We start from the raw sequence: 71,680 nt of genomic DNA on the forward strand, positions 1-71,680 counted from the left end.
GGACTAAAGGTATTTTTGGGCGGGCACCAAAATTGCCGCCCACCCTTTAGTCCCGGTTCCTGGTCTGGGCCGGGACCGAAGGCCTGAAAATTTTGGCAGCCCGCCAGAGTAATTGGAAAGGCATGGGATTTTGATTTTGTTCTCCCTGTTTAATACTAGGTTAATCAATTATTTGCAATACTTCAATACTTTGTAATATTTATTTTAAAAAATACTATTGATTAACTAATTATTTATTGTAAATAGGAAAATTTTGTAACCTAAAGTTTTTAATTTCTTTTATGAATATAGAATATAAATGTTACTAATACTAAGTATTTTGTTAATGCAAAAATATATTTGTAACTTAAAATTAATAAAACTAATATTATTTGATAGGAAATTTATTATCACATTATTGTAACGTCAATGTTTTAATTTTCTCGGTTTTTGACCAAAATTGACAAGAAATTTTTGTTGAACCTATAAAAATAAAGAAAATATAGTATTTTTATTCTACAACTTTTTCAAATGAAAAAATGTCCTATATAAGGATTGTAGATCTTGATGAGTTGAACAAACTTAATATTCAAAACTTTTCAATTTGAGACAATCTAAGGTTCCGAAAACTAGTTTGTAGGCGTTAAAATTTAAAAATCATAAATTTGAACCATCTAAACTTTCTCAAATGGAAAGTTGACCAAAACAACAATTGTATATCTTGATGAGCTTAACAAACTTGGTATTCAAAACGTTTCAATTTGAGACAATCTAAGGTTCCGAAAACTAGTTTGTAGGCGTCGAAATTTAAAAATCATAAATTTGAACCTTTCAAACTTTCTCAAATGGAAAGTTGACCAAAGCAACAATTGTAGATCTTGATGAGTTTAACAAACTTGGTATTCAAAACTTTTCAATTAGAAGTCATTTAGAGTTCATAATACTAGAGTCAAAGTGTTGTTTTTTCATTTGACCAAATTTGACTTGGTCAAACTTGCTCAAATGAGACACTAAATGACCTCGAATAAAAAATCTCTGAATACCAAGTTTGATCATCTCAGCAAGATCTACAATTGTTACATAGCTCATTTTTTATTTGAGAAAGTTTTATCAAACACTAGTCATAAATTCTTGAATCTCATTTAGACTTTCTGAAACTATATCACACACTTGTGAAATTTGAAACATATATTAAACATATTACAATGTGAAGTCATAACATATTACATAATATCCATCTCTAAAACATAATATATTAAATATGCATCGTTGTATCATGCGGGTACAACAGTGAATTTCTTCTTGACGTATGACCCTTAGTTATGATCTTGTCGTAACCATGGAGTGTCTTCATCATTTAACATGATGCTTGGATCTTTCTTCACTATGAAAGGTGGAATTCAGATATTTCTTTCATAATCTTCTGACATATCTGACTTGTCTTCAATTCCCACTATATTTATTTTCCTAGAAAGAACTATGTGGCGCTTTGGCTCATTGATCATTGAGTTGATGTCTTCGTTTTTTCCTCTGATTTTGTAGACATGTCTTTCACATAGAACACCTGACTCACATCGGCAGCAAGGACGAATGGTTCGTCTTTGTATCCAATATTATTGAGGTCCACTGTTATCATTCCATACTCTTTGTCGACTGTTACCCCTCCTCCGGTCAGCTTCACCCATTGGCACCAGAACAAAGGGACTTTAAAATTAGGTGCGTAGTCTAGTTCCCATATCTCTTCTATGCGGCCATAATATGTTTGTATATTCCCATTTGGATCTGTGCCATCTATGCGAACACCACTATTTTGATTGGTGCTCCTTTTATCTTGGGCAACTGTGTAAAATGTATTCCCATTTATCTCATACCCTTGGTACGTGAGGATATGCCATGATGGTTGCCTAGCCAACAAATACAGTTGCTCATCAATATTGTCATCGCCTTGACATTCTTTTCGCAACCAACCACTGAAACTTTCCATGTGCTGACGCCTAATCCAAGCTTCAGTCTTCCCTGGAAACTTGGATCGTAAGAACTCCTTATGTATCTCGATGTACGGATGCACCAATGACGAGTTCTGAAGAACTGTGTAGTGTGCTTTATTGAAATAATCGTCTTCCATGCCGATATATGTTTTCTTCCCTAAAGTTTCTTTACCACTGAGTCTCCCCTCGTGTTGCGATTCGGGAACGCCAATTGGGGCAAGGTCAGGAATAAAGTCAACATAGAACTTAATGACCTCCTCTGTTCCATAGCCCTGGGCGATGCTTCCTTCAGGCTTAGAACGGACTTTCACATATTTCTTCAAGACTCCCATAAACCTCTCGAAGGAGAATATGTTATGTAAGAACACAGGTCCAAGAATACTAATCTCCTTCACCAAATGAACTAGGAGGTGTATCATGATATTAAAGAAGGATGGAGGGAACACCAACTCCAAGCTGACAAGACATTGAACCACATCATTCTATAGAGTAGCTAGTTCCACTAGATTGATTGCCTTATGAGAAATTGCATTGAGGAATGCACATAGCTTCATGGTGGCTAGATGTACATGTGGAGGTAGAATTCCTCTTAAAGCAACTAGAAGCAATTGCGTCACAAGCACGTGGCAGTCATGGGACTTTAAGTTTAGGAATTTCTTCTCTAGCACATTTATTATACCCTTTATATTGGAGGAGAATCCCGATGGGACCTTGATGCTGCTTAGACATTCGAACATGTTGTCCCTCTCTTCTTTGCTAAGCGTGTAGCTAGCAGGACTTAGTAATGACGTCCATCATCTGTCTTCTTTAGATGAAGGTTGTCTCATTCTTTCATGCCCTGCAAGTCCTGGTGTGCTTCAAGTGAATCCTTTGGCTTTCCGTACACACCCATAAATCCTAACAGGTTCACACAAAAATTCTTTGTCAGGTGCATCACGTCGATTGCGTTGCGGACCTCTAGAACTTGCCAATAGGGTAGCTCCCAAAAGATGGACTTCTTCTTCCACATGGGTGTGTGTCCCTTAGCATCTTTGGGAATAGATTCGCTGCCTTGTCCCTTTCCAAATACTACTTTCACATCCTTGACCATTGCGAGTACATCTTACCCGGTTCGGTTATAAGGCTTCTTTCGGTGGTCTGGCTTACCTTTAAAATTCTTCCCTATCTTTCTTACTTGGTGATTCAAAGGAAGGAATCGACGATGGCCAAGGTACACAACCTTTTGACATCTTTTCAAATATATACTGTCAAGGTCATCAAAACAATGTGTGCATGCATTATATCCTTTGTTTGTCTGAACTAAAAGATTACTTAAAGCAGGCCAATCATTGATTGTTACGAACAATATTGCTCGTAGGTCAAAGTGTTCTTGTTTGTACTCATCCCAGACACATATACCTGGTTTGTTCCATAAAACTAGAAGTTCTTCAACTAATGGCTTTAGATAGACATCAATGTCGTTGCCAGGTTGCCTCGGACCTTGGATGAGGATCGGCATCATAATGAACTTCCGCTTCATGCATAATCATGGAGGAAGGTTGTAGATACATAGAGTAACTGGCCAAGTGCTATGACTAGTGCTCTGCTCCCCAAAAGGATTCATACCATCTGTACTTAAGGCGAACCTTAAGTTTCTAGCCTCATTTGCAAACTCTAGAAATTCCCTGTCTATCGCTCTCCACTGGGACCCATCAGCTGGGTGTCTTAGCATATTGTCTACCTTACGGTCTTCTTTATGTCACCGCAACAACTTTGCATGGTCTTTATTTCTGAACAAACGTTTTAAGCGTGGTATTATAGGAGTATACCACATAACCTTGGTAGGGATTTTCTTTCTAGGACGTTGTTCACCCTCGACGTCACCAGGATCATCACACCTGATCTTATACCGCGATGCTTTACATACCGGACATTCATCCAAATTCTCGTATTCATTGCTATGGTAGAGGATGCAGTCATTAGGACATGCATGTATCTTCTGGATTTTTAATCTCAAAGGGCAAACAACCTTTTTTGCTTCGTACGTAGTGGTGGGCAATTATTTTGGCTTCGGAAGCATCTTCTTTATGAGGTTCAATAAATTCCCAAATGCCTTGTCGAATACACCATTCTTTGCCTTCTACTGTAGCAATTCCAGTGTTGTATCCAGCTTTTTTTGCCCCTCTTCGGCCATCGGGTATAGCAACTTCCTATGATCCTCAAGCATGCGCTTGAACTTAACTTTCTCTTTTTCACTTTCGCATTCTTGTTGTGCATCACGAATGGCATCGCCAAGAGCATCACCGAGATCATCTTCTGCCGCTACCTCTTCTTCATCTCTCCCCATTGTAGTATCATCAAAGGCACCATACTGAGCAAAAATGTCATCAATATCTAAATCTTCTCCTTCACCTTCTTCCATCATGACCCCGCTTTCTCCATGCTTAGTCCAACATATATAGTTTGGCATGAAACCTAACTTAAGCAAATGTGAATGAAGACTCATTGAGCTTGAATATTCTTTTAAATTCTTACATAGGGCACATGGACAGCACATGAAACCATCCCGCTTATTTGCCTTAGCCACACCTAAGAAATAGTGCACGCCCTTAATAAAGTCTTGGGAGCGGCGATCGGCATTGTACATCTAATGGCGTGATATAATCTGCATTACACAACAAATTATGAAAACCTTGAATATAATTAAGTATTTTATTACACAACATAGATGACACACACACGGTTGATTAATTAACTAAGCCTGGCTACAACGTAAGCAATCCCAACTATCACTAAACAAACTAAAACTATAATACACTTCAGTAACATAATTATTTCGTGACCGTACGCAACTAAAATAGACAAATCATTCGTCTGTTGAATATCAATAAGCTTCTCCTGCTGGCTCACTGCCTCATCATCAGCAGCCGCTACCTCAAGCGCACCCAAATTCTGCACGTATGTAGCATAATCTTCCTCCCAGTACCAACCATCGCATCCATTGTCCTTCCACTGAAATTAAAGTCAAAAAATATTTAGTCAAAAATATTCAAGAAAAGCAGGTCAATTAGCCATAATAAGCAAATGCGTAAGAAACTCACATCGCAATCCGGGCATTTGTAGAAAACACGACCCTTGTTGGGTCCATGTCTCTTGACTCGGTACACCATCACAATCTTCTGCTCACACTTGCCGCAGATAATGAGAGGGAGTTCCGGCCTCAGTCGTTTCGCAACCGAACGAGAGGCCAAGGATCCGGTACCAGTTGTCATCTACTTTCTATACTTATTTTTGCAAACTAGTGTAAATTTCATATTTTCTAAAATAATATATTTAAACAAAACTAAAATTATTTATTTATCTAACTAAACCATCAAATATGTACTGTGTATAATAGTAAAATACCAAACTATCAAGTGATTTTACTATTGTAAATCATCATGTGATTTTGAGCTAAAAATGACATAGAAATCATAATCAAATCCACCATATCAAGTTACTTTCTATACTTATTTTTGCAAACTATTGTAAATTTCTCATTTCTAAAGTAATATATTAAAAAAATAAAAATATTTATTTATCTAACTAAACCATGAAATGTACTACATATACTAGCAATACTAAACTATCAAGTGATTTTGATGAACTAATTTAACTTTTGTTGATCCAAACATATATGCAAATCATCATGTGATTTTGAGCTAAAAATGACATAAAATCATAATAAAGTCCAACATATAAAGTTACACATGCATCTACATTGCAAAATGAGATAAGCTACTGATAAAACATAAGAGGATTAAGTTTGTTACCTCCAAAATCGAAGAGCAACACCAATGGAGGAGAGAGCAAGAACAATAGCAAGCTGAAGAACAGAGACAGTGAGTTTGAATGGAATGGCTCGGGCTCGAGGAGGAAGAAATGAGCTGGTCTATAGGCCGGAATAATTAGTCCCGGTTAGGGGGCCAAACCGGGACTAAAGATTAATCTTTATTCCCGAGGCATCTTCCAAACCGGGACTAAAAGCTTTAGTCCAGGCTGATATTACCAACCGGAACTAAAGGTTTACCTTTAGTCTCGGTTGATAATACCAGCCGGGACTAAAGATCCCTGCATCGCAGACGACCGTTGGACATGAACCTTTAGTCCCAGAAGGAACCTTTAGTCCCAGGAGAAAAAAATGCCGAAGCTAATGTTAAATTGAGACATCGTTCTAAAGTCTGTTCTCTGGTAGTACCTCCTGTTTTTAGGCTGCACGCAAGGCCAGTTCTTTGGCATTCCTCCACTTTCCCTTGCCAGGCGTTAGCGTCTTGGTCTTCGCGAAGCCTTAATGTACGAGGATCATCAGCGAATAGAAGGGAGTATTTAGACCGGCACAAACTCTTCCGAGTGAAATCCCTGCCGCAAATTATCATATGCCTTTTCTCCATCCTAGCACCACAAATCTCTTCGGCTTCCATGCCCCCATGATCTCCAATACAACCACAAATGCACTTGCAAACCGACGATACATATAGCCGCGGCCAACTTCATATTTAAACCCAATGCATCCGTCTGCTCACATTGCCATCTCTCACTACACGCCAGCAGGTATTTATAGGAGCGGCTCGTGTGCATTTGTAGCCGTGGTTTTACAGCCAAAACCAAAACCGCGGCTACAAATATCCGATTTGTAGGGGCGGTTGGTCAGCCGCTCATATACGATTTGTAGGGGCGGCTGATGATTTGTAGAGAGCGGCTGGGTCAATTTTTAGAAATCAAGAAAAAATTGCCAAAAAAATAGAAAAATAATTAATCCGGGGAGGCCCGCACTGGTCAACCACACACCCACTCCCTTAGCTATGGTATTTTTGGAGACTTTGCGTCAACTGGGATCTCGCGCATACCATTCTCTACCACTGCACCTCACACTCACTTCTATATATAATTCATTTTGGTTCTCCACATATTATCCTAAATCGAGCATAAATTGATTATTTGAGGCCCTAAATGAATTTAAATAAAAAAGTTGTCAACTACAAAGTTTTATAACTTTTCGAGATCTACAACTTTCATTTTGGTAGTTTCTCCATCCGAGGTCATTTACAAAATTTGAATTTCAAATTAAAGAAATTCAAACGTAGTTTTTCTTGACAAAATGATTTCAAATTAAAAAGTTCTCAACTACAAAGTTTTAGAACTTTTCGATATCTACAACTTTTGTTTTTGTTATTTGACCATCCGAGGTTATTTAAAAAATTCAAATTTTAAATTTTTTGAAATTCGAACATAGTTTTCCTTGAAGAGATGATCTCAAATGAAAAAGTTGTGAACTACAAAGTTTCATAAATTTTCGAGATCTACAACTTTCATTTTGTTAGTTTCTCCATCCGATGTCGTTTGAAAATTTTAAAATTCAAATTTGAGAAATTCAAACATAGTTTTCCTTGATAAAATGAATTCAAATAGAAAAGTTGTCAACTACAAAGTTCTATAACTTTTCGAGATCTACAGCTTTTATTTCGGTCATTTAGTCATCCGACATAGTGGTGATAACATTGTTCACAAATTTTACATATCCCTCTTATAGTCTGTGGAACTATAAAAGAGAGACGTAAATTTTGTGAACAATATTACTACCATTTTGTCGGATGAAGAAATATTCAAAATAAAAGTTGTAGATCTTGATGGGTTCTATAATTTTTATGTTTATGACTTTTTCAGCTGAAATCATTTAATGTTTCAAAATGATGTTTGAAGTTGCTATTTTTTTAAATTCAAAATTCAAATAGATAAAACATGGTCACAAAAAAAGATGGACAAAATAATGGCTCTAAGAATACAATAAATTGATAGAGCATGATTTTAGAAAAATTTAGGGAAAAAATCATTAAATTTGAAGTTAGTATAAGGAAGAAAGACTAGTTACAAGTTTTGGTCAGAGATTAAAAAGACAAATCGGTGTTCTTCAATAATTTCAAAATTTAATTTCAAATGGCATTTTGAGCAGTAAATGATTTCAAATGAAAAAATTATAAACAAAAAAGTTTCATAACTTTTCGAGATCTACAACTTTTATTTTGGTCATTTCTCCATCTGAGGTCGTTTGAAAATTTTGAATTTTAGTGCTTAATTTTTACTATTTGGCGTATATTTGTAGGGACAGCTTAATATTGAGCCGCCTGTAAGGAAATGGACTCTATGCTCATTGACTTTGGATTTTGATGTTTGATGACCAACACAATTAAATTGGACTAATGGATTTGCAAGTAATAGTTTTGTAGGCATTATCGATATTTTACCTTATTTAATCAACCATTTGGAGCTGTTTTACCAGACACTCCAACAAAATAGCTTTAACTTTACTAGTAGAGCTGCTAATAGAGCTAAACCAAGCAAACAAAAAAAAATCTACGAGCAAAGCATAGGTGTACTAAACGACCCCTAAATTAGCCTTTCTATGATCAATGAAATTCCCCTAAATTACAGCTAGAGATGCCACTAACCTTCCAATAACTCCAAGACAACATTTCTTATCCAAAAGAAACTATGAGAAGTTGCAGAACTGAAGTGACAAAGGCAATGTTCTCCAGTAACTTACCCCTACAGTCGATGCACGGATGCAGAATCTCAGGTGAGCGATGCCGGTGCCGGCTCACGTCCTTCCTATACATACGCATGAAAGGCTTCGTGTCTGTCACCAATTTTGGGAGGCTTATATGGTCTGTCATCTGTGTTTAGTGCTTGAGTCGTGCTGAACAGCTAACTGGTGGTGTTAAAATAACTGACTGATTGCCGTGTCGACGATAATAATGTTGGTTGATACATCAACAACCGACTTGATTCTTCAATCAATCATCCATACATACATACGTGATTTCAACTATTCCTGTTTACCAACCACTGCTTGGCGCTTGCAACCGAATTAAAGTAGACTCCTAAATATCCTACTTATCCATGCAAAGATTCAGCCAACGTGGGTTAAAAAAAAGGGATGAAACTTGCCACGGCAACTGAAAATGAATGATAGGTGGTAACGGCTTGCAGGGCCCGTCAATCTAGCTACATAATCGTTAAGTATTGCTGGATCAACAGACAACACACTACGGGAGAAGCAAAATTTGCCGAGTGCCGCATGTTTTGCCGAGTGCCGAAAATAGGGCACTCGGCAAAGCCACTCTTTGTCGAGTGTTGCACTCGGCAAAGAGTAGCTTTGCCGAGTGCCACAGCGTGCCCGGCGCTCGGCAAAGCACGCCACTCGGCAAAGGCACTCTTTGACGAGCGCAACACTCGGCAAAGAGCGCACTCGACAAAATGCCCGTCAGTTGCCCGCCTACCCCGCCCACGCCGTTATCATCTTTAAAAAAAATGTTTACCGAGCGCTTAACCTGACACTCGGCAAAGAGACCCTTTGCCGAGTGCTGCGGCCTGGCACTCGGCAAAGGCCCTCTTTGCCGAGTGTTAGGCATGGCACTCGGCAAAGTATTTTTGTTTTTTTTTTTTTGAATTTTGATTTCAAATTTTTTTTGTAGACATTATCTATTGTTTACAAGCACATGTTAAAATTTAGGACATTTTTATAACTTTTTGCTATATTTCTTGAATTAATTTTGTTTACTTGCATTTTTTCCGAAAAAGTAAATTTGAACTACAGGTGCATGAAATAATGAAATGTAGCCATTCAAAAAATGATAGTCATGTTGTAGAGTGTATTTTGAGGCCGTATGCAGGAACTCACCCAAAATTTTGAACGCCATGTTCGCCAAACATGACGACCCGCTTGTAGTCGAAGTGTATTTAAATTATAGAAAATGCAAACGAAGTCCGAAATTCACGAAACTTGTCGAGGTGTCGTGTGATCGCATGTGGAGGCTATGATAAAAATTTTAAAAGGTTTCGAGCAAGTTGCGATGTCAGATGCCTAAAACTCAGACATCTGGGTCCAAATTTTTGAACGCCTTAAAGTTCGCCAAACATGACGACGTCGCATGTGGAGATGTCTGGGTTTTAGGCATCCGACATCGCAACTTGCTCGAAACCTTCTTCATTTTTTATCATAGCCTCCACATGTGATCACACGACACCTCGACAAGTTTCGTGAATTTCGGACTTCGTTTGCATTTTCTATAATTTAAATACACTCCGACCACAAGCAGGTCATCATGTTTGGCGAACAAGACGTTCAAAATTTTGGGTGAGTTCCTGCATACGGCCTAAAAATGCACTATACAACATGACTATCATTTTTTGAATGGCTACATTTCATTATTTCATGCACCTGCAGTTCAAATTTACTTTTTTGAAAAAAAAATGCAAGTAAACAAAATTAATTCAAGAAATATAGCAAAAAGTTATAAAAAGGTCCCAAATTTTAACATGTGCTTGTAAATAATAGATAAGGTCTACAAAAAAATTTTGAAATCAAAATTCAAAAAAAACAAAAATACTTTGCCGAGTGCCATGCTTGATACTCGGCAAAGAGGGCCTTTGCCAAGTGCCAGGCCGCAGCACTCGGCAAAGGATATTTCGAAAAAAAATTCCCTTCTGGAATAAGGGCCAACGGCCCATCCTCCTCCAACCCTATCCTCATTCTTCACCGCCCGCGCCCACCCCTCACCCGCGTCAGCGTCGCCGCCGCACCGGCCGCCACGCCCCACGCCGCCCCGGCCCGCACCCCACGTTCCCCCGCCCACGCCGCCGCGCCCCACACCACCCGGCCTCGCCACCCCGGCCTGCGCCGCCACGCCCCACGCCGCCCCTCGGCGGCCGGCCCTGCCCCCGTGCCGCCGCCCGCGCCCTCTGGCCCCCGCACCCACGACGCCCCGGCCCCACACCGCCCCTCGGCGGCCAGCCCTACCCCCGGCCCGGCCGTCCCTGTAGAGAGGAGGAGGAGCCCGACCGCAGTGCCCTGCCTCGGCCCGGCCGTCCCTGCAGAGAGGAGGAGGAGGGGAGAAAGAGAAGGGAGGTGGGAGGAGAAGGAGAAGGAGAAGGGAGAAGGAAGAAGGAGAAGGGAGGAGGAAGAAGGAGAAGGGAGGAGGAGGAGGAAGAAGAAGAAGGAGAAGGGAGGAAGAAGAAGGAGGAGGAAGAAGAAGGAGAAGGGGGAGGAGGAGACGGACCTCGGTCCGACGACCGTTCACGCCATTCGTCGACAACGTTCGTCCACTCCGTCGTCCCCGCACATTGTCGTTCGTCCACGCCGTCGTCCCCGTCCCTCGCCGGAGAAAAGGTAAAGGCTCTGGGGGTGTCGGCCTTGGTGTTGTTTATGTGTTGATGGCCTTCGTGCTGGGTTTGTGTATGTGTGGGCCATCGTGCCCCAAATGTGGACGTCGGCCATCGTACCGTCTTTTTCTTGCAGGTTTTGGAAACCTCCCCGTACAGGGGAGGTTCTACCGATTTTTTCAAGTAATAGTGATGTGTTTCTTCTTTTGCAGAGTAGGAGCTGTCAGAGGGGACCTAGAGCACCTCGGCGATCCCGATCGTCTTCGTCGGCGCTACGATCGTGCCTGCACTGCTTTATCTCGCCACTGCACCGACTCGCCACTGCGCCGCTAGCCTTTCTCCACCGCCACCCTAGGTATAATTGACCTCTCTTGCTTACAGTTGTCGTACGTAACCCAGTTAGGCGTCTCCCGTCCAAAACAGATGCGGTTGGAGGTATGCGGATCTTTGCATATCTATGACCGTATCTGTTTCAGATTGTCCACATTTTTTGGACAGCCCGCGAATGCGTAGATGGGTTAGTTTCCATGTTCTACTCAGATCCGAGACGGAGTTTCGGCACCACCTCTCTGTTGTTCTCCGGATACACACTCTCCCTTCCAAGATGTGTATCGAGAGAACAGCGAGGAGGTGTTGCCGAAATTCTGTCTCGGATCGGAGTAGAGCATGGAAACTAACCTCATCTACGCATCCGCGGGTGGGATTAGGACCTATCCTCACCTATTAGACAGCAGGCACGCCGTGCAGATGCAACTAATGGTTATATTACTCCATTATGTGTATATGATATTGCTTCGTTATGTGTATATGCTAGAGGATGGAGAACCGTGAGTGGATGTACATGGGACGCCCAAGTCAGGCTCAATTCACCCGTGAATGGATGGATAAGACCGAGAAATTCTTGGACCATGCATTTAAGGAAGCTAAGGGAGCGAGAGACCACTACTAGAAATGTGTTCATCAATGACGATTCAGTCGTGACGCTTACAAATTTCGTCACAGAACAAGCACCTTCTATGATGAAATTTCCAGCTTCGTCATAAGTAACAAGTGACGGAGCTTTGGCACGAAGAATAATGACGAAAACAAAAGAATCATCATAAAACAACAAAACTAAATCGTCATAGATCGTCTGGCTCATGTACCACCTCGAGGACATGGCATCGTGGTCCCACCAGCAGGTCCCACCTCGAGGACGTGGCGATGTGGTCCCACCATTGGGTCCCAACCTCAAAGACGTGGCGATGCGGTCCCACCAGCGGGTCTCAGCCTGAGGATGTGGCGGTGAACAAGTGGGGCAGCGTGGCCCACACGGTCCAGGTGGACCTGCATCCTTTTGCCTCCCTTTTTTTGCCAAAAAATAGCGCATGCAGGGAGATTCGAACCCACGACCTGCTGCTAGACATGTTGGTGCGTTACCACTGGAGCACTCACCGTTTTGTGATAAAGGCATGCATGTTTTTCTATTTGTAAACGTATAACATGATAATTGATGATTTTTTTCCTAAAATTTTCTAAAATCATTCTCTATCAATTTTCTAAAATTTTCTAAAATCATTCTCTAAACGTATAACATGGTAACGACATTGTTCACAAATGTGACACATCTCTCATAAGGATTTATAAACTATATGAGACATGTGTAAGATTAGTGAACAATATGTGCTAAGAATTTATCAAATGAAGAAATGACCAAAATAAAAGTTGTAGATATTCATGAGTTGAACAACTTTGGTACTCATTGTTTTTTATGTTGAAATCAATTTGGGTCTCAAATTTTGGTTCGAACTTGTCGTTTTTCAAAATTTCAAATTTGAAAGGTTCAAATTTTGTCAAATAACAAGATGACTAAAATAAAAGTTGTAGATATTAATGAGTTGAACAACTTTGGTATTCATCACTTTTTATGTTGAAATCATTTTGGGTCTCAAATTTTGGTTCGAACTTGTTGTTTTTCAAAAATTCCAATTTGAAAGGTTCAAATTTTGTCAAATGACAAGATGACTAAAATAAACGTTGTAGATATTAATGAGTTGAACAACTTTAGTATTCATCACTTTTTATGTTGAAATCATTTTGGGTCTCAAATTTTGGTTCGAACTTGTTGTTTTTCAAAAATTCCAATTTGAAAGGTTGAAATTTTGTCAAATGATAAGATGACTAAAATAAAAGTTGTAGATATTAATGAGTTGAACAACTTTAGTATTCATCACTTTTTATGTTGAAATCATTTTGGGTCTCAAATTTTGGTTCGAACTTGTCATTTTTTAAAATTTTAAATTTGAAAAGTTCAAATTTTGTCAAATGACAAGATGACAAAAATAAAAGTTGTAGATCTTGATGAGTTGAACAACTTTTGTATTCATCACTTTTGCATATGAAAACATTTATGGTTTCAAAATTTGGATTGAACTTGTCAAATTTCAAATTTTAAAATGTGTAAAACATTGTCACATCCAAGTTTGATCAAACTTAAATGCTGAAGCATGATTTTAGAAATTTTTAGGAAAAAAACCCATCACATTTGGAGTTAGTATGAGGGAGAACAACTAGTTACAAAATTTACTCACAGATTAAAAAGAGAAATCACACTGTTATAGATGATCCCTACATGATCTTAGTGAACAGTATGATTTCTTTTTTTAATCTGTGGGTCAACTTTGTAACTAGTTTTTCTTCGTCATACTAACTCTAAATCTGATGATTTTTTTTCCTAAAATTTTCTAAAATCATTCTCTATCAATGTATTTTGTTGGTTTTGTCAATATATACATATGAAAAGTTTGAGCAATTTAAATTTTGAATTTCAAAAAAATGCAAATTCAGACAATATTTTGGTTCCCCAAATGATTTCAGCCGAAAAAGTGATAAATACCAAAGTTGAATAACTCATCAATATCTACAACTTTTGTATTGGTTATTTCTTCATATGACAAAGTGGTAACGACATTGTTCACAAATATGACACATCTCTCGTAAGGTTTTATAAACTATATGAGACATGTGTAAGATTAGTGAACAATATGTGCTAAGAATTTGTAAAATGAAGAAATGACCAAAATAAAAGTTGTAGATATTCATGAGTTGAACAACTTTGGTATTCATCGCTTTTTATGTTGAAATCAATTTGGGTCTCAAATTTTGGTTCGAACTTGTTATTTTTTTAAATTTCAAATTTGAAAGGTTCAAATTTTCTTAAATGAGAAGATGACTAAAATAAAAGTTGTAGATATTAATGAGTTGAACAACTTTGGTATTCATCACTTTTTATGATGAAATCATTTTGGGTCTCAAATTTTGGTTCGAACTTGTTATTTTTTAAAATTTCAAATTTGAAAGGTTCAAATTTTGTCAAATGACAAGATGACCAAAATAAAAGTTGTAGATCTTCGTGACCTCTATAACTTTGATGTTTATCAAATTTTCATTTGAGATCATTTGATGTCTCAAAATTATTTTAATAGTTTTGATTTTAAGGGGATGCCACATAAAGAAACAAAAGAACTCCTTTTAGCATCATTGTTAGAGATTTTCTGGACCCTTTAAGTTGAACTCTTCAACACGTTGCTTGTGCATTGTTGTGTCACAAAGATATTCTATAATTATGAGGTTGGTACATGTTTAAGAAACAAATTATACATTTAAAAAACAAATCCTAAACGTAGAGGTCACGGACCGAAAAATATACAACGTAGCTTACCAAGGACTCAAGTCCGCGGCGCCGCGAGCATCCCACCCCCTCCCCCCAATGACTCTCTCATCCCCAGTCACTCTCTCGTCTCCTCCGTCTATCTCCTCGTCTTCCCCATCTCTCTCGCCGCCGCCGCCTTCCTCGCTTGGCCCTCGGGCTCGACAAGCGCGTCGCCAAGAACACGCGCCGCCTCCTCTCTCTCTCTCTCTCTCAGATTGGACCCGTCGAATCCTCCCCAAACCCTATGCGCAGCCGCAATGAACTCCGACGCGCCCCTAGCTCCAGCCCTCTTCGACGCCCGCACCACCGCCGGCCGCGCGTCTCGCTGCGGGGGGCCCTCCGCCAGGCGCGACGCCTCGACTTCGCCCCGTCCCCGACAGGCCAGCACGGGAACCCCGCCACGACCAAACCCTAGCGAGCGCCCGTCCCCGTCCTCGTCGGCGCCGCCCCTCTCCTCGCCGTTTATTCGGGCTCCCGCCTCTTGTTACAAGTGGGTCCAGACGTCCAGTTGCAGGCTACGAGCTGCTGTCGTCGTCGGTGACACCTATCGCAGCTTCCAGGTCGCCGCCAGCGGGCATTCTCCCACGGTGAGCGCCGCTCCTCCCCTTCTTATTAGCGATCTTCGCGATTTTTACCCTTCGAATCTTACCAGCTGCTCACGCGGTGGGGGCAGTGAGGCGGCAGGGCGTGAGGTCCAGGATGATGAGCAGCGGCGGCGGCGCAGGAGGCCCTGGCGGGGGCATGGGTCCGGGAGTGGGTGGAGGGGGGGACGGACGGCACGACGACGAGGCTGCGCTCACCGAGTTCCTCTCAACCCTCATGGACTACACCCCCACGGTATGGTGCTGCCACTTCCCTCTTGCCTTCTCTACTTTTCTGTCAGCGGTTTAGCCCTGATGCTTAGTTCGGTGGTGCGGAAGATTCCCGACGAGCTGGTGGAGCACTACCTCGGCCGCAGTGGGTTCCAGTGCCCCGACCTTCGCCTGTGAGTGCTCGTCCTCTTTCCAATCTCTCTTCCTGATGGATAGTAGTAAGCTGAGATCTGATCAGTGCCATGGATTAAAACTTAAAAACACAAATTGCTTGATTTCTTGCACACATAATCTGATTTCGTGTTTTACAGAACGAGACTAGTTGCTGTTGCCACCCAGAAGTTCCTATCAGACATTGCTAGCGATTCTCTTCAGTGAGTAAATTCATAGTCTCGTTATTACAAAGTAAAATGATTCCCTTCTTAATTTCATTGATAGCATATTCAAGAATTAAACATTATCATTCTTTTCTTCCATATGAATGCAAATCTTCTGTGCAATACGCAATTCCATATTTTTGTTTGGTTCGGCAAGTTTATTAGGCTTCAATCAAAATCCCTCCCTAATTGCATGTACTTGTGAAATTATTCGTCGAACACATGTTTTTTTAAGGTGTCGCTTAGGCGATAAGGCTTGCTGGAAATCTAGGCGTCCCTGTCGCCATGATCAAATAGAGAGGGAGGGAAGGAGAACCAAAGAAGAGTGGGAGGGGAGGGGAGGGGGCCATCAAGGCCAAGAACCCGAGCTGCTGCCATCCCTGCTGGCTCCGGTGGGAAAATGACGTATCCTGACTGGCTCCGGTGGGAAAACTGGAAGCCAACCAAGCAGGCCCATTATTTACTTTTCAAAAAATATTAAAACATATCCCTGTACTGAGATTTGGAAAAATGACGTATCTGTGTATCTGTAATTCTGTATCCATGGTACATAGACTGAGGGAAGGAGCACTGACACGAGGGATAGATGTAGGTCTCACCTTACTGCCTTAAGAACCACGTATCCACAGTCAATGTAATAATATCGGAATGATGACAAACGTTTTCCTATTGTTACAACATTTCATGTTTCTACTGTTCCATTCAGAATATGTTATGATCCTAGTTATCACTTACTTGCATTTATGCCGGTTGTAACTCAATCACCTTCCCACTTGCTGAAACATTGTTCGCTCTCTGCTGCTCTCGCAAAGTTTACCATGCCACCATAGTGATGGATTAGTCAGGTGGATATTTCTTGGTAGAAAAGAATATACCCCGTCAGGTGGATAGCTCAATGAATTCCAGGCTTGTGTTCATGAAGGCTACCATGCTTTCTATCTAGCATGTTTCTAGCGATGCTGAGATTCTTATTCTTATTGCTTTCCAGGTCTGATGTTTTAGTGCTCCTCTACAGCCTACTGAAATTTCAGGAGTCAAGAGAGTTGTTCAGGAGAATATGCCTGAAGGCATAAATGAAAGCGGCCTTACCTTGACTGGGTTCCTTTTTCTGCATGCCCTAAATATTGAAAAAGGTCGTTTGGAAGCTACATGGACTGTATTGAGGAAATTGGTTATGACAATGACATCAAGCTTAGGGATGATCTCATTGCAATGCCAATTAAAAGAGCTCCTGATCAAGTATGTTTGCAGCTCACTTAGGTACCTTGCTTTTTAATAATTTTGTTGTTGTTGTTGATTGTCAGATCTCTTTTAGAACTGTGTCTATCTTCTTACCAGCGACATATGCCTTCAGATGGTTGTGTAGTTACTACTGCACTTGCTTGGCCTGGTGCAGCATGAATAAAATTCCGAAAAATTATACTGCACTTGGTCTACTGTGAGCTCTTTGATTCACCTTGGCAAACTAATATACATCCCATAGGTAAAATGCAATGCATTTTCATCTTAACCGTGCAACAGTTTCTGTCGTATCTTTTTTCTGTCATCTTAACTATGCATGTTAACAACCAGACCACGGTGATGCTTAGGGTGGAGGAGGCTGCCGAGGCCACACAAGAATGAGCCGGATCAGCTCCAGTCGAAGATCTCGGCCTTAGGTCAGTGCCAGCGGTTTGAATCCATAGGGCACTTCATTTGTACTTTTTCACTAGGGTGATTTGGCTTGGGCCGTTCGTGGCTAGGTTAATTTGTACTGTTTCACTAAACTGACAGGTCAATTTATATTGTTCCACTAAATTGACATTGCTTTGCCCTTCAGAACAACTATATGACACTGTCTACAAGCAGTTACTTTTCTACATTGCTTCAGATTGAACTGTGCTATCAATCAAGCTTTTAGTTGATGTAGCATCAGCCAAAGAAAGATGGTATATCGGTCATTTCATGCTCTAGCTGCAGACAAGATATTGGTAGAAAGGTGCTTTGCACACACCTCGCTGAACCTTTGCCACGGCGATCACTGCCACCAAGACATGCTTATTTAGGCCTCTGTATGTAGGGTAGATAAGACGATTGACAGAAAATATACTTATTGTAGTTCTAACTCTTTCAGTGTGTGCTGTGAAAGGTATCAATGTATTTCAAATGAGATTAGTGTTAATTAATATATCTAACTCCATGTATCGTTGATTTTTAGTGAATCTTAAACATACCACATTTATGCTTTGTTAGCGATGCATATATTATCTTTTGAATGTTTGATTTGTACTACCGAAAGTCGCCGTAGCGTTAGCATAGGTTTTTATTTTTTTAAATACATCTTGTGTGATATTTCCTTCTCAAATTAATGCAATAAGTATCAACTAATGATGGGTCATTGCTATTTCAGTCAAATATGGAAGCTTTGAGGACAGAACCTGTTGCTGAAGGTGAGACAGCAGTGTCCAGTGTGCAGGTTGTGTCCTAGGTGCTCTCCCAGAACAGCTCAAACCTTTTCCTAAAGAGTGTTGGCATCAAACCAGCGCCATCCTCCAAATCATCATCATCAAATGAAAGCGAGCTTCGGGAGCAACTAGCAGCTGAAGCTACGGCTGCTGTACAAGGTGAAATCGATGAACTCAGGAAGAGAAGTGAACAAGTTGATGAAAAGCTGGCGAGGACACAAAAGGAGATGGAGGAGTACAAGAAGCTGACAGAGATAAACAAGGCAATGGAGGAGAACAATGCGCTGCTCAAGCGTATCTTGGCCATCAAGAATGCTTCTTCGACATGAGCGCTGCTCGTAGCTGCTGGTTCATTAAGCAAGGGGTCTGTTGATGATTTTGTTTATGTAGTAACTTATGTTGCTGGTGGTTGGCAACTTTTTATTATTTCCTGTGATGTTAATGTGAACGGAGATGAAACCAGTAGTTCAAATGTGATGTCTATTGAGTTATGTGAACCGAGTTTAGAATTGTTGATTAAGTTGTTGGTCATTGGAATACTGGATCTGTTAATTTATGGAAGCTTTTGGTCATTCCAGTATTATTTGCATTCTGTAATGAAATCAGCATGTGCACTTGATGAATTATCTGACCTTTCTGTGACGATTTGGTAATTGATTCTGTGACGAATTTCTATTTACTTCAGTGACGAAAATGAGAACCTATCACAACAAGCCTTGTGGCCCAATAAAAAGTGGATATGTGGACTATCCACATCACTGGCCACGTCAGCTGCCACGTGGTCGGACACGTCACCTGCAATGTGGACGCGCCACGTGGACAAGACACGTCAGCTGCCAGCGTGGCAGACGTCGTCTGGCCGCCTAACAGATGACAAGTCATGACGAAAAAGGGGCTATATCAATGACGAAAATAGATCATCATAGAAAGAATACACTTCTATGACGACGGCCATTTCGTCATAGAACAAATGCACATCTATGACGAAAATAGATGTTTCGTCACGGTAGGTAAAATATGACGCGCATTCAATGACGAATACCATATCGTCACAAATTCGTCATAAAATAATATATGTGACGATTTTGGAGTCTTCAGTGACCAAAGAAGAGCATCATTGATGTACACATCCCTAGTAGTGGACACGTTCTGTCCCTGCAGCGATTGTGAAAACAAGAAAAGAAAAACAAGGGAAGTCATGATGAAGCATCTTTGCAAGTTTGGATTTATGCCAAACTATACCCGGTGGGTGTACCATGGTGAAGCCTATCGTCCTAGAGAGGAGGTCATGAGACGACGCTCGGAGGCATTTGATGGTGATGGCGGGGTAGAAGGATGGTTAGGTGACTATGAGGATGCGATGTTCGTTGAAAGACCTCTGGAGGTCGAGCAGGAGGATGAGGAGGAGGAGCTAGAGCCAAGCGCTAAGGCGTTCTTGGCCATGTTGGAATCGGCACAGAAGTTCCTATATGAGAAGACAACGGTTTCTCAACTGGATGCCATTGGACGCCTACTGGGGTTGAAGTCCCAGCACAACATGACTCGAGCCTGCTTCGATGCTATGATGGCAATTATTGGGGATTTGCTTCCGGAGGGTCATCATCTGCCGAGCAGCTTGTACGAGTCAACGAGACTCCTTCGAGCACTGAAGATGCCGTATGAGCAGATACATTGTTGTCCGAAGGGGTGTGTCCTATTTAGGAAAGATCATAAGGATGCAAAGTACTGTCCAAAATGTAAATCCTCTGGGTATGTGGAGGTAGACAAAGGTGATGGCAAGAAGGAGCAGAATGAGGGGATCCCCATGAAAGTCCTACAATACCTTCCGATCATACCGAGGCTCCAACGGCTATTCATGTCCGAGGAGTCCGCAAAACAGATGACATGGCACAAGAATGGCGTTCGATACAATCCTGACAAGATGGTACATCCAACAGATGGTGAAGCATGGAAAAGCTTTAATGGCAACCATCGTGGCAAAGATGAAGAGGCCCGTAATGTACGTATTGCACTGGCAATGGATGGGTTCAATCCTTATGGAATGATGTCGGCCTCATACACTTGTTCCAGTTCGTGCAACAACTTGGGCTGCAACAAGGTTGGGAGATCCCAGCCAACCTGCTTGCACCACCACCACCACCACCACCACATCGTCTAGATTCTACTCCGGTGAGTATGAGTACGGATGCTTTACTTTCTATGCTCATGCTTAGTGTCAAACCTAGTGATGGCCTTCGTGCCGGATCTGTTGATGTGTGGGCCTTCGTGCCGGGTTTGTTGATGTGTCGGCCTTCGTGCCGGAAATGTGGTTGTCGGCCTTCGTGCCGACGTTTTTCTTGCAGGTTTTGGAAACCTCCCAGTGCAGGGGAGGTGTTGCCGAAATTTTCAACTTTTCTTTAAACTGCTTACATTTTTATCTTGTCACTCACGTGCAATCTCTTCTCTTTTGTGCAGCATCAATCGGGGGCGGCGTCGAACCATCTCGGAGGGTCGCCGGCATCGCAAGTTGGGGCGTTGCAACCCTCACATTCGCCGTGAGCCGCTTCCGGAGTCGGTTTTATGTAGGCATGCCTTTATGTATTGAACTTGTGAACTTTGAACTTGTGGTTTGTAATATATTGTGGATTTCGGACATAATTGGTCGTTTCTGATATATATATATGTGGTTTCTGATATATTGTGTTGAATTGTGGTTTCTAATATATATATATGCAGTGTTGTTTACATGGAAAAGCAAAAAACAAAAAAATTGGTGTGGCTTTGCCGAGTGTAATGGCCATTGCACTCGGCAAAGGAAATTTAAAAAAAAATAAAAAATGCTTTGCCGAGTGCCTTGGCAGTGGCACTCGGCAAAGAAAATTTAAAAAAAATAAAAACAGGCTTTGCCGAGTGCCTCGGCGCTATGGCACTCGGCAAAGAATTTTGAAAAAAAAAGAAAATTATTTGTCGAGTGTTGCACTCGGCAAAGAAATTAAAAAAAATTAAGACGGCGTGAGCCTTCAGCCAACGGCCGTCAATCCTTTGCCGAGTGCCAGCTTGACACTCGGCAAAGCCTTTGCCGAGTGCCCAAGATTTGGCACTCGGCAAAGCAGGCTTTACCGTGAAAAGGTTCAGCGGAGCCTCTTTACCGAGTGTTGCACTCGGCAAATGATTTGCCGAGTGCATGGGTGCCTTTGCCGAGTGCATGGGGCACTCGGCAAAGCGTGTGGCTGCTGTAGCGACAGCTCAAAACCCAAACTCAACAGGAAAATAAAGTCTCAAAACCCAAGTTCAACAGGGGGATGGCCAGGGGGGGCATCTACTATATTGGGTTGGTAGAAAAGTTCCCACTATGCTGGTTATGTTTATGTAGTAGGTGCCTGGTAAAATGATGGGTACGGTGCGGACTATAACCCATTTGTCACTATGCAGGTGTAACCTACACTGAAACCTGTCTATCGTATCGCCAGTTCTTATCCTTATTATGTTGACATTTGTGACATTGGTCATGCGGATTGAGGTTGGCGACTTGGGAGCCTTTAGTTGGAGTCCCTGACCCTTGAGTCCAAGGTGAATATAATCCCTTTGGTCAGGAACTACTCGTCTGCGGCGCCCGAGCCCCTGAATCTCAACTGACTAGGGCTCCGGGTCCGATTAAGGGCCCGTTCCGTTAGCTCATTCCAAACCCAGGAACCATTCTAGGTTTACTGGCTCGTTCGGTTTAGCTGGAACGAGGCCAGGAACCAATCCAGCCCGGAATCTTTTCAAGGAGTTGTTCCCTTGCAACCGGACATGCCCTAAGCTAACTGTTCAAGCTGGATTCTTTCCAGGGAGTGATTCCGAACAGGACCTAACATCCATGTTTCTGCGGGGATGCTTTTGGCCAGCCGGGACACCCTAGAATTAGGGCGTCAGGGCCTGTGGTTAGGCTTTGATTCCGATTTGGTGAGGATAACCGGAGACCCATCAATTGTGCATGAAACAATTCATTTGTAAACAAATACAAGGGTGAAGTGTACAGTAGGAAACGTCACATTTTACATAATAAGATAAGAAGAAAATGAACTAGGGCTCAACATGGCTACCACCAATGCTACTTTTTCTAAACATCGACTTTGAGAAAATGTAAGGATAACACAGGACCAAGAAAATGGCCACGAGAACCATCAGATGGCCAAGCACAGGATTTCTGAAATTCAGTAGCCATCGGCAGCCGTAGTATTTTGTAGGAGTAACAGACTCTGTGAGTTCGAAGCTGCAGGGTATATGGTGTTGTTCAGAAATAAGATTGCTGAACGCAGGAAATGCATTTGTCCAGATGATCCCCCTCTGTTGCAACAATGTGCAGTGGGCAGGTCCTCTGACGAGGTGTTTCATGAAGTAGACATAGCTGGTTACAGGGTAAGGTGTGTAACCGTGGGCTTGCTCCAACGCCATTAGACTCCCAAGCACCACTCCAGCATTACCATCGATCTGCAAGGGAGGGATCACCAGAACCCCGTCTCTAAATCCGATAGCTAAGAAGCTGCGCCCGTCGTCTGTTGCCCTGATCTTGATTCCTGCTTTCTCTAGCTCAGTTGCTCGCAGTGGCTTGGACATGGAGTGCCTCCATCGGAACGGTTCCAGTCCTCTGGATTCTTGGCTGTGTAGATGAGTGTCTGGGATAACTGAGAGGTGGAACAGATGGAGGAGATGGTGTACCTGATCACAGCTGACGACAGTAGCAGATGGTGCTAGCTGCCAAATGGTGCTAAACATCTGAAGGGCCCCACGGATGAGTGCTTCATGCGATCTGCCTGGCATAATGACGCTGCACAGTGCCCTGACGACAAAAAAAGGGACTTGATTCCCGAGCAGCAGCAGATCATGCTTCACCATGTTCCGGATGTGGTGTTCGCCGAGCTCTTTGTTCAGGAAGTCGAAGCCACCCTGGGATTATCATGGATGAGTAAGAGGAAAAGAATGAAGCATCCATCCAACATCACCGTCAGGAGCAGCTCGTCCTTGTCCAAAAAGAACTCCTGGAAGTAGGAACCTTTAATCCGTTGCTCCAGCCATTCAATCGTCTCCAGACACTGTCGGATCAACAAGACCGGCGCACGACCAGACCCCAGAAGGCCGCTTTGATTATAAACCAGTCTCGCAGCGCACAACCATTTGTGATTCTGCATAGTTTCCAGGCGAGCTACACGGTTGTACATGTGCCGTGAGAAGAGGCCAATGCGAACAACTCTCGGCTCCTTGAGCCACCGTGGGTCCAGTTCCCACCGAGATCCATGGAAGATCATGCACATCTGCCTCTCCGATGAATCGCGCGCCATGCACGCCCGGAGTAGGTTATGGACCTTCGCCACTAAGGAGTTGCTCACTGCTCTGCCACCATCGTCTCCCATCGCAATCTAGCTAAAAACCCAAAATTAATTAAGATACATGGTACATGCACTACAAAATACAAATGTGTGCCTTGAGATATATTATGATTAAGTATGCGACCATCGTAAATTTATGCCTGAGCTGGATCTGTATTCGTATCTCCGTCATCTCCTACTTTTGTTTTGAGTGAAAAATTGAAGTTGAGAGAAATACCTTACCTTGAGATAATTATGCTATGCCTGTCAGACGATCGAGCAGTCTCCCAAGCTGCCTCGGCCGGCGTCGTCCTCTGGTCGCTCTTATCCTGCCCTGTAGTTTCGCCCATGGTGGCAAGGGAGATGTAACCTGCAGATTGATCAGTTAACTAATCCATCCATCAACCACCAATAAACATAATCCACTGCAATTAGCGGCCAACGACATTATCGATTGAAAACTTCATCCTCCTTTGATCATGTTGCATTATTGAGATGATAACCTTTTGTTGTTATCTACTAGGAGTACATTAGACCATACTTGCCTTGTTCACCTCAACTCTGTTCATTACTCTTACACCTCGGCAATAGGTTGTGTAAAGAAAAATAGGAATATTGGGCATATTTTAATTTGGAAACATATAGCATAAATAGAATATGATATTTCTTAGCAGTAATTGCGTTCAAAATATTTCTTAGCAGTAATCGATCGATACCACGTATAAAACAATCACGTAAATTCCATTCTGGTACCAACTGAGACAGGTACCATAATGTCTCATACTATCACATAAGCCGCACAATCGTGTTTTGTAATAGTCCCCTGCTGCAGCCCTGCTCTTTTTTGTTTTTCGGGTGTGTTAACGCATTTGCTCTGCTGGCTGCTCGCCGTCAACCATAGTCGTTGTTGTACTCTTTTCTAACCTCTTTTAACCAAATACACGTCTAAGCGTGTTCTCTTTATTGATCGAAAAAAGCGTGTTTTCTTCAAAAAAAAAATACTATCACATAAGCCGGGCCTCCGTCTGTTCTGTTCTTTTCTTTCCTTTTGGCTCAGCGGAGCTAAGCTATTTTTTGTCTTGAGGAATTTGGATTCAGGGGCTAAAGTTTAGTCTCTCTCACATCGGACATTCGGATGCTAATTAGGAGGACTAAACATGAGCTAACTGTAAAACTAATTGTACAAATAGAGACTAATTTGCGAGATAAATTTATTAAACCTAATTAATCCATCGTTAGCACATGTTTACTGTAGCACAACATTCTCAAATCATTGACTAGTTAGGCTTAATAGATTCGTCTCGTAAATTAATCTTCACCTTTATGTATTTAGTTTTATAATTAGTCTACGTTTAAAACTCTAAATTAGTGTCGAAACATTCGATGTGCGGAGATATCCAAACACCCTAGCGACCATCACTGCAGTCCGCACCAAAGTTTTAGCTCTTCTGTCACTGACAAGCCGGTTGGCTCCATGGAAGAAGAACACCGAGAGGACGGAACCTGTACGGCAAAAGCGGAGGCCCAAAGCAAATTGCAGATTCTCCGGTGACTGGGCCAAATGAGTTAGCCCGTGTAAGAGCAAGTACAAGAGGCTTTTAGCATGCGGAAAAAATCCACATTACCTCATCAATTTTCGCGAAAGTCCGCTTTTCTTTCCTGAACTTCAAAACCAGGCAAAACACCTCCTCAACTTTAAAACCGTTCATCTTACCTCCCTGACCCTGTTATAAGCCGTTTTGAAGTTGGTTTTGTCTTTTTCTTTTCTATTTATTTCGACTGAATCTTTGAAAAATCATAGTAAATCACAAAAAAATCATAAAATGGAAAATCTAATTTTGTTAGACTCCACATGAGTAGATCAACACAGTGAATATATAATATGGTATGTTTTAGTACAAAGTTTTTGATGTGGCTTTATATCTATATTTTTCTGTAATTAATTGGAATAATCCATAGCTACAGTTTCTATGGTCCATTTGTGATGGAATTTTTATGGTGGGCTTACTGTAAGTCCCGGATGTTCGCTTACAGATAAGTCCTTAGGGAGAGGAATCTAGAGCACCATAAAAATAGCCCAATACTCTAGTCCCCTTGTTCCATGTTGCTAAAAAGCATCTTTTAGTGTTTATTGCATATACCATTAGTCAAGTTACAGGATCATGGCTTTGGTTGAGCACTAGCATCATACTACCCAATGCATAAACCCATAGGTGATAAGGAATCCAAGATATCAAATAGCTAGGAAAATTTACTACGGTTGCCAAGGTAGACACATGCATATGATTAAATTATTAAAATGAATAGGACAATAAGGATGATCCCATGCTATATTTGTCTTTTACTATTGCACACATTTTCCTCATACTTTGCTTCTGGTCGTCACCTTCTGCGCTCACAAGCTGTTCTCGTTCTACTCATAGCAAATACCATGCATAGGCAAACATACAAGCAACCGATAAAAGCAACTAAGAACAGTACACCACACAAGGTAAAACGACGTACTGAAAGAAAGTTGGTACTACGGTCATGAGATCACAAGAAACACGATAACAGAACTACCGTTAAAAAGAAAACGATTACCGAAAGATTAATCTTACAAAAGAAACAACTACGTGCTTAATGGGTTTTAATTAATACAAACCATCATTAATTCAGATTAGTCACATTATATTTTAATTCAAAGTCGAGTTAGAACTAGCCATATTTATTTATAAATAAACATGTCTCATATTATTTAATTCATTTAAACTTTATTTGGCAAAAATAAATAAACGTGTGAGAGCATCTACTCTAATTATTTAGGACACGTGTTTAAACCTAGTAAATCATAATTTGGAAATACATTTATATTAATTAATATTAATATTTATGTATAAAATGTTGAAGTTTAACACTTACATTGATTTAAAATTGGAAAACTAATTACATGCATATTAATCAAACTAGTATTTTAATTATAAGATTTAGTGATATTTGATACGATAAACGTCGTTGCTAGATTACATCGTCACATATATACTCGAACAAAAAGAATAGACTAAAGCCGATTCAAATAAAAGAAAAATGATAAGCGGCATGACCATGACCGCAGAGATTTAATGGGAAACATGGAAGATGCAACGATCCATGAATAAGCATTCAGAGAGAGGGAACAAAGACATGTATGTAAATCCTTGGAGAGCATGCAGGTAGTTTGCACGATCCTGGAAGACAACATCTTTGAATTCCCAGGACGGCTTCTGCTCCGGCTCATAGACGTTTGCTGCCTACTATCCAGGCACGCCATCTTCTCGCATCCACACGTGATAGATGATGGCCGGTGCAGCGAACATAGAACCGTGATGGAGACTACAGACGACAGCCGGCTTGGACTTCCCAATACGTGGCGCTCCAACTATACGTAGACGACAACCACGCCGGCGACGCACAGAGCTTTGAGATGGTGATGATTCCCTCCAATGGCATCAGGGGTGTGGCGCACCGCAGATCGCCGGCGGCGTGCCATGGCTCCGCTCAGGATGAGACGAGAGACGGTGCTAACGCCATCTGACTAGGGCACCAGCGATAGTTTGCTCGTGGAAAAAGAAAGGAACCAGGGCAGCAGCTCGCTATGTATAGATGGAGAGTTGGAGACACGTACGGCACGATAAACCTGGTGTCCTGGGTACCGTCCATGTGGCATACAAAGAAGATTACTACGATTTTTCTGTGCTAGCAGCGTTGGCCTGGTTTATTTGCTTCATGGAATGGATTGTCATCAGGTCCAAAACATTGGCCCAAGGGACAAAAGAAGAAAAACAGATTGGGCATGGATTTAGACAGAGGGAATGGTGTACATGCCTTGATCAATTAGTAAAAGAGTAAAACGATTTGGACTGTGACGGACTAGGATAAGAATTAATTATTTTCAGAATTATTTAATTTCGTGTATACAAATAATTCTATAAAATTCCTAGAGATACTTTGGAACATGATGAACCCAAATAAAGTATTTAGAGCTCATGAAAAAATTGTTGAGAACTTGGAACATAAAGATTAAGGTGAAGGAGGTAGGAATTAAATTCTAAAAAAAAGCTGAAAAATTTCTAGAGATAGTTATTCGTCTCCTAAACGTATTTTAAAAAAAACACATTTTGCACATAGAAACACAAGGCGTGACCGGCATGAATGCAACAAACATGTTTCTACCTTTAGATAAATTTTAATCTAATGAAAATATATTATTTTCCCATGTTTTCATGAGCATAAAAATACAAAATTAAATTATTTTAGCTTTATTTCAAGAGAAGCAAATTTTAGGGTGTTACACCCACCTCCCCAGGCCGGCCCACTAGGCCCAGTTAGTCATTTCAGCCCTTCCTGGCGACCGGGCCTCTCACCTCGACGCTCCTTTCCCGACCCCTCAGCCTCTCACCTCGACGCTCCATTTCGTACACGGGTGCGTGGTGCCGTGGCGGCGGCAGCGCAAACCCTAGGCAGCGGCGGTGAGCACAGGGGCGACGGCCGAGCAAGGCAACACCGCTACCAACCCGCTAGCGCGTGCGCGGCAGCAGCCAGCAGCCGGGGCCAGTGGCGGCTAGCTGCACGCCCATGCCGCCAGTGGCCAGATCCTAGGCAAACGGCAAGACCTGACCAAGGACTCTAGGCACTAGGCTCCAGGCTCCAGGTCTCTATTCTCCAATAATCACTCTCCATACTCCAATTCTTATTTCTTCAACTTTCTTTTCCGTTGTCTATAGAACTTAGGTCTTGTTTAAATCCAGGGGCTAAAGTTTAGGCACAACTGGATTCAGGTTCTTTGCCGAGTGCCTGAGGCACTCGACAAAGGCCTAATTGTACTCAGCAAAGCCTTTGCCGAGTGCAGCACTCGGCAAAGAACACACGGCAAAAAATTAATCGGCAAAGACCTCTTTGCCGAGTGTCTTTTATCGGGCACTCGGCAAAGGCTTTGCCGAGAGTCCCGGTGGCACTCGGCAAAGAAAAGCGGCCGTCACGGCGCCGAATCCGTTGACGGTGGCTTTGCCGAGTGCCAACCCTGCAAGCACTCGGCAAAGATTTTTTATTTTTTTAAAAAAAAATTCTTTGCCGAGTGCCAACTGGGCGGCGCTCGGCAAAGTTTGATTTTTTTTAAAAAAAAAATTCTTTGCCGAGTGCCCTCTGGCCGGCACTCGGCAAAGTTTGAATTTTTTTAAAAAAAAAAAATTTGCCGAGTGCCCTCTGGCCGGCACTCGGCAAAGTTTGATTTTTTTTAAAAAAATATCTTTGCCGAGTGCCCTCTGGCCGGCACTCGGCAAAGTTTGAATTTTTTTTAAAAAAAATTTCTTTGCCGAGTGCCCTCTGGTCGGCACTCGGCAAAGTTTGAATTTTTTTTTAAAAAAAAATCTGAAGCTCCCATGTTGCTCGCTTTACTCCTTGCTTTAACCTGCAAATGAACCAAGCAGCACAAAAGAAAATAGGTAGCCAATAATGAACTAAAAGAAAATAAGTACCAAGTAATGAGCTTAAATAGATCTAACAATACCTAGGCTAACAAATGCTCTAATTAGCATTTGAAAATCCACTAAGCTCCAAAACTATAAACTGCTAGCTCTTGAAACCAAACTGCAAGTACATGCAAAGCCATTTCAACTATTTCGTTCTGTCTTCACTGAAAAGCATGTACTGAAACTGAGGTAATTTTGCAATTACAGAGACAAGCTAACTACCGACACAACCTGAGAAGTGAGAAGCACAAGAACTGATGGACCAACACAACCTGAGAAGCACAAGAACTGATGGACTTGCACCTGTCCTCACCGAGTTCCAAAACCCAAATCCAAGCAAATGAAATAAAATAAGTTTCTGAACAGGCCATTTGACATTGCTAACAACCTTGCAAGTGAATCAGACATATTCGAATCAGATTGTTATATGGCAATAAAATAAGTTTAAATTTACCAAATGCAAGCAGTCAGTTCTTACTACTGACTTTATAGTTTACGGTCCTATCAATAACGTCTACTTTCAATGCAATTCAGAGGCAAGGATAATGCTTGTTTAGGTCACAGTTTGAGGAGATATCAGTCAAGATTTGTTGTCTTTGCAAACCTTGAAGGATTTTATAAAATGTACTCAAATCATGAAATCTATTCTTTATAATATTCAGGATGTAGCTAGCAACATTTCCTCATTTACAAATTGTGATGAAATTGATTATTTGGTACTCAACCAAAGTCTACACCCATTGAAAATATTATTTAAGATAATTGTCATGATCATACCAAAATACAGAAAAAAAAATTCAAATCTGAATCCATAGAAAGACAAGGCAAGTTGACCCAATATCATTTGAGAAATAACATTTAGTCTGATAATTGCTGGAACTAGTAATACCTGGACAAGAGAACTTACAAATTATAGCATAGCTATTGCTGATTGTTGTTGCTGAAAAGAAAAGAAAAGAGCAAAGCACTAAGCTTCTAAATCAAATAGAACAGAAATAAAAAAAAATAAAAAGCATTCCCTACATGCAGAGTTATTTAGACAGGTATGCTAAATAAGAGAATGAGCAGCAGGCCATATTGCACATATGGTTAGGAAGTGCTTTTTTACTAGCATAAGAGACGTATGCACCATTGGAACAAACATGACATTTCAATTTTGGTACAAACAATAATACTGCTTTAGTAAAGTTTTCTAAATTGCGTAAAGTTTCAATAAGCAGTAAGACTTAAATACATGTTTCGCTTATGATAACATGCTGATCTTGTGAGTATCCTGGGTGTTCCAGGTGAAGGCGATGAGTTTCCGACAGCATTCCCGGTGAAGATCTGTCGCTGTGTGATGAATGACTTGATGAACTCACGAGGCAAGCATCGCCACCAAGACACGAGGGCGTTGATAAATAGCAAATCTATGAGTGTGGTAGGAGTCTTGCCTGCCTTGACTCGTTTCCATTGTTGCTAACGGAAATGTTAAAGTTAAATAACTAGTACATTGAAGCGTGTAAGAACACCGTACCACAGCCAATCTATAGCGTCGAACAATGGTCGCTAAAACATAATATTAACGACCAACAATTGGTCGGTATACCACAACCAACATTGTAGAAATAGACAAACGATTTACCATGGTCAGGTAACAATGCTATCTTTGTGGTTTTTACTACAAATGTAAGCTATTCCCCAAACAAACATTGGATCTGCACACATTAAGAATAATACCTGATATATGGTCATTGCTGCCAGCTCTATCACAAAGCATACTGAAGCCCACTGCATCACCAAATCTATAAATAACCCAGAAAAAATATGGATGAAATGCTAGCGGATTTACCTGAACCATGTATCCAGTCATTTTTAATATTTAGTTTGCAACTCTGAACACCTGCAGAAACATCAGTACATGAACAAAAGCTGTAATTAAGATAAGAACTTATTACGACATTGCTGTAGTGAACATGTACAATATTTAATCCATTAGCAATCTCACCATAATAAATCTACTCTGTACATTTGCTTTCTGATAATCTGAAAGAGGCTTCTCAAACCTTATTATTATTCTCTGGATTTTAATATATGCGATGGCATCTTGATGCAGAAAAATACAAGCCATAGCTCTAGTCTTTTAAGCACAATTCTTTAAAATTATTGTGGCGGCAATAGTAGGAGAATCACCTGGATTTTAGGAGGACAAATGATTAAGGAGAATCACCTGAAACTGAAGATCCATAGAAATACAGTGCTAATTAGTTACAAACCGGTAATGGTAGCAGGGAGAGTACAGAAACACAGCAACTGTTCACTGAGATGAACATTGCAGAGCTCTTCCTTTTTTTGTAATGTTTCGGATGAAGTAAGGGGTTGCAGATACATTGTGGCTGATAGATAGAACATGAACATATATCTTGTTCAATTTGTGTAGATTGCTGAATATATATTCTAGCATGCTTATGCTCACTTAACTCTTTACCAATATGTGCTTCTAATTTGGTTCATGGTGGCACCACAATAGTAGATTAATAACAGTACATAAGAAAACAGTTCCTGAACTTTGTACTGATACGTGCTGATATCTATAATTGGAACTAATTTGTTAATTTACCCTGCAAGTGATTTGGATAGCTACATGTATTAACCAGATACTTTCTTGCCTTTTTTAGATCTATATATGATGAACATCATCAAAAACATATATCTTGGCTGATTAAGCCGGGGTTAATCCCTAAATAAAATTCTAAAACATGCTTTTGGCCTGAATAATAAAAACAAATGACAGAGCTTGTATGCATCCCAATGACTTATAGTGGTTCGACATCATTAGCTGTTTGTGAATTGCGATTAGACGCACTCGTTAGTGCATAGCAGTAGAAACAGATCAGATCAGATCGAGGCACGCAAGCAGTATAGGCTAGCAGCATGATTAGATCGAAAAAAATAGAGGAGGTAACTGACATGTACGTTCTGGTTTAGGCGTGCGCAGAGGTCATCGTCGTTCAGCCTGGCGAGGTCGTCGTAGGACTCCATGGCGCGCTCGAGGTCCCGCTCGTAAGCCGGCACTCCTTGCTGCTCTTGTCGGAGAGGTCGGCGCATGCGGCGGCCACGGCCTCCTTTTCCTCGACGCTCTCGACGCAGCGGCGGAGGCCGCCGGCGTTCATAACGGCTTCGGCCTGGGAAGGAGAGGAAATGGATGACGAATCAATAGCGAACGGGAGGAGAGCAGAGAGAGTCCTTGTGACTCGTGTACCTTGAGGAGATCGATGCGGCGATGGGCTGCGCGGAGGTCCTCGAGCGGGCTCCGGCGAGATGCGATCCGATGGCTGGCGTGGCCCGGTGCCTGGCGGGCGCGGGGGCGGCCGCGGGCACGGCGCACAGGGAGGGGAGGGCAGCGTGGCTCGGGGGCGGGGGCGGGCCGGCGTGGCCGCGGAGGGCGGTGCGCGGCGCGGGGGCGGGGGCGAGGGCGGGCCGGCGTGGGCGCGGCTGGCTGGCTGGCTGTCTGAGGCTTGGACTGCTCGGCCGGCCGAAATCGGCTAAGTGCCCCCACCCGCGCCCTTTGCCGAGCGCCGGATCAGGGAGGCACTCGGCAAAGGAGTGCTCCGATCCGGCCGTCGGTAAATTTTTTATTTTTTTAATTCCTTTGCCGAGTGCCTATGTGAAGGCACTCGGCAAAGAGGAAATTTCTAAAAAAAATAAAAAAATTTTTTTGCCGAGTGTCTTATTTTTGAACTCGGCAAAGAGCCTCTTTGTCGAGTGCCATGCTTCGGCACTCGGCAAAGTTTTTTTATTTTTTTTGTTTTTTGCCTCTAAGTTTCTTGTGCAGCCCTTTTAAAGGACCAGGAACTCCTCCTTAGAATTTGGGGACTTTTGGTGACTTTTTGATATATTTAGTTACTTTATTTCGTTTACTTGAATTTTTTCAAAAAATATAAATTTGAACTGCACGTGGTACGAATAATGAAATTTAATGATTCAAAAAATAATAGTCATGTTACTAAGTGTAGTGTGAGGCCGTATTCAGGAACGGACCCGAAATTTCGAACATCTTGTTCACAAAACATGACCGCGAACTTGCGTGGGAAGTGTTTTTAAATTCTATAAAAAACAAACGAAGTCCGAAAATCATGAAACTTATTGAGATGTCGTGATATCGTATGTGGAGGCTACGATAAAAATTTTAGAAGATTTCGTACACGTTATCACGTACGATGCTTACAAACTAGGACATCTCCATATGTGATGTCAGATCTCACATGTAGAGATGTCCTGGTTTGTAAGCATCGTATGTGACGACGTACATGAAATCTTCTGAAATTTTTATCATAGCCTCCACATATGATATCACGATATCTCAACAAGTTTCATTATTTTCGGACTTCGTTTGCTTTTTATAGAATTAAAAAAACACTTCACACACAATTTCGCGGACATGTTTCGTGAATAAAATGTCCGAAATTTCGGATCTGTTCCTGGATACGGCCTCTCACTACACTCACTAACATGACTATCAATTTTTGAATCATTAAATTTCATTATTCGTACTACGTGCAGTTCAAATTTCTATTTTCTGGAAAAATTCAAGTAAACAAAATAAAGTAACTAAATATATCAAAAAGCCACAAAAAATCCTCAAATTGTAACTAGGAATTCCTGGTGCTTTAAAAGGGCTGTACAAAAAAATTGGAGGCCAAAAACAAAAAAAACAAAAAAAACTTTGCCGAGTGCCGGGACATGGCACTCGGCAAAGGGTGTCTTTGCCGAGTACCAGGCATAAGGCACTCGGCAAAGAGGGTTTTAATTTTTTTTAAAAAAATTTCCTCTTTGCCGAGTGCATCCACAGGAGCACTCGACAAAGAAATTATAAAAAAAAATTATATCTTTGCCGAGTGCCAGATCTGGGGCACTCGGCAAAGAATTTTAAAAAAAAATCAAATCTTTGCCGAGTGCCTAACAGCAGGCACTCGGCAAAGAAGGCCGTGACCGAACACCGTTTCGCGGGCAGCCTATGCCGAGTATAGAGATTTTGCCGAGAGTCTGGCACTCGGCAAAGAAGTCCTTTGCCGAGTGCCCTTGTTTGCTGAGTGCCCGACACTCGGCAAAGAACTCTTTGCCGAGTGCAATTCTTTGCCGAGTGCTCGATTTTTGACACTCGACAAAGAATTTTGCACTCGGTAAAGTCTCTGTTTCCAGTAGTGAGGGGTGTCACATCGGGTATCACATGGGGATGTCACATGAAAGTGTTCGGATAGTAATAATAAAATAAATTACATAAATCCTCACTAATCCGCGAGACGAATTTATTAAGCATAATTAATCTGTCATTAGCACATGTGCTACTGTAGCACCACATTGTCAAATCATGGACTAATTAGGCTTAAAAATTTGTCTTGCAAATTAGTCGCAATCTGTGCAATTAGTTATTTTTTTAGTCTATATTTAATACTCCATGCATGTGTCCAAACATCCGATGTGATATGGACTAAAGTGTTGATTAGCTGAACAAATTGTAATTCCACTGTTTTGTGACATTAATTAACGATAATGTGCTACTCTAACTATATTTTGAACCTATGAATTGTTTTTTTTTTTTGCGCAAGATGGATTATATTTTTTTATGACGTGGAAGTGGGAATATAAGTTTCAAATCTTGGCTCCGCCATGAGTATCAGCCGCAGGCACATCCTCCTCGCGACGCGTACTACGTGTTGTAACTCTCTCCCGTCCAAAGTGGTATGGTAGGCGACCGATGGGCCGCCGCGTGGCTGGACAGGAATGGAATGGGCATCCGCCACGTCGCTAGACTCTAGGAGTGCTCCCGAGTCGTGGGCCTGGCCCTGCTGCCGACCCGACACCATCCAAATCCAGATCCAGTCACCTCTGTACAGTACTCTGCTGGTCGACGCGCGCACGTGTTGTTTCCGTGGGATGCAAGCTTCCAACGAGTTTTAGTAGTAGCACGTGATCGGCTCTTTCAGCGTGGCCACACAGTGATGTACTCGTACGGTCAAGGTGATCATTTCAGATCCGCAGAGTTGCAATCCAAATCTCTGTCTCGTACGGAGTATCTTTTTTTGTTATCCAGGATCTAGGTAGAGTAATGATCAATGGAATCCAAAATACCGTACTAATACGTAACGTTTAGAAAGATGGATCGATCCAAACGGACCAAACACTGATTATTGGTGATCAATGACGGGTCGGACCTGCTGCACCTCTCCTGGGATAGATAGATAGATAGAACCCACACATCGTGATGAGTGATGACCCGGGTATCGGCAGAAAGGGCAATAGCTGCAAGCAAATCATACGACCAGCAGGCGGGACACGCGTCGGTCGTTCACGACCCAATAGCTGGGCAGCGTAGGTGGCTGGGCATGTGGCCAGCGCCTTTCCGAAACCAAGACCTTTCTCCCTGTTTCGTTTCAGCACGTGCGTGCTGCGCTCGTCCGGGGTCCACCAGTCGGCCCGCCGCTAGCCGACTCGATTCCATGCCGAGGCTGCACAGCTGTTGCCTGCAGGCGCGGGGTCGTTGCGCTCTGACTTTGACGACTGCGGCGGCCGTCTTGGGTGCGCTGCACCTGCGCGCCCAGCCTTCCGCTCCACGGAACGGGCGACCCCTTTCGTTTTCAAAAAAATCCAAGGTACGGGACCCGCAGGGAAACCGCCGGAAAAGATAAATAGAGCCTGTTCGCTTGTTGATTTCAGCCAACCCAAACTAGTCAGCCAACAGTATTTTTTTCTCACAATAAACCAGCATCAACCAGCCTAAACCAGCCCAGAAACCAACTAGCGAACAGCCCGATAAACAGAAAAGCGGCAGCCCGGTGGGACGGCCGGACGGGATCCCTTGTGCTGTGCCTACGGTGCAGGTGCAGCAGCCTACCCTGACTAACGGGGACTGCGACGCTGTCCAGGAGGGCCCATTTTGAACATATCAGTCGGCTTATCAGCTATACAGTATTTTTCTCTCGTAATAAAATAGCTTCAGCCGGCTTATCAGTCGACTTTAATACCAGCCGAACAGGCCCTTGACCTCAATCTTCCATCACTTGCTCCACGCCTCCACCTAACACAGATTTGTTTTCTATATTTTGTATAAAAAAAAACTATTGAGCTTTAATAATTCAGAACAAGATTGCCTAAGAGTTTCTTTATTTTTTTAAAAAAAATGAGCCTAAGATGTTGGTTGGATCCCAAGGATTTACATAAAAAACACTAGATTACTTGAAGCATGCATGTTTTATTTACTTTGTTATTGTGTTATCGTTTCTATAAATTCTTGTCTTTTCACTGATCTACTACCTTGGAGATAACAAAAGTAGGTTCCCAATATAATCAGTTAGTCAGCTTTCAAGCAAACTCCAATGTGTTTTTTAATTTTAAGAAACCAAAGGACACTCTTATTGTTTCGCCGTTCGGAAATTTTCATGCCATTTTACCATTGAACAAGGACCTCGTTCGCGTGGTGACTAATTTTTAGTGCTAATAAATCCAAACACATCCTATGATTACTTGATTTGTTTTTTATGTTGTTCACGCATACGGAGTATATGTGTCTAGAGAAAAGTCATCCTTTTGTTAGCTACAAACGAAAAAAAATCCACATGGCGTAGCCTCGCCGCCAAATTCCTCCCTATATGCAAAACGTTCTAGTACATTTGGCACGATCCACGGTCCATGGACAGCAAACGTCGCCCTAGCACCCACCCTAGCTAACACGAGGACACAAAGCACTCGGCAAGTGACCACCCACCAGCCACCACAGCCACATGCAGCGCTAGCTAGATTCTCATCTCATCATCCACGGTCCACAGACCGCCACAGGTCGGGCCACACGCTTGCACGGCTGCAGAGGAACCACCTCGCGCAGTGCCGCAGTGGCGCTGCTGCCCTACCCGGTGATGCTGACAGGCGACATGGCTGTCGGCAAGGGCACCAGATGAAGTCGGCACTGACGTCACCGTGCCCGTCCTTGGCGAAAGCCGAAAGCGGGGCAGCCAAGGGCTGGCACCTTTTTTCTGATGATCTGATCCGGTTGACGGCGACGTGGCGCGGTTAGGTTCGGAGAACCACGCGCCGCGAGACCTGTTCGCAGGGGGACGTCATGCGATGCCGATGAACACTCGTGCTCTGCGCCTCGCCGCACGTGGCCATAATGCAGGATTAATCGTCGTCGTTGGGTGATCGGGTTGTACTATGTGCGTGCGACCCAAGTCTATGGATGCTTATCCTTTTGGCCTCCCGTCAATGCCTTGCCTTAGGTCCTGAAATTGCAATGACGTTGATTTTTGGAGAGTCATTTTTTTCTACAAAAAGTGTGAATGCACACGAGAAGAGTGTTAGAGCATCATCTCCAAGAGCCATCCTCTAAATCATGAATTATTAAATATAAAGTATTCTCTATATCTTTTCATCGCTGAATAGTTTTTTTCTATATCTTGTCCGCACGCTAGAGAGTCAATTTGGTTCTCTATCTTTGACTAGGAAGAAATCTGGAATAGATGATGACAATATTTGGAGAACTGATTAAAAAAACTGTTGGTCGGTATTTTTTCCCCATCAAAATATCTACTTCTATCAATAAGAAGAAAACAATCTAGATAAGCTCTTGGAGTTGCTCTCGACTATATTTTTCTTGGAGTGTAATATTACTAACTACTAAGCAAATGGTCACAAGTACTTTAGCATTTATTTTTGTCCTAATTAAGACCCTATTTAGATCTTCTACAAGAATTATGAGAACGAGATCTAAAATCGATGGATTTTTTTTTTGTTTGAGAGGGGTGCTCTCCGCGCTTGCCACGCGGTAAAAAATCGATGGATTTTAGGGGAACATTCTTATAATCCAACAACCAGTTTTGACAAAATTCTATACAAAAATGATTTGGTCTTGTATTTTCCTCCCACCTTTGTTTGTGTTGTCTAGTTTTTGCCCTCGTCTTTTGTGTGTTGTGTTGTCATCGGTGTGAATGCTCGCTGTATAATCAGTACTTGTAGTAATCGCATTGTAGTTCTAATTCTAATACAGTACAATATATTCACGTAGAGACTTCTTTTTATCCCCGGTGACCTTTAAAAATATGACATTTATGTCAAACACACTAACTATAACTAGTTCGTTTAAGCCAATATACTCGTCCTAAATAAACGAATTACATTAGATTAGAAAGTGGAGTGAGTACACTCTCAAAATTAGCGTACCAATTTCAACTAGTTACATTTGCTTGGAGTAAATCCTATCTTGATTATTGAGAAAATTCCAATGCTCAAACTTGAGAGATACCCAACTGTATCCTCGGAGATAAACATACAGCCTGTTCGCTTGTTCGCTCATATACGGTCGTGGATTATAAGCTGGAACAGTATTTCTCTCGCACACCAAACTAGCCAGCAGTAAATAATCCACGATCGTTTAGGACGAAACGAACAGGCTGATAGCTGTCCATTAGTCGTAACCCATGAGGATTATATTATTCTAGTACTAAATAAAAGCAAGAAAAGACAGAGGAAAGTGAAGCACAGCGGCCGCTTCCTTCCTGCATCCAACGGTGGCCACGGTTGGTTCTCTCTCAGCCGTCAAGCTGTCGTCATCGACGTCAGCATCCACCGTAAGCGGCAAGCGGCCGACCGCTACCCCCAACCATCGCGACCCCTGCGCTGCCCCTTCCCCGTTCGTCCCCTTCCCCTGGCCGCTGCCGCCCCCAATCCCACCTCCTCCCATCGCCCTCGCCCCCTCCCTTTGACCCCCCACGATCCTTCCTCGCCTTGACCCCTCCCTTCCTCTCTATTTATCCCCCTCCCCATCAACTCCCTGCCCTCCCAAAGAATCACCACCACTCCACTCGATCACCTTCCGCAGCAGCAGCCAGCCAGCCAACAACCGCACCGCAGCGAGGAACAGTCAAGATCCGAGCGAGCCAGCCAATGGTGATAGCGGCGGTGCAGCAGCAGCAGCGCCGGGACGCGGAGGCGGAGCTGAACCTGCCGCCGGGGTTCCGGTTCCACCCGACGGACGAGGAGCTGGTGGCGCACTACCTCTGCGCGCGGGCCGCCGGTCGCCGCCCCCCCGTCTCCATCATCGCCGAGGTCGACCTGTACCGCTTCGACCCCTGGGACCTCCCCGAGCGCGCCCTCTTCGGCCGCCGCGAGTGGTACTTCTTCACGCCGCGGGACCGCAAGTACCCCAACGGCTCCCGCCCCAACCGCGCCGCCGGATCCGGGTACTGGAAGGCCACGGGCGCCGACAAGCCCGTGGAGCACAGGGGCAGGACGGTCGGGATCAAGAAGGCGCTCGTGTTCTACCACGGCAAGCCTCCCCGTGGGGTCAAGACCGAGTGGATCATGCACGAGTACCGCCTCGCCGACGCCGGCGCCCGCGCCAAGAAGTCCGGCTCCGGCAACGGCACGCTCAGGGTAAGCGGCGTCGAATTTTCTTCTTCTTCCCCTATTGTTCTCCGGCAGCTCGCAAGGCGCAATCTTGCGTCGAATTTTCCTCTTCGTCTATTATTCTTCAATCGACCGAGATGCTGATGTGTGCTGTTCGATTGATTTCCTGCAGTTGGATGACTGGGTGCTGTGCCGCCTGTACAACAAGAAGAACGAGTGGGAGAAGATGCAGCAGCAGAAGGAGAAGGAGGAGATGGAGTCGGAGGCGTCGCTCTCGCACTCGCACTCGCACTCTGACACGCGGACGCCGGAGTCGGAGATCGACGACGACCCGTTCCCGGAGCTGGCCTCGCTGCCGGCGCTCGACGACATGGTGGGCCCAGCAGCTGCGGCACCTGCCGCCGGCGCCATCCTGCCCAAGGAGGAGGTGGAGGACTTCGGCGACCTTGGCGGCGACGACTGGCTCGCGGGCATCAACCTTGACGACCTGCAGATGCCGGGCGACGCCGACTTCTTTGGCAACATGCTCGTCTCGCCGATGGCCGCCAAGATGGAGCAAGACGGTGGCTTTCTGTTCTTCTGAGACTCTGGGGATGGATTCAGCGCAACGCAAACTGTGTATAGTTCAGATTTCTTCAGGATTCAGAGAAACCAAACAAAAAATTCTGCTAATATCTGGTTGTAGTGGTGTAGTGCAGATGTAGCCGTATGCCGGTCTGTTATTAAGATTGAAGTTCATTGTAGTACTCTACTGATGTTCATCACTGGAGCTGTGATAAGTGACAACATTCTTTCGTTTCTGGTCTATAAATTCTTCAATGTTCAGAATATAATTCAGATGGGTAATGCCAATTGCCAATTAATCCGTGTTATGTTCCTTGCCTCTGAACACAATGTGTTGTGTTTGGTTTCTTTCTGTTTTATTATTTTTCTGTTCTTGTATAGGTCCATTGTTTGGTTGTTCTTAGGAGATCATACTGTGGCCTTCCCAGCGCACTGGGTTTAATGTACTTCTGAAAGATATCTTTTTTTAATCAAGATTCTTTATGTACTTTTTAAAGATATCTTTTTGTAATCAAGATGTTCATCACCACTTGAGCTGTGATAAGTGAACATTCTTTCGTTTCTGGTCTGCAAATTCATCAATGTTCAGAATATATAATTCAGATGGGTAATATCTTGTGCTTGGTTTCCATTGTTTGGTTGTCCTTGGGAGATCATACTGTGGCCTTCCCAGAGCGGTTTAAGTTTGGAGCCTTGAGATGGGGCAATTTTTTATGTAATCAAGATTCTTGATATACTTCTTTAAAATATCTTAATCAAGATTCTTGCTATACTTCTTTAAAATATCTTGGTACTATTTGATTGTTCTGAAGGGTGGATGCCAACAGAGAATATTTTCGTTGGTACCTGTGAACATTGGACGGCCACGATATCTTTGTTTGGCCACATTGTCTCGCGGGCAATACTGATAGAGAAACACTGTACTAGTCTGAAGAATCTTTATTTAGTCCTCGCAAGGTATCTTTCAGATCATGTTGACTCAATTGAGCGCACCTGTAAGAAGTCTGTCATTGAGAAATTCTCAGCCTTGATGACAAACGATGTTAGCAGTCAGGATCAAGTAGCATTGTGTATCAACAACGCATTGAATTGTACTATCGCCCTGTTCGTTTGGGCTTGTTTGGCTGATAAGCCACGGTTGAAAGTACCGTTGGCTTATTTGATGTGAGAGAAAAATATTGTTCGTTGGCTGAAAAAGTATGGCTTATAAGCCAAACAAGCCCAAACGAACAGGACGCATATGTATAGTTCAGATTCACGGAAAGTTAAGAGAGCATAAGGTTAACATGATTTACGGCCCGTCTGGATCAAGCAATCAGCTGGGGTTATGATCAAAATTAGTTGAGGTTGACCAACTAATTGGCTAACAACTAGTTGAAAGCTTCTCTAATATATTAGTCTAGCTATTCAGCCTGTTCGGCAGGCTGAGCTGGCTCGTGGCTGGTTCGTGGAGAAGTACTGCTGACTGATTTGTGTGAGAGAAAATTACTATTTCGATCGGAAATTTAAGATCGTATACCGAACAGGCTTATTAGCCGCCTGTTTGAACGTGCTAGAGTTGGTTGCCATGCGCTGGTGCGGTGCAATGGTACTGTAGTTCGGAGGTGAATTAAGGATCCAGCGTACTGTAGCGGTTATCTCCCAGATTTGTTTGTTTGGTGTACTGTAGTGACAAAGCAATGACGTTCTCTTGACAAAGCGCTGACGATTCATCGTCATCTCCCAGATTTGTTTGTTTGTTTGGTGTGAACGCGTTTGATTCGCCCTCCACGTCTGTGTGGCGGCGTTTTTGTTCCTTCTTGCTCTGCATTTTCCCGTCAAACGTTTGATGGATGCTTATTGTTTGATACGGGATGTACAGGAGCCCGTTCGCTTCGCTGATAAGCTATGACTGAAAGTACCGTCGGCTGATTTGTTACGAGAGAAAAATATTATTCATTAATTGAAAAAATATGGTTTATAAGTCAAACAAAAAGGACACTGCAGCAGACAGCACAGTGCTCTGAACTTTTTATGCAGTCCGTAGAAATATCTGGCAGATCCGTCGACGTAGGGTTTATAAGCCAAACAAAAAGAACACAGTTCTATTCTTCTTAATTAAAAGGTAGAGCTCTTACCATTACTTAAAAAATACTCCTAAATAGGTCATGTTCGTTTCTCTTATAATCCGTACTTTTCAGCTTCAGAAACAGTATTTTTCTCTCACAATAAATCAGTCAAAATAGTACTTCCACTTGTTTTATGCGATAGAGTCAGCTAATCGATCCACTAATCATGGATATCGACGCCATGTGATCAGTACCGATTGATGGGTACCTAAACACCTTGAATGCTCGTTAGTGCTCAAGATTTGCTTGGGTTGGATGCACATGACACAGATGCAGTGTACAGTATACTACATACTCCATTCGTCTTAAAATATTTGTCATTTTCGCTTCTCAAGAAATAACTTTAACAAAATATATATTAAAAAATATTAATATTTATTATACATAATTGGTATCATTGAAAAGATCTTTGAATCTAGTTTTTTAATAAATTTATTTAAAGATACAAATATTGCACGTATTTTCTACAAATCAAGTTAAATTTGTGGCACGGAAACTAAGGCCTCGTTTACTTTGCAAAAAAAAGTGAACCCGATGAATAGTACCATTTTCGTCTTATTTGACAAATATTGTCCAATCGTAGACCAACTAGGCTCAAAAGATTCATCTCGTGATTTTCAACTAAACTGTGTAATTAGTTATTGTTTTACCTACATTTAATACTCTATGCAAATAGCTAAAAATTGATGTGATGGAGAGAGAGTGAAAAAACTTAAAATTTAAATGGCATTTAAACAAGGCCTAAAAGCGATAGATAATTTAGAACGGAGGGAATACTGACTTCATGTTCAAACGGCAGCTGTACCTGTACCTGTAACCGTATCGTCGAATTTGCTCATAGGACCGGTCACGTCACGCTGACGTTTGCACGCCAGACGCGCATTCCTCATGACACCCCAACGCTCCACGGTGTACGGTTGTCCCAGCCTCCATCTCTCAACGTCTAGGTCCAGATCACATCACGGGTGTTGACTTCGCACACGGTTAGAAAATATGATGATTTTGTTTGACAAAAGGCTAGAGCACACGTTCTACATTGAAAAAAACAATGTAGACACAGAACAGCTTTCACTGTAGCCTTGTTTAGTTTCTCCCACTAAAGTTTATTTCCTACCCCATCGAATATTTGGATATATGCATAGATATTAAATATAGACTAAAAAATAACTAATTACACAGTTTGCGACTAATTTACGAGATGAATCTTTTAAGCCTAATTAGTCCATGATTTGACAAGGTGGTGCTACAGTAACACATGTGCTAATGACGGATTAATTAGGCTTAATAATTCATCTCGCGGATTACTGACGGATTCTGTAATTTATTTTTTTATTAGTATCCGAACACCACATACAACACCCCCATATGACACCTAATGTGACATCCCAAAACTTTATATCACAAGGCCTAAAGCCTCACGCTGAAAACGTATGAACGATGAGGCCATAATAAAGGACTGTGAGGCACAGTTTGAATCCTTAGAATTAAAATTTATTTTAATATAATCATAATTTAAATACAGATTAGTTAAGCTAATATGGTTGAATGTGCAATGTATTTGTATAGTATTATTAGCCTTACGATAGAGATACTTATGTTCTATATTTCTGTTGTAAGAGAGCGAGCCGAAGAGCGTACTATAAGTTGCAGAGTAGAAATGTAGAATAGTGATCTATAGATTAATTTTTATCTTTCACCTTATAAATTTGAGATAGGCCTATACGTGAACTTTTAGAAAGTTATGGCTTATCAGGCATGGAACAGTGTTTTTCTCTCACAACAAATCAGCTTCAACCGGCTTATCACCCGCATAAACCATCAGCCAAACAGGACAGTCAAATTCCAAACTAAATAGTCTACTTCATTAAGTAGACTTCAATTCCACTAAAATAAAAGGATCTAAATAGCTCTTGAGTATTTAAGTCCGCATTGGAGAATCAATTACCTTGTATGTTATTATATGTGTATATCTGGATTGTAACTTTTGTCTGGGATCACTATAGTCTTGCATGTCCATGTTGCGGCTGCCCTCACAATTCACAGAAAATTGTACAGGCACGTAACATTTCAGGTTTAGAAAATCTTATGACGATAGCGGTTGTTCTTTGGTTAACAAAGTGTAAGCTTTGATACTACTATAATAGAACATTATTTCAAAAATCAAGAAGTAAGGTCAGGATGGCCGAGTGGTCTAAGGCGCCAGACTCAAGTTCTGGTCCTCTAACGAGGGCGTGGGTTCAAATCCCACTTCTGACATTTTCTTACTTTTTTTTCTTTTTCTTTTTCTTTTTCCTTTTCTATTTTTCCTTTTTCCCTTTCTAAAAACATTTATGTGACATTTTTTCTTTTTCCTTTTCTAAAAACAATTCTGAGCCCATCCCATGTACCACTCCTGACATTTTTTTTCTTTTTCGTTTTTAATTAAAATCATTTCCGGGGACATCCCACGAAACTCTTGCAGTATTTTTTTCCCATTTTCAAATTATTTCTAGGGCCATCCCATCCTTTTTTAAAATCATTTCTGGGCCCATCCCGTGTAGCTCTTGCAGTTTTTCTTATTCCTTGTTTAAAATCATTTCTGGGGTTATTTTTTTTTCAAGAACACGACTCCAAGCGTTTTTGTAGGGCCCATCCCGTGTAGTGTTCATTTAATTCTTCTAGACTTCCTCCAGTCTTTTCTGGAGGGAAAATTCTCTTGGGATAGTTTACGTGGCTACTTAAGTCAGCGCATGTTTCTGTTTCATAGTGATTTTGGCCCTGTTTAGTTCCCAAAAATTTTTGCATAGTACCTGTCACATCGAATCTTGCGGCACATGCATGGAGTACTAAATATAGACGAAAAAAAAAACAAATTACACAATTGGGTGAGAAATCGCGAGACGAAACTTTCGAACCTAATTAGTCCATAATTAGACACTAATTACCAAATACAAACAAACGAGCTACAGTACCCAAAACCAAAAATTTTTGGCTTCTAAACGGGGCCTTTATCAACTCGATCGTGATAGTACATGCACCTTATGGACGATAATGTAGAAATTATTACTGCTCAATCTAATTAAGGGTGTCTCATTGCTTTAAAATCGTACACTAAAAGAGGAGACTGGAGAGCCTACTGCTGAAAGTGTTTAGCGCTGAGGTTGTACTAACTACTAAGTGGTGTCTAAAGGTTCCATCACTGTTAGTTTTTATCCTCGTTATTGAAATCCAGCGGACAGCCGTGATAATCAGGATTGCCACTGGAGCCTCATTATACGAATCGACAGAGATAATAATAATAATAATAGGGATTTTGGGTTCCTGTCCTTACTCTATACTCTAATGGTGATTTTGCCCCTACTTTTTTAATTTTAAGATTTTACCCTCATTTTATTTAAACGAAGCTCCCATTTTCCCCTACGGTGTAACACCGTCTGAAATGGTTGGATTAAATGGCAAAAAAAGAAAAAGAAAAAGAAAAAAAGAAAAGGCTCCTATGCGAATAGACAACTATACCCTTCAGTCTATCTCATTTCTCAGTCAGTCTAGGTCGAATCCTTCCCGAACGGAACGAAGTCGCGAGCGCCCGCGTTCCAGGCGGCGCGTTAGGGTTTGGCGGCGGCGCGGTTCCAGGCGGCGGCACAGCTACGGGCGGCGCCACTCCTTCTCCCTCCGCCGCACTCCCCCCTAGCTCGTCTCCTCATCCATCCGCACCCTGCCCCCCACGGCGTGGCTACTAGCTAGGGGCGCCGCGTGGACTGTGGCCTACTTCGCCCGGCCCAATCCCCCCGGCTCGCGCCCTCCGCGGCGCGGCTAGGGGACTCACCCGCTGCCCTGCCCCCGCCTGCAGGCAGCAGTAGCAGCTCCAGTCAGCCACCATGGAAGAGCCTAGGTATTTTCTTTGATTTCTGAGATGTGTGGTTTAATCCAGTAGGAAATAGCAGCAATTAGTAGATGTGTTAACTCGTTTATTCCCTGTTGTGATTTGTAGGAAAAAATCACAGTAAATTGGAACTTATTGTTAGAGTGCGCTCGTTTTATAGCTTGCCGGACAGTGGTCCAAAAACATGCTGGCAAGGTAGAACTTTGCCAACCAAGGTTGTTGACACAAATAGCTTTGCCAATCAAGCCACATGATGAAGTTGTCACTAGTAAGAAAAGAAAGATGTATTCTGAATGCAATGAACTAGGATATACAACCAAGACTTGCCAAGGAAGTCCTACAGCTAGTGAAAAGAGGACACAGTCAACACCACAAGATGGATCAGGACAAAGAAACAATGACCCAATGTGAGTCATACTTGTATTGCTGCCCAATTTCATTTATTTATCCCAATTATTCATATTTACTTGTACTAACATTTTTTCTAACAAACATTAAGTGCAAGTGCTAGTGCTAGTGTAAGTGCAAGTGATACTGCAACTGGAAGAGGAAGGGGAAGAGGAAGAGGGTCAGCAAAGGCCAATAATGAGACAAAGTAAGACAAGCCAACATTGTTTCTCTTTACTACACATTTTAGTAACTTTACTAACATAATTCTTCTCTTTTTTCATATAAAGTGCAAGTGCTTCAGGAAGGGGAAGAGGAGCAACTTCTGGGAGGCTTGCTACTTTGTTAGGTTTTGATGCTTGATATGTAGCTCACTGTTAGTTGCCTACAGAACTCACTAGTAGCTCCTATTTTTGTTTGACATGTCATTTAGACCTATATGCTAGTGTTTGACATGCCATTTGGACCTATATGTTGCCTTCTGTTATGGTACTATGATGACATGTTGCATGGATCTGGTTTATATGTACTAGTTATGTGATATTAAATTATGTTTATGTGGATTGTCAGCTGAAATGCTGTTGAATTTTTCTAAAAATTATGTACAAAAATGTCAACTCGCTGTCTGAAACTAGGTGTAAACACACAAATAACATAATAAAATAGGGATAAAAAACGCATGGGCAAAGTTGTCCTTTCGTCTAAAAGTTAATACCATTAGAGGGACTTAACATACCAGGGGTAAACTCTTTCTTCGTTTAAAAATAGCAGGAGTAAAATTACAAAGTTAAAAAAATGAGAGCAAAATCATAAATGGACATCAAAACAGGATAGAAACGTTTAAGCCTAAGCAGCTGCCAAGCCCATGGAGACCGCCGCAATGAAGAAAGTTTGCTGTGTGCTCAACTTGACTCTTGGGGCAGAGTCCCGAAAGGAGCAGTTCTGGTTGGTCCATTCGACGCAGGCCCGCAACAGCTCATGATGTAAGCCCATGAGCAGACCCCAACACGGCCCATTCCACGCAGGCTCTGAACATCTTTGTGATTGAAGCCCACGAGCAGACCCTATCGATCTCGTGGGATTTTTTTTTTTAATTTTAACACTTTTTTAAACTAATTTTAAATTTAACACTGTCTATTTTTTATTTCTAAATCTAACACTTTTGGCCGCGCCTATTGCCACGCGCCATATATGGTGGTGCGGCGGGAGGCTGACGAGGCGAAGACCGGAGGCGCTGACCGGTGACGTGGCCTGGGCTGTCGCGCCGCGAATCTAGGTGCGGCACTGCCGCGCCACGGCGCATGGCGCGACAACCTTTGACACGGAGAGATGGATAGCCCATGCTCCTTTTGCGCAGACAAGCACGAAAATAAATTAAGAATGTTATCGCTTAACCACATGTGCTTGTATATTATATATATTCATCCACATGATTCTCGAAGAAAGAAATTCGTGGTCTAGTGGGTCCCAACATACAGTGTTTCAAGAGGGCCAGGTCAATAACTCCGCTCCTCCTCTGCATCGTGCCGTGCGCAGCTGCCGCACAGCAGCATCACCAACTGCGGCCTCGGTCTCCTTTGGCTGTTTGTGGCGTGGATGGACTCCTCACTCCTGCGGTCCCAGCGTACAGTGTTCCAAGGAGATAGTGTCAAATCACGTAGCCCCTACTCATATATATATATATATATATATATATATATATATATATATTACATTTCATCGAACCATATTTTACATCTTCAGTTTAGGTGTAAGTTCTATATTCAATTGGTGTAAATTGATTATTCTTAAATGAGAATGATCAGAATTACTTGAATATTTATTTGGCCGTTTTTTTGGCTTTTTTATTTTCTGTATATTTTATTTGGTTTTTCTTTGAAATTTTTTAATTTTGCTTTCGTAGAAATAATCTGATTAATAGTGTACTTATTCTTGGGGCTTGCTCAAGTGAAAGCCGGATGATTGATAGGAGCAGGTAAGGTCCCACCTGCTGGTACTTGTAGCTCTCATACTAGCCTATCACCCTAGACTCAACTAGCTGTTCATGCACATATAGGTAGCTGTTCATGCTGCACTAACTGTTTATGCATACCGAGAGATAGCCGTTCAAACAAATTAGGGATGTGTTCTACTCTTTGGTTTACTACTACTCAACACTAGATGACAAGAACTACGTTAATTAGGCACCATTCACGTTATATATACCATGCATAAGACAATTAATATTACTCCATTAAATATCACTTACCTGATTAGTTACTCTTTTCTTTATACACATCATCTTTTACTATTAATAGTGATGTCGTCAAGAACTAGGGCTATTGATCCATGCTAGTTATATAAATTAATCAACATTCCTTTACTAAATTTATCTAGAGCATGCATATCCATACACTTGGGGTTGCATGTCTGCACCTTGCTAGAATAGTCATCTCATCTACAGGACGCTAGTCCTTTTACATGAATAGACTTGACTCAACTGGCTAGAAGTAGTCTTAGCTGGTGCGTGTTTTAAGGCTACGAAACACTCACATTTTATAACCAAATGGTTAAGATAGAACATATAAAATAAAAAAATACCCAGATTATTTCTATGGAAGCCAAATTAGAAGATTTCAAAGCAAAACCAAATAAAACAAAATAATTAGCCAGATTATTTCTATGGAAGCCAAATTAAAAAAATTTCAAAGAAAAACCAAATAAAATATACAGAAAATAAAAAGTCAAAAAAACGGTCAGATAAATATTCAAGTAATTCTGATCATTCTCATTTAAGAATAATCGGCGTGTTCGCTGGTTGGTTTCTGGGCTAGTTTGGGCTGGCTGGTGCTGGTTTATTGTGAGAGAAAAACATTGTTGGCTAGTTGAATAAGCCTGGCTGAAACCAACAAGCGAACAGGGTGAATCAATTTACACCAGTTGAGTATAGAACTTACACCTAAACTAAAGACGTAAAATATGGTTTCAATGAAATATAATCTGCTCTTATATATACATATATGAGTAGGGGCTAGGTGATTTGACACTACCTATGTAGTCTCTGCACCACACACACAAGGCTTCACAGAGCTGCAGTTGTAGTCCAAACTCGTCTTTGGAACCCATTTAGTGCACCTCCAGCTCGGAGAGTGGTTTATGCTAGATCTCAAGTTTGTAAAGTAAACTAATGTAGTTTAACTATTTGTATTTAATTTAAACTAAAATGAAATAAACCATGTAAATCCACAGAATTTTTAAGAACTCTATAAATTTTCTAGAGCGGGAGCTCTAACAACCAAGACCTTAATTCTGTTTTTTATTACTGAAGCCGCTCTTTAATTCTGAGTGAACAATCAAACTATACTGCTCTTTAATTCCATATGTATATATACATATTACTATACGGAATACTCTATGTGTACTGAAACGCGAAGCTTGTCTAACGTACTGTAAATAAATAAAGGATCATGAATTTTCTGGGGTAGCAGGAGTGAGGAGTCCATCCACGCCACAAACAGCCAAAGGAGCCGTCAAATCTGATGCCACAGATGGTGTTGCTACTGTGCGGTAGCTACGCACGGCACGACACAGAGGAGGAGAGGAGTTATTGACCTGGCCCTCTTGGAACACTGTACGTTGGGACCCACTAGACCATGAGTTCCTTTCTTCAAGAATCGTGATGTCCTGAGGATGAATTAAAGATATATGGCGCGTCGAATCTGCGGCCTCCCAGAGTGTCCACGTACATTCTGTTTAGTTGGTGCATTAGATCGAAATTCCACGACTTAGATGAGGTGCATCACAACCAGCCTTCCTTCGTGCATGGACACATTCAATGAAGCAGGGCTTCCCTGGTGATTGTACGTGGCACGCAAATGGATGGTGGCGCGTAGCAGGGGATGGTGGATTCTCGGCATGTATGGCCGGTGCCTAAATAGCACGGTGGTCGGCACGCATGCGAGTATGATTCACCGACCATGCACTTACACATGCATCCATCATTTTTGTTTCATCCTTTCCACATTCTAGCCCTGGGAATCCCGTCCCCAAACCTCGCCATCATTCAATCGCCGGTGCCTTTTATATTCTTCACGCTACAGACTTCCCCGGCTGCAACGCCGCCAGCGGCTCTACCCCCACCCCACCGGCGGCACTGCCCCCTCCCCTCCTTCTGGTACTGGCGCCGACAAGGGCCCCCTGCATCCGGCGGCAGCCACCCTCCCCATCCCTCCCTTTGGTGATGAGGAGGATCCGTGCAGGGGCACCGTGGATTGATGCCCTTCGAGCTCCAACCTTCATCCTCCACCCCATCGATGGCGTCAGCAGCCCTCACACTGCCGGTGGCGTCTCTGCATCTGTGTGTCGTGGTTGGTGGTGGCACTGACGGGTGGATCCCCCGGCTTCCCCTGCAAGAGGCCGGACGCATCGGCGGCGGGTGGCCAATGCTCTGAAGCTGCTTCTCCTCTTCTGCGATGGCGTGCCTAGGCCCATGCGCTCGGCGTTCCCTGGTGGCGTGGTCTCCTCTGGTGGCGGTGTCATCGAATCTCGTTCTCAACTAGGACGGCATGGCTCCCCGGCGATCGGCAGTGGCCCTGCACAGCTGCACCACAACAGCGATGGCAGCGGCGTCCTGGTTCTCCCCTGGTAGCAAGATCCGGCGTCCTGGGTCTCTGGTGGCCAACGAAGGAGCAGATTCTATCTTTTCTTTTTGCGAATAGCATCTCTCATCCGGGATCTAAAGAGCATCGTCTCTCTCTCTCTTTCTCTGTCTCTCTCTCAACTGCTACTGATGTGCTTGATTTTAGAAATTTTCTTTTCACGATGAATCTGATTGATTTTTGTGCAAATGTGATGGATCTCACCTCTCTCGTTCAGGAACTATGCCTACTGGTTTCTTGGATTTGAGATTATTTACGGTAGATAATTTTGATTGTTTTTTTTGTACAAACTAAAGGATCCTTCGATTTTGCTAGATTTTGTATATATTGATGAATCTTTTAGATGCTACGTTTCCCTTTATTTTAATTACTGTCGAGAAATGAATTTTGTAATATCAGTTTGCATATAGAAATATTGATTTGTAAAATTTACTAGTTGAAAATATTTGATTAGCTATTTTTTTGTTATGTTTTACGGTTTGCAAAAGTCAAATAATTAGTACCGAGCATCATCTATAGGATTACTCCTATAAAAATCATCTTTACCCCTATTTGTCGATGTTTCACCACCGATAGCCTGCCACGGGGGTACCTAGGGCAGTATGTTCGGGCTTCAGCGTATGCAGAACTCGACGGTAAACGCAAGAGACAGTTGATTTATCCTGATTCGGGTCCTCGATCGTGATCGAGTAATAGCCCTACGTTCAGTTGGCGTTAGCCTTTGCGTTGGATTAATTGTGAAGTGTAGCGTTGTTCTGTGTTCTATTCTCTAGGAACTCCACCCTCCTTTATATAGTCAGGAGGCTAGAGTCCTAGTTGATTTACAATAAGGTTCCTAGTACGATTACAGAATACTACTACTAAGTTTACAGGGAAAGGAATTCTAGTTAGATTAGATCTTCTCCCTTATTTATGGGGTATCTGATGGGTCCCGTACCGACAAGCCCCCGAGCACTTTATGGTTGAGCTCTGGAATCCTCATCTTATTCCTTCAGGTCTTGCTGAGCAGGAACAAGCGTTCTCCGAGTGCTTTCCTAAGTAAAACCGTGTAGTGCTTCTTGGGATCGTCAAGTGGTGTGTGCTTTTTTAAAGAAAAATACATTCGTTTGGGTGTAGCCCCCGAGCCTCTTGCTATTTGGAACAAGGGGCTAGAGGGTCTTATCTTAAAATTGTTCTGATTCCTTGTCCAAGTTTTTTATAAAAAAGAACTCGAATATTGCTTGGTCCGGGTTCTTTTTGACATGAGTCCTTGAAGTGGTTTGTCTTGAAGAAATCTTCTTGGTGATGTGCGCTTTTTTCAAGGAAAAAAGTGCACTCACTAAGTGTAGCCCCTGAGCCTCTTGCTATTTGGAACAAGGAGCTAGAGGGTCTTGAATCTTATGTTGTTCAAAAGAGCTGAAAAACCTCTTCTGTTGTAGCCCCTGAGCGTATATCCGGGTTCTTTTACCCAAAAAGAACTCGGGTGCAGGGTTTTGGGATATTCTCTGGTAGTCTACTGTTGTCAGATGTGGTTGTATGGTAGTGGTTGAGTGCAAATGCCGTTTGCTCACGAGTTGTACAGTGTTGGTATGTCCTTTCGAATATGCTTGTCCTTGAGTACTGTTCCTTCATGCCTGAGTCCTCTCTCATTGAATTCTATCTTTTCACTGTGTCCTTTGTTAGGTTTGTTCCATTGGTGCTCCTGGTCCATGTGCACCGCTTCTTTGGTCTATAAATACCCTCCTGGTGTGCTATTTTTATTCATCGAGAATTTTGTTGCGTGGTCTGAAATCTTCGTAGCCATGAATATGATAGTTTCTGAAGTAGGGCAGCCCCTGGGCGTATCTCGTAGTTCTTATATATCTTGTCATAGCTGGAGGTAGAGATTAAAGGTAGACTAATCTCACAGCGGCATTGTACCAGGAGGTACGTTGCGGTAGTTGGAGGAAGTCTTGTGATGTGGGATACGTTCCTTCATCCAGCAGTTCTGGGTAAATCCCCCTTGCCTGCCCTGTGACTGTCCGATGCAGATCAACGCCTGATCTGGTGTCACGTCGAACTTGGGTAGACAGATGCCTGCTAGGCTTCCCTGTTCCATGTTGTCCTGCCATGCTGCTGACTTCCGCCTCAGATGTTCTGTGTCTGTCCTTTGAAGAAAATAGTGTAGCCGAGTGCAGTTTGTTCTACTGAGTAGCGATTTGGAACACATAGTCATTCCAGAGCCTAGTTGTGCCTAGGTTTCTTTTTGCTACCTTGCTCGTCGTAGTACCGAGTTCGTTGGGTCTTGTAAGATATGTAATCTTGTAATTTTTGAAGTCATTTATAATGGAAAAAATCTTATTTTCTAGGTTGTCATTCTTTTTTCTGCTGATGTCCTGGTTGTTTGTGAGATTCCCGAGTTCTTTCTATAAGAACCGAGTTCTTGTGTTCCTTGTGTGGCGACCCTTCGTTGCTTCATTGTTGATGAGTTCTTTTTGTAGCAATATGTTAACTCTGCCTTGGTGCTAGATGGATAAGTCTGAAATCTACCCGTTGAACTGTACCGTTGCGTAGAAGTGTGCCGTCCGTCATTTCAGCTTTGTTAGTTGTGTTGGGAAATGAACTGTTGCATTCACATGCCGTGTTAAAATGGGCCTAATGGGCCGCATTTTTATTGCTGTAAAAATCTATTTAAAGGCCTTCTTTCTTCTTTTTCTTTACTGCCCTGCTTTTGCCTTAAAACCCTAGTTCTTACTCTGTCGTCGCCATTGTCGCCGTCATCTGAGCGCCGCCACCTGACCATCGTCGTTTCTTAGTGCCGTATTGCTTTTGCTAGTATATGGGTAGGAAGAAATCCGTGAGCAAGTCCTAGGCAACCTTTGTAGACGAGGAGGCATCACTTTCTGTGATTGAAAATCAGGAATTCATGGCCATGAGGGCTGCTCAGAAGGTCTAGCTAGCTTCGACTACGATTGAGGATCAGTTGCATGAGCTGGTCAGTGATTGCCTGATCCAGGACAAGGAGATTGCTGAGTGGAGAGCTCTAGGCCAGCATCGGATTCCAACCCTAGGCTCTGGTGAGATTGTTCTTTTTGTCTCCTTTATCCATGCTGGTCTTTGCCTTCCTGCCTCTGCTTTTCTTCATTGCTTTCTCAATTATTTTGGGATTAGCCTGAACCATCTTACTCCTAATGATGTCCTTCATCTTTCTGTTTTTATTCATCTTTGTGAAACTTTTCTTGGAATTCCTCCTTCTCTTTCTCTCTTTCGTTACTTCTTCCGTCTGAAGCCTCAACCCCACAGCGATGACACCCATGTTCTTGGTGGCTGCAGGATTCAGTTTCATTAGGGTCATAAGGGTAGATTCTTTGATTATGATTTGGTTGATTTCATGAGGGATTGGCATGCTGACTGGTTTTATGCCGCCAATATGATCCCTCCTCTTGCTGTCCATTCTTCTTCTGGTCCCATGGTTAACGACCGATGGGAGAAGAATCCCATGATGGTGGATGAGCTCTAGACGATCAAGCCATTTTTGGAGAGGATATATGCTCTGAAACAGCAAGGCTTGATCGGCTTTGGTATCATCTCCAGTTTTCTTGGCCGCTGTGTTCAACCTCTGAAGGAGCAAGAAAACTATGGTTTTGAATACTCTAGAGCGGAGGACCTTTCTCATATGGTCCCTGTCCTTGAGTTGACCGGTGAGGAGGTGCTCGAGCGCCTTCAAAAGATGTTGAAGGGAGTAAGTGTCGTCTCGCATACTGTCTCTAAGTATTGTGCTAACAACCCACCTCCTGCTATGAGTTGTTTTTTCTTATGCTAGTACTTTTCATATTTCCTTTGCTATCTCCACTTTTCACTTAATATTTCTTGTCTGGTTGTTTTACTCTTTTATAGGAATTGGGGCGTAACTTTGTTGACCCGATCCCCCTTGACGACTGCCTCGTCATTGTGGAGCTTGGGGAGAATCTTGCTGGGGCATCTTTAACCAGTAAGTTTCAAACCACTACGATGTTTCCTGGTGTTTCTTCCACAATTCTTGACACATATGTAGAGTATGTTCCTCGTCCAGTTCCTTGAGCTCCCCGCAGTGTCAGAAAAAGGGGGCGAGCAGATTGTTCTTCTTTCGGTTTGTCTGCTGCTAAGAAGTCTCGTCAATCGAGTACTCGCCCAGGTACTCAAGTTATAGGTAGCGTGCTCCTAGGTGAGCATATTAATATTTTTTGTCTTTTTGTTGTTTGCTTTTGCCTCTAACCGAGTACTTTTCTTCTTTTTTAGATGGCGCTATGGTTGCCATGCTTGAGAGTGAGGAAGAGGAGGATGATGATGCGGCCCTTGTTACGCGTCGGTGAGTTGTTTTCCTATTTTTCTGCTGTTGAACACTTCTTTTTGTTCTGACTTTGACCTTGTTCTCTTCTAGTAAGCGGTCATCGACCTCGAGTTCTTCTAGAGCTCTGGTTCCGACCACGCCACTCCCATTGCAAGGTGGCAGCAATATTTTTGCTTCTATAGTTCCCCCTCTAAGGTCTTCTGTTGGTCTTAGGGGTTTTATGAAGAAGAAGATAGCTAAGTGAGTGAATCCTGGTTATGTTTCTCTGCTTCTGTTTTCCTCTTCTCTGATTCATATTCTTATCATCGATTTTCTTTATCATCCTACAGGCCTTCGCCTTCCCTCAACCCTCAGTCGACTTCTTGTTAGTCTTCTGGTGCGCCCCTATGTTTTGAGTCTCTGGACTCGGAATGTGCGGTCGGTGAGGTGGCTGTGAGGGTGATAGGGTTCTCTAGTGATCCCACTGCTCCTGATTTGCTAGCCCTGGAGGTGACCATGGCTGTGGCGGTGGAGCCATCTAGGGAGGTAGCCGGTGCTTCCTAGGGTACGGCCCTGGTCTTGTCTTCTTTGCCTCAGCTGGCTTCTCCCTCTGCTCCTCTTCCTAGTGGCGTTCAGCGTCTGGATGATGATGTGGTGCAATAATTCGATGCCACTCATCGGTTGTCAGAGCTGACCGTTGCCTGGGGGACCTTCGCGACTTCTTTTGGTGAAAAACTCTAGGGAAGTCTTTTCTGAAGTTCTTTCTTTGCATGTTCATCTTTCTTCTGTTCTTATGTCTTGTTTTTCTCTTTCTCTTTTTGCTCAGTCTTTTTCTTGGGATCATACCGGCTTCTTTTTCTCGTCTGAAGTCGAGAAAAAGTTGTCTTCTAAGGTTAGTGCCCTAAAAATAGAGCTTGATCTCTGTCGGGCCGAGATGGAGACCGAGCATCAAATGCACCAAAAGGAGGAAAAAGCTCTCCGTACCCAGGTTGTTGAGGCAGAAAAACAGAGGGATGCAGCTATGGAGATCATGAAGAATGAGTGCAATGGTATTGCGGGTTCTTTTTGTTTCCTCTTGTATTCAAATTTCCCTTTCTGCTGACTTGTTTTTGGTGCCTAGTCTAGCTCTCCGAGTTGAAAAGCAGAAACTATTGGAGGGTATTGAGGAAATGAAGACACTTGTTCGCAATAGCATCTTTTTAGCTCTTTTGCTCTCAGCCGGTATGCTCAGGTGTAATTTCAGCCATTTTGCTTTTTTGGATCGGGTGTTAGCTTATTAGCTACCCTCATCGGTGGGCTCAAGCATCTTTTTAGCTCTTTTGCTCTCAGCCGGTATGCTTAGACATAATTTCAGCCATTTTGCTTTTTTGGATCGGGTGTTAGCTTATTAGCTACCCTCATCGGCGGGCTCAAGCATCTTTTTAGCTCTTTTGCTCTCAGCCGGTATGCTCAGGCGTGATTTCAGCCATTTTGCTTTTTGGATCGGGTGTTAGCTTATTAGCTACCCTCATCGGTGGGCTCAAGCATCTTTTCAGCTCTTTTGCTCTTAGTCGGTATGCTTAGGCGTGATTTCAGTCATTTTGCTTTTTGGATTGGGTGTTAGCTTATTAGCTACCCTCATCGGTGGGCTCAAGCATCTTTTCAGCTCTTTTACTCTCAGCCGGTATGCTTAGGCGTGATTTCAGCCATTTTGCTTTTTGGATCGGGTGTTAGCTTATTAGCTACCCTCATCGGTGGGCTCAAGCATCTTTTCATCTCTTTTGCTCTCAGCCGGTATGCTCAGGTGTGATTTTAGCCATTTTGCTTTTTGGATCAGGTGTTAGCTTATTAGCTACCCTCATCGGCGGGCTCAAGCATCTTTTCAGCTCTTTTGCTCTCAGCCGGTATGCTCAGGCATGATTTCAGCCATTTTGCTTTTTGGATCGGGTGTTAGCTTATTAGCTACCCTCATCGGCGGGCTCAAGCATCTTTTCAGCTCTTTTGCTCTTAGCCGGTATGCTTAGCGAAAACAACTCAGGAAGATTCGTAATAAGACATCTATTGTCGAGGAATACCATCTTTATTGATCATGAACGTTTACATGCTTAGTGAAAACAACTGGGGGAAAGCCATAATAAGACACATATTGTCGAGGAAAGCTATCTTTATTGATTATGAACATTGATCTCTTGTGGCTTGTATTTATGTTCTTTCTTGTGTTGTCTTCATGCGTAGAATCTCCTTAGTTGGCTGATGTGCCATGTATTGTTGACTTCTTTTCCATCCTCAGTTATCAACTTGTACATGCCTGGTCTGGTGACTTTTGTGACAATAAAAGGACCTTCCCATGGACTGAGTAGTTTATGGCGTCCCTCAGTTTTTTGTATTCTTCTTAGTACTAGATCTCTGATTTGGAGTGATCAAGGTTGGGTATTCTTGTTGTAGTGGCATCTTAAACCTTGGAGGTGTCTGGCTGATTGAAGGGTAGCATTTACTCTGACTTCTTTCGTACTGTCGAGTTCTAATCTCCGGGTGTGTTCTACTTCTCTTTCGTCGTATTGTTTTATCCTTGGTGACATCTAGATTAAGTCGGTAGGTAGTACTGCTTCTGATTCGTAAACTAGGAAGAAAGGTGAGTATCCGGTGGCTCTGCTTATTTGAGTCCATAGCCCCCATACTACTTTGGGTGATTCTTCAATCCATTTGGATCCATAGTCCATTAATTCTTCATATAATCTTGGTTTTAATCCAGCTAGTATAAGTCCATTAGCCCTTTCTACCTGTCCGTTGGCTTTTGGATGTGCGACTGATGTGTAATCTATGCCGAAACCGCAATCCTGTGCCCAACTTTGGAATTCTATAGCTGTAAAGGGAGAACCCAAATCAGTGATGGTTTGATTTGGCATGCCGAAGCGATGCATAATGTCTTGGATGAACTTGACTACTTTGGCTGCGCTGTATTTTGCGAGTGGTTTGTATTCAATCCACTTGGTGAACTTGTCAATTGCTACAAAGATATACTCAAAACCACCCTTTGCTTTCTTGAGAGGTCCTACTTGATCCAGCCCCCAGCAGGAGAAAGGCCAAGCGGGAGGGATGCAGATCAGATTGTGAGCTGGTACATGAGCTTGTCTTACGAACATTTGACAACCTTTGCATTTTCTGACGAGTTCTTCTGCGTCTTTCAAAGCAGTTGGCTAGTAGAATCTGGTTCGGAATGCTTTGCCCACTAGTGTTCTTGAGCGGCATGATTTCCACAGCAACCTGAGTGTATTTCTTCTAAGATCTCTTTGCCTTTTTTTGAACGAGACACATTTTAGGAGTACTCCTGATGATGCGGCTCTTCTGTACAACTTGTCCCCTACTAAGACGTAGTTCTTGCTTCTGCGAATAACTCGGGTGGCCTCTGCTTTATCTGCTAGCAACTTATTCTCTTTGATGTAATCGATAAAAACCTAGGCCCATGAGGTGGTGATTACCAAAATCTGGGTGCCTTTAGCTGGGAGTTCAGGGGTTATCTCACCAGGTTATTTGATAGAGGGAGCTGATAACTCTTCTATGAATACACCGGGTGGTACCTTCACCCTGTCAGACCCGAGCTTGGCGAGGACGTCTGCCGCGATATTAGAGTCGCGCAGGACATGTAGAATTTCCAGTCCTTGAAAATGTTTTTTGAGTTTTCATATTTCAGCACAGTAGGCGCCCATGTTTTCTTTGGTGCAGTCCCAATCTTTGTTGACTTGGTTGACGACTACCACCGAATCGCCATATACGAGTAATCGCTTGAGTCCAAGGGTAATTGACACTCGGAGTCCGTGGATGAGGGCTTCATATTCTGCTTCACTGTTTGTAGCTTGCTATAGTATCTGAAAGACATACTTGAGTTGTTTTCTGTCTGGAAAGATGAAGAGAACGCCTGCACTGGTTCCGCCTAGCTTGAGCGATCCATCAAAGTACATCTTCCAATGGTCAAGGATGGTATTTGGCATGGGTTGTTGAATCTCTGTCCACTCGACCACAAAATCGTCAAGGGCTTGAGATTTAATTGCCTTCCATGGGGTGAAATCGATATTGAGAGCACCAAGTTCAACTGCCCACTTAGATATGCGCCCTGTTGCATCTTTATTGTGTAGGATGTCTCCGAGTGGGAAATCTATCACCACAGTAATCTTGTGGCTTTCAAAATAGTGGCGAAGCTTGTGTGAAGTGATCAGGAGGGCGTAGAGTAGTTTTTGCACATGCGGGTACCGGAGTTTTAATTCTGACAGTACCTCGCTGATGTAGTATACGGGTCATTGTACTTTATATATGCGCCCGTCTTCTTCTCTTTCTACGGCTATCGCTGTGCTGATCACAGTAGAAGTTGCCGCAATGTACAGCATCATGTCCTCATATTTCTTTGGAGGTGTGAGAACGGGTGAGCTTGTGAGGTACGTCTTGAGTCTTTTGAAAGCTTCGTTGGCTTCTTCTGTCCACTCAAACTTGTCTGTCTTCTTTAGTAGTTTAAAGAAAGGTGACCATTTTTCGCCGAGTCTTGATATGAAGCGATTGAGGGCCGCCATGCAGCCTGTTAGTTTCTGCACATCCTTGACACTTCAAGGTGGGCCCATCTCTGTTATGGCTCAAATTTGCTTGGCGCTGGCTTCGATTCCATGATGACTGACCAAGAATCTTAGTAGTTGTCCTGAAGGAACTCCGAATACACACTTGCTTGGGTTTAATTTCCACCTCCACCTCTTCAGGTTTTCGAAGGTTTGCCTTAAGTCTTCAATTAGTGTGTCTGGGTTCTTTGTTTTTACTACTACGTCATCCACATATGCTTCTATGTTTTTGCCAATCTGATCACCAAGGCACGCTTGGATAGCTCTTTGGTATGTGGCACTAGCATTCTTGAGTCCAAACGACATGGTCTTGTAGCAGTAGGCGCCAAACATAGTGATGAAAGATGTCTTGCTCTGGTCCTGTTCTTTTAATGCAATCTAGTGATATCCTGAATAGCAATCAAGAAAGGACAATAGGGTAGATCCTGTTGTCGAATCAACTACCTGATCAATGCGTGGTAGCCTAAATGGATCTTTCGGGCAGTGTTTGTTGAGATCTGTGTAGTCGACGCACATGCGCCACTCATCCGTATTCTTTTTTGTACTAGAACTGGGTTTGCTAGCCAATCTGGATGAAGGATTTCTCTAATGAATCTGGCTACCATTAGCTTTGTGATTTCCTTTTTAATTGCTGCCCTCTTGTCGGGTGAGAATCATCGTAGCTGTTGCTTCACAGGCTTTGAGCCTTCATTGACATCGATTCTGTGCTCAGCCAACTCTCTTGGGACACCTGGCATGTCTTCGTGGTTGTCTTCATCTTTTTTCTGATTGTCTTCTTTAGTGTTTACCTTATTATCTTTTCTCGTGTATCACTCGTTGAATGTGTAGCAATTTCCAGTGGTGTGATTTCCTTTAGGATGCAAAATGCAATGCATGTTTTCAATGTCGTCATACCCTCTGGGTTTGGAAAACTTTCTTGATTTATTAGCCATCGCCACGGTGTTGTCTGGTCCATGTTTTTTTCCTGATGTCTGATGTTTTGATGATTTCACTTGTCTGGGTTGTCTTGGTTGTTTTTATCCAGGAACCTTTCTCGTGTCTTCTCCTCCGTAGTAATCATCTTTTCTACCGTGCGTCTGAATTCTTCATTGCTTCTTGGATTTTCTTTGCAGAAGTCTTGAAATTGCCACCTAGCCATAATTCTGTGAGAGAAAGCTTCGATTACTTCCCGTTCTGTGATGTCATGTACTTGAGCACATAGTTCACCAAATCGTCGATAGTAATTTCTAAGAGTTTCGCCTCCTTTCTGCTCGAGTCCTTTTAATTCTACGTGGGTGATGGGGTGTGTAATGATACCCGTGAAATTTCCACAGAAAACTCTTTGCAAGTCTTCCCAATTTCTGATTGACCCTGGATTTAATTTGTTGAACCATTGGAGGGGCATGGTTTCCAGTGCCATGGGAAAAAAAGGTCTTGATATCGTCATCTCCTTTGGCTAGTTCAATCGACTATGAGTAAATTCTGAGCCACTTCCTTGGTTCGGTCTTGCCATCATATTTAGAGTGGTTGGATGGCTTGAACTTGTGAGGCAGTCGTATTGAAGTAAGTCTGTTTGCAAAATAGGGGAATCTATCGTGCGTTCTGGCTTCTTTGTATTCTGATTCGACACCTCCTTCCTACCAACTGTCATTTTGGTGAGAGTAGTTCTGTGGGGATGTCTGAATAGGTATTTTGCTTTTGATCTTCCTTGGTTGTTCGATTCGGTAATTTTGACTGTGGTCCCTTCTACTTTCTCTGCTGTGACTTCTACTTGGTCCAAGTCTCTCGAAAGTGGACTTCTTTTGAATTTGATCTTCCTTCCTATGAGATGTTGACCTGGCGGGTAGTCTTAAGCAGACCCTTCCGTCGTGCGTCCTTAGGGTTGCTAATTGGAGGAGGTCTCGGAGCTGTTCCTATTTTTCACTTGGAAGTGATGTTGCTCCGAGTTCTTCTAGTGCTTCTCGGATCTTATTGTAGGGTGTATTCGCCGCACGTTTTTCTTCGACTTCTTGTTCTAATTTTTTCCTATCGTACTCAGCCATATCTAACTCATATTTGATCCAAGCTTCCTTGCACTGCCTAGCATGGCGTTGGCGTCCTTGTTTTAATTTGTTTCTTCTTTCTTAGGCTTGCCTCTGACTCTCGATCTCACCATCGTGCCCCTAGATAAAGGGTGATACGTTGGACTCAGATTCGTTCGATGACCTGATGTCGGGTGCTTCTGGGGGGACTAGAGGTGATCAAGGACGGCGAACCATGAATACTTATCATGTGTGAATTGTTCTGTTATTGGTGTTGGTTTCCACACTGTCGGAGTTGTTGATGATTTTAGTAGAGGCTTCAAGGTCACAGATCGAGTCTCCTTCTTGGTAGGGTAGAATTGCTGTCGTCGTTGTGCCGACCAGTTGGGTACCACTGTCCTCAGGAACAGAACCTGGCCAGTGGACGATGTAGTCTTGAGATATTATAGTTAGTACGAGACCTTCCTGAGCTCCTTTTAGTGGCATTCTAAGCACCGGATCGAGGGATCCTTCGGGCCATGCCTGATAAGATTCTGCCATGTTGTGGAGTCCGAACGGAAAAGGACCCGACTTCTTGAAAGGACTCTGAGTGTATTCCGAGTTGTTCTCTTGACAGGCTAAGGCCGCGTTCTGGAGCCTCGTCGGAAAAGAACTTGGTTTTTCGAAAGAACTCGGTAAAGACTCCATCTCGGATGTGGAGCCTGAGTTTGAGTTGGATGCGCAAAGCCGCAAAATCTAAGTTGGATTGGACATCACGAGCTGCGCAAATCTTCTAGCAAGTTGATCTGTCGTAGTCGCCAAAATAGAAAAGTCTTCAAGGTGATCCGAATCTTTGAGGAGATGGCTTTGGAGCTTGCCATCGTCGCTTGCCTCGCCGATCCATGAACCGAAGATGAAGGTTGATCTCGTCGAGAAGATCATGTTGTCGAGGTCCGTCGAGCTCTCAGATGCAAATTCATCGAAACCCCCTACCTGACGCGCCAGCTGTCGATGTTTCACCACCGATAGCCTGCCACGGGGGTACCCAGGGCAGTATGTTCGGGCTTCAGCGTATGCAGAACTCGACGGTAAATGCAAGAGACAATCGATTTATCCTGGTTCGGGCCCTCGATCATGATCGAGTAATAGCCCTATGTCCAGTTGGCGTTAGCCTTTGCGTTGGATTAATTGTGAAGTGTAGCGTTGTTCTGTGTTTTATTCTCTAGGAACTCCGCCCTCCTTTATATAGTCAGGAGGCCAGAGTCCTAGTCGATTTACAATAATGTTCCTAGTAGGATTATAGAATACTACTACTACTAAGTTTACAGGAAAAGAAATCCTAGTTAGACTAGATCTTCTCCCTTGTTTATGGGGTATCCGGTGGGTCCCGTACCGACACTATTGCTACTAATCCCATTAGTACTTAGTATTACTTATTTAATTTAATAGTATGGTAAGAAACATTTAAAATGAGTAACTCGAATAAAAATGAATTAACAGGAGAGTAAATAAAGTAGGTACACATGAATTTTACAGGAGGTGATTTGACATTGCATTTGATTGATTTGATTTGTCATGCACAGTATTGCATGGTGGCAGTGCTTTTGCAGCATGCAAAGTGAAAACCAGCCTTTACGGTTAAAATCAGGTGCTCACTACTATGAACGGGAACAGCTATTGTTTCCAGATATTGGCAGACTAGTGAGGGTAGCACTGGCCATAGTATTTTTATGTTTGAGAGAAGGGAAGGCAGGAATAGACGTGGAAGTCTTATGGTTGCGCCTCCAGAGTGCAGACAAAAGAAAAAAAAATTACTACTAATTAGCGTGTTCGCTCGATCTTATTAATCATGCTTATAAGTCATGATATAATATTTTTCTCTCACAACAAAACAACATCGGTCGGTTTATAAGCCACAGAGATGAATACTTTTGGCTCTAGAGGGCAGACAAAAAAATCTTAAGAATCTTACTACTAATGATTTCGGCTCCAGAGGACAAACAACCACCACATTTACCATTCACGCACCTTGTTACCTTTAACCACGCTAACTAGCCGCCATCCATTTACATGCACCATGCAAAGTTAGCACGCAGGCATAAGCAAAGGCCTCAGCTGCATGCATGCGGTTCGTACTCACATGCGTACCGACCATCACGCTACGAGCCACCGCAAGTGGCCAAGTATGAACCTAAAAAGAATGGAAGTGACCAAATTTAAACTAATTTTTTCAACGCCTTGGAAGCATAAACCGTGTCTGTAAGATTTTATATGGTCCTGACAAAGTAGAAGGCAATTCCTGAGGTTCACATCACGCTATCTCTGGCTGCGTCTTTAAAACCACACCTTCTATCTCATCGATTAAATTTAAAATTGTCTGACACATTGAAAAGTGAGGATTATATTCATTTTAGGACAGAGAGAGTACTTAAGTGTTAACACTCAAAATTATCCGCGAATAAGATTTTATAGTCCACTAAAATCACGGTAAAGACCCACCAAAAAAAGCACGCTAAAGATGAAGCAATAAATGGTGGTCCCCGCAGAATTTATACGAGGAGTGCAATAGACTGAACGCGCAAAGTATATAAAACAAGATGGCGAGTGCCTCCCTAAGCTATCTAGAAATCCACTCAGTAAATTTGAAAGCACTAGACATCTTCAACTACGCAAGGTGGGTCAAAAGCAGGTGGACACATTTAATGCCTCTTCTCCTTACCATCAGATAAAAACAATCCATCGACCATGCAAGAACATTTGTACGTACACATGCATCCATGCATCTAAAAGATGGCTTGGGTTGCGTGCATGTTGCTCTCGAGGTGGTCGGTGGTTGGGGTTGGTCGCCATTAATATGGCTCCCTAGCTAGTGCATGTTCAACTTCCCAGCCGTGCAGCGCCCCATCATCCCTTAGCACCTCCGTGTCCATCTCACCATGGCAAACATCAAGGCGATCGCTACGTACTACGGGTGAAGACCTACTGCCTTCCTTGCACCGCTCGTGTGCCCTACACTACCAACAACACCATCGGCATAAATGAGGAAATAAAGCTTCAGAACCTATTTCTAAACTAAAACTTGACAACGAATTCTTTTCAAAAAGTTAGGACGTTGCATGCGAAGTTATATAAGTAGCCCTATTACTATAATTATGTATCCAGGATAGATGACACTCTGCTGACTTAGGTAGGCTTAATTAAGCTCTCTGTAGGTACACTGACCCCGAGCATAGTCCGATAGTATTGACTAGCTACAGGGAGAGATCGGTGTGCCAAAAATCTAAGAAAGGTTGCCTTATATATTAGTAATAGTAGGAGGACGTATAGGATGTGCATTCACGCATATCCTGTTTGTGCATTGTAGTGCCCGTATTGCTTGCAGATACGCTATCCATAGGTGTCACGCGTGTCGTATGGTGCATGCCTGACTTGTTCCTGTTCTAGAGTTAATGCTAAACTATGGCTTTGTGCTTCGCGTCGCCTATGGTTCACGCCTGCCGTGACCCGTGTCTCCCTATACTCTTTTTTGGGCTCTTGTCGGAACCTTGTCTTGCAGCCATATTAGTCATTAATGGCCTCGGACATCGCTCGCCTCGAACGCGGAAAAAATTGGTCGATTCATTTATGGTGATCTCATGCTGGAACCTTGGTGGACCGCGCCAGGACCAATGGCCGCTCTGCCTTTATAAGTAGGGTCTTGCTTAGCTGTTGGTACCACCACCCGGTGCACTTTAGCTCGCCTAGCTTTTCCTTTTTAGCTAGCTTTTCGCTCAGTCCTTTCTTGCAACCACCGCCAGCGATGGCAGGAGCCTAGGTTAGTAGTTACTGCCTAAACACTGAGGGTTTCCCAATATCCTGTATGCTACCCTGCAAAAGCTTGGAGTCAAAGATCATCCTGAGTATGAGGGCCGTGAGTATGAAAAGCATGGCACTGAGCGGTGTGAATTTACCATATACATTGCGAAGAGTGAAGAGTTCCCCAACATCACTGAAGCCTGGAATGTGATCGCAACTGGGTTTCGCTTCATCGACACCTACCAGGTTGTGGCCCACAAAGCCTTGCGGTACCTTTGCCAAATCTATGAAGAGCCCATTGCTCATACCCCCATGAGGTTCTTTCCACCTTTGGAAAAGAATAGACGGCCATGGAGGGCTCACATGGAGGCTTTGCAAGGGTGGGATGCGCAAGAAGATAGTCCTACCATGGTGCACTTGACCACATACCTGCTTGCTCTAGATGAGCAGTATGATCGGCAAGCCTTGAAGTTGAAGAAGTGCCTTCGGCGAGCCGAGGAAGCTGAGATCTTCTCTAGGATGCTACAGGTGCAGCTTGCCAAAGCGTATGCCAGTGCGGCAGCCGCTGAGAGTCGAGAGACTGCCATGTCGGAAGCTCTGAAGGAGGCTGAAGATCGACATGCCCATCTATTGGGAGAGGCCTACCTTGTCACCAGGGCCAAGCGGAGGACGCTGGCTACTGAACGGCAGGATCCCTTGATCGTAGAGGGGATCCCTATCCACCCGCCAGAAAGAAGGAGAACTGGTGTTGCAGCACCGCCAGCACCTCTACCCTCGAAAGTGTCAGAAGTAGAACCCTTGATTTCTCTCACTCAACCGTTGCCAAGAGAGGAGGCAGATCCATAGCCAGGGCGGTAGAAGAATCCGCCGAGCCCGAGAATGATGATGCGTGGTCTAAAGTAGATTAGCTGCCTTGGGATGATGTACCCATAGTTAGTAGTGTCTTTCGTCGCTGTCCACCGGTATTGTAATCTTTCTGTTGTATTTTGTCCGTTGTTGAGGTAGTCCGATCGTAGGAAAGGTGAACGATGTGTCGAGAATGGGAGAGTAAGTGCCTGTGTGTTGTACCAGCATAAGGACATTCAGAATATGCATTTTATTTATTTCACTGTGTTATTGGGTCCATCTACCTTAAGTCTCGTTAGACGTGCTTAGGGTTTTCGAGGGCGATGTTAAGTGGGTTACAAGAGAAATTACCATTCGGATGCGAGCAGACCAGCCGTGATTGGATAACATAGGACACTGTCTCAACTAATTGTGGATGTCCCAGCAGAACACTTGAATCTCTTTAAATCAAATTCATTGTTGGATTTGAAGTCCTTGTCCCTTGTTGCGAAAGGAACCCTTGTTGTTTGAATCTTCCCTTACAATACTCCTCTGATTCTGTGGTCTATGACCCTACCGTCTTCATTGCGTGTAAGTTGGTAGTTGTTGCCTGGTTAATAGCTTATGGTGCCGCTATGAAACCGAGGGCCCCTGCGGAGCAGCTGCCACATGGTGACGCTACTCGACATGCGCTGGTATCGAGGTTGTTGACCAAGTACCTTTACCAAGTTACACCACCATACCACTTTTGATACAAATATTTGGGTGTTTGAACGGGAAATCCACAACAGGTTGATGAAATAGTGTTCTCTCAAAGTAAACAAGAGACGGTGGTTTCGGAGGAAGCATGTATGTTGCGATCTCACTTCATACAAAGGTTGGCGCATATTGTGGACAAGGAAGGGAAGGAAAGAAGAACACCTAGGAAAAGTTAGCCTTGGGTAGTAGGGAGTGCTTAGAAAAGCCTGAGTGGATGTCAGGTCCCAAGCACTGTGCCCAGCTCGGCCATGCTACGCACGCCGGGTCGCTGTCACCGCATGCCCCATGGACGCCGTCGGTGTTGGGCCCATTAGCACCATGTCCTCGCATGTCTGCGACATCGTGCCGCACTCGTCATCCTCGTACACTGTGCACTTTTCCTTTTCCCGGCTCCGGTCCACTCTTGATCCTCGTCCTCATCCTCATACCGGACCCCCTTCCTTCTTTCTTCTTTCGGGGACATGGCCGCCCGTACGCCTCCCTCATCGAGCGAACACTCTCTCCTCTCCTTTATTCCCCCCTCCGCTCGCCTGCGCAGGGAGCGCACTATGGCCGACTTTATCCCCACATCGTGAACCAGCAATGTATCCCATCCATGCCGTCTCCACTTCCGGTGCGCTGCGCCCCATCTCCGTTCGCCACTATAAGATGCCCTTGGTCCTTGCTCTTCTTCTTTATCCCCATCCCTCTTGAATCCGAAGCAGAGCTATGAGATCCAGTCGTCATTGTGGAACTAGGTTTGCCTGACAGAGGCGATGGTGTAATCAGAGAAGAAGGGATATGGTTTTCGAAGAAATTTAAGTCTACCATTGGTTAGTTTGGTCTTAGGGTTCACGTTATTTGACTTCTCAGTCTCCTGTTTCTAGATCTGTTGGTCATACGCCATGTTTTGGATAATCATTATCTTGTTGTTTCTCCATTGCCCTCGTCTATCCCGACTTCTGGAGTAAGCCTTGGTTGTACTAGGTTGCTCTTAACTATGTAACTTTAAATCCCGGTGTAATTTAGTGTTTGACGTCGTGTAATCTTTCGTGTAATTCCAGATTTACGAAATGTGTTGTAGTTTTGCCTAAGGGGAGTGGATCCTAATTTACTCTTTTATAAACCCTCGCGTTAGGAGACGTGCTTGTGTTGTAGTTTTTGCTCTTTCCGCCTATAATGTAATCCTAGCCAATGTTGTGCTTTGAATCTAAGTGTGTTAGTGCTTGAGCCCAACTCCATCAAATACTTCTTTCCACTAACATCTCATTGATTTGCTGGCCTAGAATAGGCACCATGTAATGACAACCAACCTCTATATTCGTTTACAACATTGTAAAGAAAAAAAACCATGTTACCTTTCCTTCCCATATTTTCCCATTTAATGTACCAAAGAGACCAACCTTTCGTAACAACGCGATGAGAAAACATATTAGACATATAAGCCATATTTTCAAGATTTTTCCTATACCAAGCACATCACCCGTAGCGAAGCGCGGGCAGCAGTGGCTAGTATATATAATATACAAGCACATGTGGTTAAGCGATAACATTCTTAATTTCTTTTCATGCCTGTCTGCGCAAAAGCAGCATGGCCCATCCGTCTCTCTGTGACAAAGGTTGCCGCGCCATGCGCCGTGGTGCGGCAGTGCCGCGCCCAAATCCGCGGCGCGGCAGCTCCGGCCACGTCACTGGTCAGCGCCCTCGGTCTTGGCCACGTCAGCCTCCCGCCGCGCCACCATGCATGCCGCGGCACAGGTGTTTCGCCACGCCATGGTAATAGGTGCGTCTAAAAGTGTTAGATTTGGAAATAAAAAACAGACAGTGTTAAATTTAAAATTAGTTTAAAAAATGTTAAAATTAAAAAAAAAATCTCTCGTGGTCAGCGGCTTGACGGCGGCGACCGGCCGCCCGCCTCGACCTCCACTTCTCCCTCTCATCCGTCGTCGCTGGCTAACCTAATAAGTACCTAACCTAGGACGTCCGTAAGCCGTCATCGTCAGTTGACTACTATCCTCGCCCTGGTCGTGCGTCGAGGTGCGCGATTAATCAACGCCGGCAGCCCTGCTATTAATCGGGAGTCAACCGGCAACCGCCACCGGATTCCTACTGATTGCACACATCCTACTTTAATGAACAAAGGTTGACTGTCTTTTTCATCTCTGCAATGGTTGCTGAATTTGAAAATGGCGTACTACATTCGCCGGGCGAGTCCAAAGGCCAACTCAGATCTCTAACACAAAGTCCTCGTCCTATGCTGAAGTTGTGGATGACGATCAGTTCCGTTCACTGTTGGACCTGTTGTTTTGTCAATGGATCATGCTGTTACTACTTCATGGCTAATGGATTTGTGTATTGACCGAATTTATTTTTTGGTCCATGATGAGGTTCACTGTCGGTCGCACTTGCGTAAAATGCTTTTCTTAGTTTCCTTGTGCGACCTCAACTAATCATGTCAAGCAAGTGGAGTAGTATGATTAACTGCCATTGACATGCTGATCGATGCGGTAAGTTTGACATATTTTCTATTTTCTATCTACTACCTAAATTTGTAAACAGGTTTTTGATTAATCTGGTAGCTAGCACATTTTTTGTTTACGAATATACGAGCTTCCGTGAGTTGGTGCCCAATCGTTAACGAACGCGTGTGCACGGGTACTGTAATCGGCGCACGACATCTTCTTCCTAAAACCCTCGTGAAGCTCCTTGGTTAGGGGACAGCGGCAGGCGCCCGGGGCAGGTGGGAGGCGGGCGGAGTGGCGCAGTGGCGTCCTCACCGCCGGCCGTGGGTGGCGGACGGCGGAGTGCCAAACAGCCTAGGGTTAGATTTTGAGATTGTGGAAATCTCCAATATCCTTCGGCCGTAGAGGGACGGACGGGGGAGGCGGCTGAGCCGGCGGCGGTGGCGGATCGATGGGCAGTGAGGCAAGGCGGTGGCAGTGGTCGGGCGGTGGAAGACAACCAGTGGACGGGGTCGGTGGTGGGGGCAAAGAATACCGGAGTTAAGAACGACGGGTAGAAGCGGTGGGGACAGACAGTAGGCGGCTGTCCCGGGCGCATGGGCAGCGGCGGTAGGCGGCTGCGGGGGGCATGAGGAAGAAGATGCATTATAGGCGGGCGAGAGGAAGAAGACGCGCATCGGTAACTCAACTGGCATATGCGCATTGTAGATAAGGGCCGTGGTTGGTGGCTTGTGAACTTTACAATCAACCAATCTCACTCGAGTCTGTCTATCCAACAACCATGTGTTTTATACAGTTTCAACACATGAATTTTTTTACACCATAGAATTAAGATCCAACAACCTCCATCCTCCTTTTATCTCCAGCCTTCTTCTACCTCCAGCCTTCTTCTACCCCCAGACAATCACAAATCACAAAGATCACAGATCCACATATCACAAGAAATAATTTTTTTCTATGCAAGGACAAGAGGACAAATCGCGTGAGTGTGGGTGTGACTGTGTCGCTGACGACTGCGGACTGTCTGCTTGCTTTTCTACGAGTACTACTCCCATGACTCCGGCCCATTTTGTTTCTACAGCCGCACGTGGGACCATCGGAAGCGGTCGGCTCCAAGATGAACGGTTGCCCACAGTTGAAAAGAGAGAGGGAGAGATAGAGAAAATCATTGTGTTTTTTTACGCTAAAACACATGTGTGTTAGTATAGCATTTCTGATCTCACAATCATGCTGGGCCACTTGCCCATTGGCATTCTCAAACATGCACACCGAGACCTGTTATTTTTTTTTGTGCCAATTCTTATATTTTTGGTTATCAATTCAGAGGAGCAATGTATCATCTCCGAAACAGTCGAGTAACTGGGAAATTGGCTTATTAACATTTGACACTATCCAACTTGCACCGATCCTACTTGCCAAAGATCAGTGCAGCAGGAGATCGGCAATGGAGCCTCACTCCATTCTCCTAGGAAGGATAAGGAAGATCGTCATAGATCAACTATTCTACAGCAAAAATTAACACAAAAACTGGAGAAAAAAACTTACAATAGTTCAGAGGCCACCTTCTCTCATTGTCACTGATGGAACAAGACCTCTATTTTCAATTTTCATGTAAACAAAGCCTTGATTACTAATCACAAAAACCGCTGCTGGATCATGCATCTCCAAGATGTCTAGTAGTTGAAAAATTGGCAGATACATATAGACATTTGATAGTGCTAGGGTGATGCTTTTGACCTGATGAAGCCACTACTGGCCGTGCCGCCATGTGTTTGACCGAGGTTCTGATAGCCACGCTACCCCATGCGTGCCTGCAGT

General features: G+C 43.2%; 2 protein-coding genes, 1 long non-coding RNA gene, 1 other non-coding gene and 1 pseudogene across 11 annotated transcripts; 3 read left to right on the forward strand and 2 right to left on the reverse strand.

Annotated features, from left to right (window-relative positions):
• Positions 1-14,883: 14,883 nt before the first annotated feature.
• Positions 14,884-19,063, forward strand: LOC136541599 (transcription initiation factor TFIID subunit 10-like). 7 transcript variants are annotated; one of them, XR_010780410.1, is made up of 8 exons: positions 14,884-15,422; positions 15,488-15,672; positions 15,756-15,820; positions 15,959-16,021; positions 17,013-17,263; positions 17,379-17,507; positions 17,597-17,682; positions 18,414-19,063. XR_010780410.1 is itself a non-coding variant. In XM_066533573.1 (8 exons), exons 2-5 carry the CDS (start codon positions 15,535-15,537, stop codon positions 17,095-17,097), a joined length of 351 nt encoding a protein of 116 aa, XP_066389670.1. In that variant the 5' UTR covers positions 14,884-15,422; positions 15,488-15,534; the 3' UTR covers positions 17,098-17,284; positions 17,363-17,507; positions 17,597-17,682; positions 18,414-19,062. The 7 variants fall into 7 exon arrangements, 3 of the variants coding, with proteins under 3 accessions (XP_066389670.1, XP_066389672.1, XP_066389671.1); XR_010780407.1 differs by having other exon boundaries at positions 17,013-17,284; positions 17,363-17,507; positions 17,614-17,682; positions 18,414-19,062; XR_010780409.1 differs by having other exon boundaries at positions 17,013-17,284; positions 18,414-19,062.
• Positions 19,064-29,252: 10,189 nt separating this feature from the next.
• LOC136541602 (uncharacterized) lies at positions 29,253-32,733 on the reverse strand. Of its 2 annotated transcripts, none has more exons than XR_010780411.1 (5): positions 32,523-32,733; positions 32,231-32,445; positions 31,454-31,496; positions 31,001-31,163; positions 29,253-30,221 (listed from the first exon to the last, which is right to left on the reverse strand). It is a non-coding gene; the product is annotated as an uncharacterized lncRNA (long non-coding RNA). The 2 variants fall into 2 exon arrangements; XR_010780412.1 differs by having other exon boundaries at positions 31,269-31,496.
• A 6,341-nt stretch (positions 32,734-39,074) lies between these two features.
• LOC136541600 (NAC domain-containing protein 67-like) lies at positions 39,075-40,523 on the forward strand. The gene is made up of 2 exons (XM_066533576.1): positions 39,075-39,685; positions 39,831-40,523. Exons 1-2 carry the CDS (start codon positions 39,197-39,199, stop codon positions 40,239-40,241), a joined length of 900 nt encoding a protein of 299 aa, XP_066389673.1. The 5' UTR covers positions 39,075-39,196; the 3' UTR covers positions 40,242-40,523.
• Positions 40,524-44,502: 3,979 nt separating this feature from the next.
• Positions 44,503-44,586, forward strand: TRNAL-CAA (transfer RNA leucine (anticodon CAA)). Its single transcript has one exon. It is a non-coding gene; the product is annotated as a tRNA-Leu (tRNA).
• Positions 44,587-71,321: 26,735 nt separating this feature from the next.
• LOC136545531 (proline-rich receptor-like protein kinase PERK3) overlaps positions 71,322-71,680 on the reverse strand; it is a 2,491-nt pseudogene continuing 2,132 nt past the window's right edge.

This window comes from Miscanthus floridulus, chromosome 3 (assembly GCF_019320115.1).
Source record: "Miscanthus floridulus cultivar M001 chromosome 3, ASM1932011v1, whole genome shotgun sequence".
NCBI lineage: Eukaryota > Viridiplantae > Streptophyta > Magnoliopsida > Poales > Poaceae > Miscanthus > Miscanthus floridulus.

Coding starts and splice junctions, on each gene's coding strand:
- LOC136541600 (XM_066533576.1), top strand. CDS start 39,197: ATGGTGATAGCGGCGGTGCAGCAGCAGCAGCGCCGGGACGCGGAGGCG. Junction 39,686..39,830: donor CCGGCAACGGCACGCTCAGG/GTAAGCGGCGTC, acceptor GATTTCCTGCAG/TTGGATGACTGGGTGCTGTG.
- LOC136541599 (XM_066533573.1), top strand. CDS start 15,535: ATGATGAGCAGCGGCGGCGGCGCAGGAGGCCCTGGCGGGGGCATGGGT. Junction 15,673..15,755: donor TCATGGACTACACCCCCACG/GTATGGTGCTGC, acceptor GTGGTGCGGAAG/ATTCCCGACGAGCTGGTGGA. Junction 16,022..17,012: donor ATTGCTAGCGATTCTCTTCA/GTGAGTAAATTC, acceptor ATTGCTTTCCAG/GTCTGATGTTTTAGTGCTCC.